This window comes from Dysidea avara, chromosome 11 (assembly GCF_963678975.1).
Source record: "Dysidea avara chromosome 11, odDysAvar1.4, whole genome shotgun sequence".
Classification (NCBI taxonomy): domain Eukaryota; kingdom Metazoa; phylum Porifera; class Demospongiae; order Dictyoceratida; family Dysideidae; genus Dysidea; species Dysidea avara.
The window spans coordinates 21,657,139-21,719,356 of NC_089282.1; the positions used below are offsets into that span (position 1 = coordinate 21,657,139).

Sequence of the window (62,218 nt, forward strand, 5' to 3'; positions counted from 1 at the left end):
GAGGGGGGGGCTTAGCCCCCCTCAGAATGATATCACACCGAAATTATCTTTCTTGAAGACCGTGATAAAGATCGAGATACTCTAATAGAGCAGTCACTCTAATAAAGTAGTCAGTGTGTAGCGAGCTATGTAAGGATTTTTATGTAGTTTATCAGCTAGAAATGGTAGCTGGTGAGGTGGAAAACTCTTGTCAGTTGGTTGTGACCTTTTTTTTTTTTTTTTTGGTCTTACCTTACCAAACTATAGAAATAAGTCTGGGTCAGCCCAGCGGAGCCCCCCCTCATATCAACTACTTCCTCCGCCGCTGCTATATAGATATAGCTGTGACAAGTGTATAATGTAGGTTAAAAGCACACAATTAACTCCAATCTGGATCGTAATTAATTTAACTGCTGGAATGGTTGTTTGCAGAAATGGCAAATATATATAGTGTCTAATAGTGATAGTCATCCTTGCTGGTTGTTACTCCAGGACATGAACATGTGATGTCATTCTCTGCATCTCTTATATGTGACCCAATTTCTTGACTGGATGATAGGAGTTCTTAGCAATGTACAAGTTTTGTTTTCCACCTGAAAATTAGCTATATACACATGCATGTCTTATTTTTAATTAAGCAATATCATACCTTTCATTGAGCACATTGCATAGCATGTGTGACATGCATGGCTGCAAGGGATATAGCAGAAATAAGGGGATTTACAAGCTAGAATGGTAGTTGGTTCATACAGTTTGCAGTGTGATAAGTATACACTTATCATCATCTAAAGCATACACTATCAAGAGGGTCTGGGAGCATGACTCCCCAAAAAAGCTTTGAAAATTAGCCTTCTGAAATTCATTTTGATGTACCAAGGTTGAAATTTTATTCAAAAATGCACCTAAATACTTATTTGAATACATGACTGTTCTATAGAGTAGCTGACTGCTTTATTAGAGTATATCTTGATAATTGGAAGTGGAGGGGTGGAAGGACTTTAGCCCCTCCCCTTTGTGCTACACCCATGCATTTCAGTGCTATAAAAGTTCTTCGGAACAGTCCATAAGTAATTTTGTGGAGTCCCACAGTAGCATACTGATCACTAAAATGGTGACTCCTTGGAAATCCAATTAGATTTTGTACCACACCTTTAATTTTCATGGCTAATTATACCTAAAAGGTAGCTTTGAAGTGATAAAACCGCGTGAAATGAAATTCTGCTCTGTCCGATTATAGAGGTCGCGACACACCCGAATATTAATGGTTGTAGCTCCGCTTACGAGTGGAGGGATGAAACAAACTATGGCTGCTTAAAAAGTACATGTATTCCCCTAACAGTCAGTGGTGGTTGTGAGGAATTTCATCTTTTAGTGGAGGATTGCTGGGCGGTGTCCGATAAAAGAGGTAAACTTCCGATATTAGAGGTTTTCGGACAGTCACTTCAATCGGCTGTAGCAAAGCAACCACAAAAGCTTTCCAGCCCAAATTTTGGTAGATTGCCAGGCTACGTGTGAAGTTTATCTGTGGAAAAATTCAGAAGATTCGGCCTGGTAGTTTCTGAGAAAACGTGTCCGATTATAGATGGTGTCCGACAATAGATCACTTACTCTAGTGGCATGCCAGTTTAATTTTTTCACTTTGTCAGTCAGTCAGATGATCCGTCACAAGCTTACAAATTTCTGCTAACGGGAAAGGTATAGAGTTGGGATTTCGTGCCAATACCTCGGCCAATACATGACGTTTGAATTTCGCCGGCTGAAGTGAGTGAGCTCGTCATACTATGCCAGTGTGCTAGGACTGCAGCACAGACGGTGGCTGACGTAAGTAACTGTGACACATTGTATTTGTACTAACATATTCACAATATACCGCGGGTAGACTAGTTCTACTGCGTACTGGATTATGGACGAATTTGTTGGAGTACAGTTGTGGCACGTGCGATGATGCTTGACGAAAATATTTCCATTGATAACTTAGTGATAACTGGTAGCAATCAGTAATGTAGATAAGCTGTAATAATACGACACCGTATGTTGGCTAGCCCATCATTGGGTCATTAGCCTTTTGTGCAATTATGAACAATGTCGAGTGGGGGATGCCTGCCCCCCACCACCGTTTGGCTAGCTACGCCCCTGTTCATAAGTGATTTCATTCCCATCTTTTATATATAGCTTACAGACCAGGTTTTAGCAAGTTAAGCAATGCCTCAGGGAGATAAATGATCAAGTTTCTTTTTATATAACATTACCATAAGGCCCCTATTCGGTGATTATTAGTTTCTCATCCAGCCTTTCTAATTGTTATGATGCGGGCGGGAGGGCAGGGGCGGATCTAGGATTTATAAAGGGGGGGGGGGGGCTAAGTCAAGGTACTAATCTCTTGGGTAGAGGTGTGCGAAGCATGCTGGAACTAGGGGGGTCTGGGGGCATGCCCCCCCAGGAAATTTTGAAAAGTTGGTGCTAAAATACTGCAATTTGGAGACATTTCCACATAAAATCCCTAATATTTTCTGCCTGTAGATATTTTATATACTGCCTTTAGATTATAGGTATGGCTCTCTGAAGCATTTTGCTAATGGAAAGTTTGGGTAGGTACAGACAACCAAGAATAGATGCATGTTAGAATAATAATGTTGAAAGTGGAAAATTTTGAAATTTGAACAATACAAGATTGAATTTGAGAGCATTTTCAATGGTAATTGTGTACCTGAATTAAGTATTGTCATACATATTAACTACACAAGTAGATGAATGAAGCCCTTTAAACAGATCAATGCACTTCATTGTATGTATAGGTGCAGGCAGATTTGGAAAAATTCCATAACAGAACCAACTACATGTTTCCAGTGAATGTTCTATTAGAGTAGTTAGCTGACTGCTCTATTAGAGTATCTCGATCTTGTACACCTCCAATGCTGATCCGGGTCCTTGTTGCATAAACTTTAGCATAAATCCACTGATAATACCTTGGAAAGATGTTTATAAGGTGGTTTTATGAATATTTGTATTATTAGTGATCATATAATTATGCTAAGACAAAATTTCATTATAATACTCAGCATATTGATCAAGTAAAGCCTAAATATGAAGGGGGGGCTTCAGCCCCCAAAGCCCCCCCCCCTGGATTCGACCCTGGAGGGTATTACCATTATGCCATTATTTTATAATATTAACACACTGATGTACAGACCTTGTCCAAATTGTCTTTCTTTCTTACTACAAACATTTCCTTCACCAGCTGATTCTACTTTTCGTGATCGCCAACTGTTTTTCGGCAGTCAACTGAAAGCCTGCTTTGATGAAGTCGATAGAACACGATTGCAACTGGCACTGCAGCAATTTGCTAAGGAAAACAACAGTTCTCTTGACGATATATAGCGCATTGTAGCGTTCATCAACAAAAATTATAACAGTTTGGTATCACGTGTTCTTCTGAGCATGCACAGAGTAAATAATGGCTTACCATGCGGTAGCCTAAGAAGGATGCGGGCGGTGGATGAGAAACTAATAATCACCAAATAGGAGCCTAAAGGTTACCAAAATTAAAGGTCAAACCTGTAATGGCAAATACATGTTATGATGAGGACAATTTTTAACCATTGTAGCTACCACTACTGTTCCCTACCATTAGACCAACATAATATAGTAAAGCTTATACACTCATGCAGTCCATATACACACCTCCAGAGGTGTATAACTATTTTTACAGGGTCCTACACTATGTGATGACTGCATGAATGCATTTACTTAGCAAATCTGGTGATTTGAATCACCATGCACTATTATGCAAATCACTATTCACTACTGACACTGAAAATATTACAGCCTCCAGACTATAATAAAATCTGTATACTAGCTTCTTTTTGTACTCAAGTAGATTATTAATGAACTTACTTTGGCCCCTTTTCTGTTACACCTTTCCAGCTATAAGTCATTAAGTCTAAGTCCTTGAAGTTAGGTTAGGTAATCCTAAGGCTGCAGCACATGTTGCTGTAGACCTTCAGTGCTGGTCACTGTAAAGTGTTAATAATAAAAATAATAAAATAAAAACTTGAAATGAGTTCATTACACAAGTGCTTTGTATGCACAAATCAGACTCATTTGTGTAGCTCATTCCCCAGCTCATTCCCCATGCATAAACATCCATTCAAGATACTGACTTGTTTGCTCAGTACTGCATGTAAAAATGTGCACTATGCTTTACATATTATAGGCATAAAAATACTTCTGCAGCAAAAAAAAGAAAGAATGTACGTCCAACAGATAAAAATAACAACATGTCACATGGTTTACACTATTTTACTAGCACTATCCTTCAGTACAGCAAGGTCTACACCAGAAGGTAACACTTGTTTACCAACCCACTGCTCAGCCTTCATAATAATCAATTCTAACTCCTCCAACATTGAAGGATACTTTTTCTTCAACAACTCAATCAAAACTAGTGTGGCCCAGATGTTGGCCATTGTGGCGACATCACAGGAAACTGGACAACAACCCTTCAGCTCCTCAACTGACTTGGACACAACACCAGCTAACGTATTATTCAGTAGCCATGAACCATCAAATTGTTGTAAGCAAACAATAAAGTTGGCAATGGAGGCTACAGATTTTGATGATAGAGGTGGTAGTAAAAAGCTGTCATCAGTCAAATAATCACTACTAAGCTCCTCCTTATCCATCCCAGTCGACATGATGTTTACTTTTTTAGATCCAATTACCATACCTTCTGCTTGCAACATTCCTTCTTCACCGCTAACAAAACCCAGCATCCTTGGTGGTGAAGGCATTCCATCAGTCAAGTCATAGCTCTGCATACTTCCTGATACTGGTTTGTTATGGGCCTCATCCACTGCTATATAAGCAGTATACCTGGACACCACACTTGCATCATAGCTCAATTCTATGATCTCCTTCTTGTGTCTCTCCTCATATGGCTCCCAATCATCCTGCCACTCCTGGATCATAACCTTTGCTGCTAACTGGTGAATTGCTGACACAACTTCCACAGCTTGCATTCCTGATAACTCAAATGGGATCTCAAATCTGAACCCTTTACCAAGAATATCACCACTCAGTATCGCTTTGCACATCTTTTCATCTCTTCCTTTGTCATCTGATTTGTCCATCAGAAGACCATAAATAACAGTCTTCTCACCATTGTAGATACTAGGAATCTTATCTGGTACCACCTTCACCTCATAGCTACCAGGAAGATCAAATGTGAGAGTCACATTGTTAGCTGATGGTTGTAGAGCTTTCTTGAGGCTACAAATCACCTGTAATTAATGCAAAAGAACACATAATTACAGATCAACAGATAACTTTAATACGTGCAACAAGTTACATGTCTGGATGTTTTATCACTGTCTAAAACAACAAACAACCAATCCCACACATGTAAGAAATGATCTAACCCACACTACACACCTTTGACTGCATTCGTTCATTGTCAGCAATAAATTCTGCTGATCCATTACCAGCTCGAGCAATACCCCTCACTAGGGCACTTGATGCTCCTGATCCAATACCAAATGTGAAACACCTACAACAACTTATCATCACATTACTACTATAACACATTCGCCACACACCTTGTACTGTGACAGTTCTTCCTCACTTCACTGATCACACTGTCTGTGTTGCTAACAGAACCATCTGTCAAAATGAACACTTGTCGAGGGAGACCTGATGACTTTGATTGTTGTTTAAATATGTACTGTAGTGGAGCAAGGAGTTCTGTGCCACCAAAATTGGCCTCCATCATCTGTGCAAACTGAGTAGCTTTCTCCATTGTCTCCTGATTATAGGGCGTGCTTGATGGAAAGAATGATTCATACCAAGACCCAAAACTGATAATGTTGAAGAAACAACCTTGTGGAATACTCTTTAGAAACAACACTAGTGTTTCTGAAGCACTCTTAATGTAAGAACCTCTCATGCTACCACTGCGATCAACTACAAAAATGAACTCACAAGCTACCTTCTGCAAGACAGAAAACTTAGGAAAAAATGTAAGCATCACTGCTTTACTCTTCATCTCTTTCGTCTTGCTCCCCTCTATTGCTGCTTCTACCATTGCCATCGGCTCATGAGGATCTTTGTATCCAATCAATATTGTAACATCTCCACTTACAGGACCCTCCCCAGCTATGCACACATCCACACAATCCATTGTTTCTTCTGTCTTTACCTGATGAGTGGGTGAAGACACTTTGGCAACTCTCTTGGCTCCTTCTATGCTCATGCTAAACTTGAACACTCCAGCAACAGATGCCTGCTTTACACTAGGATTCTGTGTAGCAGCTAGTGGATCACTTGATCCTTCTGGAGTGTAGCGTGGTTTTAACACTGATGGTAAAGTGAACCTCACTCGTCCTTCTGAATCGATTGGTAGTTCTCCAACCATTCTAAGCTTAATCTCTGCCACACTTCCTGATGGAAGGTTACCCAAACTTATGCTAAAGATGTCTCCAGCCTTCTCTTCAGCATATGCTGCAGTGTGTCCACTAGTAATTGCGTCGTCATACATATCCCTCGCCTTCTCTTTCTCGTGTACTGAAGCCTTCACCTTCCTACCATCAATGATCGCTTCCAACTCCACAACTGCAAATGATTCCTCCAGAGGAAATCGGAGCGTCACTTCCAGAGGATTACTCGTGTCATTGGAGTAGTTTAGAGTAGATGAGACTCCAACCAGATAACCTTTCACCTTCACCTGTACTGAAATATCCTTGAGTAGAAGAACCGTCTTCTTGTCAGCGGAGAATAATCCCTCCATTTCTAACCTGACCATCTTCTTGTCAGCAGAGACTAACCCCTCCATTTCTGCAAGCACCTGGCGAAATACACACGTGCAGGGGGAGCCGGTACAGCAATAATTTCCGCTACTTGAATTCAGTAAATTTTCAGGCGCAATTCTAGGCACGAGTTTCCGGAGATAGATATACTCTAATAGAACAGTCGACAGAATATAATGGAACAAAAAAAATGCTGAAGTAACTCTTAGTTATAGTGATTACAACGTTATTAATTTGCATGAAAACTAGCCTGTAAGCGCCTCTAAACAATTATTGATTTTAGCGGTTTCTTGTTTTGTTAAGGCTTCATTTATAATGCCAAAAGATTGAACAGCAAAACGGTGTTCTTTGTATTAATAATCATGTTTACATGTACGATAATACTCATGTAGTACGTACGTTGTACATTGATCATTGTGCATAGTGCATAATAAAAATAAGGAGGGAGAGCATAGGCGGCGGAAAGGGGGGGGCTAGGGGGCTAAAGCCCCCCCCTCGGTCTGCTGAGGGGGGGCTTAGCCCCCCCTCAGAATGATATCACACCGAAATTATCTTTCTTGGAGTGGGGCTGAAAACCGTGATAAAGATCGAGATACTCTAATAGAGCAGTCACTCTAATAAAGTAGTCAGTGTGTAGCGAGCTATGAAAGGATTTTTATGTAGTTTATCAGCTAGTAATGGTAGCTGGTGAGGTGGAAAGCTCTTGTCAGTTGGTTGCGACCTTTTTTTTTTTTTTTTTTTTTTTTGGTCTCACCTTACCAAACTATAGAAATAAGTCTGGGTCAGCCCAGCCCCCCCTCATATCAACTACTTCCGCCGCCGCTGAGGGAGAGTGTCTATAACTGAAGAGCAATCCACAAACATTTTTACCAACCACCTTGTCATCACACAATAAATAATTTTATGTATGCATGTATGTGTTAAATGGTTTTTTTTGTTTGTAATTACCTGGGTCAATTATCAGCTACACTGTCTTGACCCAGTATATAATCATAATCATAATCATAACTACCAATGCAGCCTGTACAAAATCACTGTGTATTATTGAATAGACAATGATCTTTGAACAAATTAACACTTTTGCTGATGATATAGAGATCTATTGATAGGTGTTGAGTGCTGTTGATAGGTGTTGAATAACGTAAAGCTTTTATTCTACCAATGTGTAGAGGCTCTATACTACACAGTGATTTTGGCTGAAAGTGTCCTAGTTAGACACTCTTCCTCCCTATTTTTATTATGTACTCTTGATCCTAGCTAATATTAAAATGTTGTTCTCATGTTAGCCACTGATCTGTGTCTGTGGTTTCGGTGTACTTGTTTTTTTAATGTTACTGAGTTGTAGTTACATGATACATTAGTATTGGCTTAGTGATCTAAAACTGTTTACTGCATTGGACATATAGCTACCTGTAGTCATTAAAGAACTGATTCTGTTCCAGTCATTAGGAATTCTGTTAAATAAATAATCAGCTCTACGTACGCTTCAATCTCAAAAAAAGATTTACTATGAAGGTATCAAACTATGAATTAAAAACTATGTAATTGTTTACAACTTTACAGTAGAATAAGATCCCCTCTAAGTCATCGATGAGCCAGAGATGGTAACTGCAATGCATAACTACCAGCGTTGAAACCGGGTCGGGTCATCCGGGTCACATTTTCTCTGGGTCATCTGAGTCTGACCCGGTTTACAATTTATCCGGGTCAATCCGGGTCACATCCGGGTCAGTGGGTCATCCGGGTCAGCAGTAGTGACCCGGTTTCAACGTTGATATACTACATATTATTATTCTTTATTGGTAAACAACAAGTGGCTGTATATTTGACTTCTTCAACTTTTCTTTGATCCAGAATACTCCCCATAGCAGTACATGCAGGATCATCTTATGTGTAGGACACACTTATGTAACGAATGATATAATATTATTTTGTAGTCTTGTTTGTGTACCTGTTTTGTAATCTGGGAAGTACAGGCCTCAAGCCTAGTTTTAGTGAAGCCCTATATATGTCTTTGACAAATCAAATAATAAATAAATCCTAGGTTATCACAGCAGCCAGCTCCTCATGCAGGCAATTTCCTCAATAAACTGCAAACATTGTGGATACTGTGAAAGGCCTCAGGCCTAATGTGTATACATTGTTTTATCCATTAATAATAAATTAATAAATGTGGATCATAATCAAGTCATGATCACCACCTGGTGACAGGTCTGGGAATTCAACTGATTCTTCAGTAACATTGTAGACAGAGCTATAGTTTAGCCTTCTTGTACATCCTTATAAATAGCGGCCGAGCTATATAGTGAATGATGAATAACTCTATCTGTGATCATAGATAATATATACCTCCGGACAGGTATATATTATCTATGCTGTGATCTACTCATGAATTCATGCAGGCTAAATTGAATGTATAACCAGTACAGGGGTACGATGTGATAACAAACGCTGAGGGTTCAGTGGCCCGCCAGAATCACTGAGTTACTGACATAGGCGGCGGAAAGGGGGGGGGGGGGGGAGAGGGGTAGGGGGCTGAAGCCCCACCTCGATCTGCTGAGGGGGGCGCCCCCCCCCCCCCCCCCCCCTCTCAGAATGATATCACGCGAAATTATCCTTCTTGGAATGGGGATGAAAACCGTGATCAAGATCGAGATACTCTAATAGAGCAGTCACTCTAATAAAGCAATCACAGTATTAGTGTAGTGAGCTATGTAAGGATTTTTATGTAGTTTATCAGTATAAATTCGTAGCTGGTGAGGTGGGCAGCTATTGTCAGCTGGTTGCTACCTTTTTTTTTTCTTTTTGCTCTCACCTTATCAAACCAGAGACAATGTAGTGCTTTAGTTAATTTTTTTCCCCATAAGTCTGGATCCACCCCTGGTCAGCCCCCCTCATATCAACTACTTCCTCCGCCGCTGGTTACTGATGTAGGGTCTATGGGTGCAGCCCTATAGCCACAGATCTAGAGAAATTGTGAGCATTATATGGATTCTAGTTTGCACTATATGCTAGACATTAGAGTGATATTCAGGTATACATTAAAATCTGTAGAATTGACAATGGCCATGTAGAGCAAATGCTCTGATGAGAGAATTAAACAAGTCAATTAAGTTTAGAAATGGCAATTGTTAAAACTCCTGTATTATGACAACCACAATGTACCAGACATTATAAACCATAGTGTTTCTATCACTCAAGAAGTGGCATGCAGAGTCAGAGAATAACTACCATAATTTCATGCAATTACAAATAACACTGCATGAGTTGCTAGTGGACTGAAATCAATGATTAATGATTATGCATTCTTATAGGATTTCATGCAGTACAGCTTTAGTGCATGGTGTCACTTCCAAATTACAAAAGCATCACATGAGTTGGTAAAAATGGATCGCATGATCTTCAGTTAATGCATGCTCAAGTACCAATTTACAAACCAAATATACACAATCCTTAACGAGTATCTGAGCCTGTGTTTGTTTCAGCCCTAATTAATAGTGGTGAAAGCTATATGAAATTTGAAGTCGGGTTAAGTTGAATAAAGACATGGCCAGTATAAGATATCATGCTCTTGAGTGACCAATACACTCAAGAGCACTATTGTAATAAAACAGTCACTAATGTAGAATAGTTCAATCAAGATATTTTACTTGGAGTGGAAATCATGGTTCAAAAAGTTGCTATTCAACTATATAACAAATCCTATAAAATCTATTATGCTATAGCTCTATGTTCAATGCTTTTAACAACCTTCTGGCAAACTGGTGTATGCCTACACACACGGCTGGTGTGTACTTTTGAGCACAAAAACTGATTTGTTTTATAATGAAATGAGTTGATGTTGTGCTACTTTGAAAAAACAGGCACCCACTTATCCAATTAAATTATATCCCACTTTTGAATTATAGTCTGAAGAGTAATTTATAACTACCAGCATGTGTCATTATAACCTTATATGCTAGGCATTCTTATATACCATCACTATAATTAATCTCATCCTTAACATAATTTCACTTTAATATGTATTTTTGTCCAGCCAAGTCCAAATATGTCAAAAATACAATGACTTTTATAAATTTCTTTTTGCCTAGTTTATACTCATGAGTTTAACTGTAAATTTATCTTCAGGAGCAATCACTATTATATAAACAATTATGAAGATACAGTAAAATTGATCTGATCATAAACTGCAACTACCACCACAGGAAATTCAATTTTTTAATTTATTATTTGTTGTATTGTGTAGACCTCGAGAAGAGTATGGTGCACAAAAGAAACAATAGTACAATTACAATCATACATAATTACTAATTAATTATTAATTAGTGTCTAGACCAGCTAGGTTGTACTTGAATTGTTCAATCTCTGTTGAGTTGATCACATGTTGGGGTAAGGAATTCCAAATTTTAATAGCGGACGGAAAAAAAAGAAAATTTGTAAGAATCAATCCTTGTCATTGGTATCATAAATCTTTTATTGTGTCCTCTGGTGTGGTAGATGTCAGGTTAAGAATAAAGAGATTGTCAGCATTTATATCAACCTGGCAGTTTATGATCTTATATAACATTATAGCCTTCTGTTCATTTCTACATCTGGTTAATATGGACCAGCTCAGGTTGGATAACATTTCAGTCGCACTTACGTACCGGGAATAATTGTTAGTTACAAATCTCGCTGCACACCATTGAACATTTTCGATAGTATCAATGTCTTTCTGCATGTGGGGTGACCAGACAGTGCTTGCGTATTCTAATATAGGATTAACAAGAGCCGTAACAATTTCTTTTGGTTTGGGGGGGACACCTTATATTACGTTGTAAAAAGCATTTACATTATTGGCCTTCTTAGTTATTTGTTTGACATGCTCTGACCAGGATAAATTCTTATCAATAGTCACCCCTAAATATTTGGCATGAGATACTAATTCATGCTTATGGATTCATTAATTTCAACTCTTGTTTTCCACAAGCATGCACGAATCAAACTACGTAACTATTTTTACTAGACAGTTTGACTGTAATGACATTTGAAAATAATAGAATATATCTCTCTCATGGTGCTATAAATAACATGGTATCTAGTGCTTGATCTACAGCACATGCACCATCTTGGGGTGCAGCTATCAGAAGATTTTAATATGTTATTGCACGCTGTGACCTATAGAAGTCCGTTAAGGTGTAGCTTATTCCTCACTTTGTGCTACTGGAATTTCAATGCAGAATCTTTATTTACAATTTTGTGATGCTGGCAGTATATATAAATATATTTCCAAGGGACAAAATGTAAACTAAGCTTCGTTAGGTTGCTTAAAGCCAAATTTAAAACTAATGTGGACACAAGTAACAAAAGTACCAAACTTTCTCCACATATGTACCACAACCTTAACTTTAATTTTTTGATAGGATCCATCTTATTCTAAAAAGGGCCTTTCCATAAAAGCATTTATAGTTATGAAACTAAAGAATTTTCAAAATCAGCAAGTCATATAAGTGCTAGTTTTGCTCTATTTCATGCAAGAGAACATTATGCAGGGTTGAACATTAAACCAAGGTCTGATAACAGTAATATTACTCTCACAAGCTTTATTTAATGCTGACAAGTAATTTTTTCATTCATACTGACTGTGACCGGATTTGCATAAAGGTACCTTTTCCACACACAAAATTTGACCCATTTTTTGAACTTTGAAGCTTCATAACTTTTTGATCATGGCATATAATAGTATTTGGCTGCATTCTGATACTAAGAGCAAGTTAATCAGTATAAGGAATCAAGTGTTACATCATTTTGTTTTCTGGTATGTAGAATGTGTGGAAAAGGCACCTTTTCGCAAATCCGGTCACCTATAGTTTACAGCATATACAGCTTGTATGATCCACAAACTGTATAGAGAAATTTCTCTATAGTTGCTCACTGTGGAAATGAATATACACTGAAATATTTGCAGTAATTAGTTTGTGACAATATTATATAAATCTCTTACCTAATACCTTTTATTCTATTAATTTATTAAGGCTTTACAGCACAAGTGCTGAAGGTCTGTAGGACACCTGGTCCTACAGCCTGTTCAAGCGTTAATCGGATGGCTGCAAGTTTGAGGCTGCCCAGGTCCAGTCATGGATTTTTTTCTCCTTTCTTCACCTTTTCAAACACACTTTATGTAACAACTTTAAACAGGCTGTAGGTATGCACCAGCCTATCATGCTTTTAATTTTGCCTATCATGCTATGCTGCAGTGCTCAAAAATTTTGCCTATTATGCTCATAATTATGTTCAAAAAGTTTTGCCACAATTCCAATGTTTTGTTACTTTCAATGGATAATGATAAACTTTGGCTTATGAACAACTGGTTAAATGTAAAAAGTACTCGTTGTGCATTAAGAATTTGGCTGCATTGTATACTATAACAACAGTCATGTCAGATAACTACTTAATGTCATATCAGTGGCATTGACTGTTCTGTTTTTGTAAGTCAACCTTTTTCTGTTTTATGCATTTTTGCTTATGGTATGACAATTATTCTGCCTACTATGCTAGCATTGTGCTTGATGCTTTCAGGAACCTATTATGCTCAAAATTATGCCAGCATAATAGGCTGGTGACTAGCTGTAGGACCATGGCCAGGTGTCCTACAGAGCTTTAGCACTTGTGCTGTAAAGCCTTAATAAATAAATACTGTAGTCATTTAGATGTCACATCTTATACAAAATTCATTTTGTGCCTGTTTGCGAAGTAGGCATAGCTTGATAACTTACCAACTTATACTACACCAGCTCTTGTTATTTAGTATGAAAATATGCGTTATTGCTACATGCTTGATTTGTGTTTATATGCTGAAATCACATGCATGACCACAACAATAAGGTTCTTCATACCACTAATCCAGCAGTACAGCTGTATACTATGTAAGATAAAATTCCCTTACTCAAGTCTCAAGCTGAATTAATGTTAAAAATGTGTATTTGTAGTAGTGGATATAATGTATAGGATTTCACAGGGTTTTTGAGGGCAAAGTATGGTTTAAGTACAGTATAACCATGGGATGCAGTCACCATGGGTTTTTTCGTGAATTTCCAAACAGCTTTCATTAAGCAATGGTAGAGTATAAATGACTAACTATGTACACGTAAATATAATTGCCTTGCTACCAGAGCTTGACTGGACATGCAGGTATGTATATATCAAATGCTACAGTTTTAAAGATGTTTCAGACATATGATGCAATCTGATGAAGTATTGCAATTTTAAAATCAAATTGTAGCAGTGAAAAATATCTTTTAGTATTGCATGTTTACATTCACCATTACCGTGAAACTTAGCAACCAAAGATTACACATAGTTAGCTTTGACATGCTAGGTTAGGATGTAAAGAACACAGAATTGCAATATTTCATCGATCAATTAGTCAACAGTGTAGAATTTAAACTATGACATGTTTGGCACAATTGTATGCATACAATATTGGGTAACTAAGATAGTTGTGCTGAAATCATATGCAAAGAAGAGTTCAACTAGCACAGTGGTCATGGTAATTTTATTACTATGTAGCAGAACTTTATAGATGACTGTTCTAGCAGTATTATTCTTTTGAATTCCCACATTCAATAAATCAGTCATGCAAATATAATTTTGACCATGCAGCACTGATCAGTTTTCAGAAGAGCTCAGTTCTTTTCCTTGCTGTTTTTATCTTTCTGTTATGGTATGCTTGTTGTCATGGTATCATAAGCAAACAATTGATTAAATGTACTCTACTAGCTTTTCCTATAAGCACATACATGGTTAAATTTCTGAGGGTAAACACTCCTAGATCTGGGCCCCTAGGCTGGAAATTGTACACTTCAAAGCATGCCAAGCTAATCCAAAGATTCCATCTGTCAAAATACATATATCATGCTTGAGGAGAGTGCCTATGCATGGCACAACACGGCATAGCACAACACAGCCTAGGGATACTTGTGGTGGTGGTATGGTGGATTATTGCATGCTTTAAGTGATTGTGGTACAAGTGAATGTAAAACGCAGAGTGGAAATGTGCTTATCTATGTGTTACAGGACTGCCTGACTGCTCTAATAGAGTAATTGTGAATAAAACACAAAAAATAGACATGTGTTGATAAATATTTAAATTTAATGACATAATTTATACTTTAATGACATACTTTATATTTAATGTCACTTGAAATACTCTAGGTTATTCTAAAGTTTCAAATTACTATTTAAAACACCAAAATTGTAAACAGGCATATTTCCAAGCCTTGGATGGCTTCCCAGCATGCATGCCTGAGGTGGATTCTATCAAAAATTTTAATCTTACGTGGTAAGGAATTCACAGAAAAAAAATTGGTGCTTTTGTCAGTTGTGTCTACATTTTTTTGCTAAGCCACCTAACTATAGTTATATAATATCACTTTAACATGGAAATGTTCAAGACATCTCCATGTATAGGGGAGTAAGGATATGGAAATATTCTAAAATCCCTTATAGGTTTGCAAGTGTTATAAGCTTGCCGGCGGAGAGCACAACTTGCAGAAAAGGTAAAAAGAGTATAGATACATGCAATATCAAGTTCTCAGGAATAGTTCCAATTGAGAGTGGGAGTGAAAACAAATATATATTTGTGCCCACATGCAAGGCTTTCACAAATTGAGTATAATAGTCAACCGTGCTTTAACAGAACAGCCATGCAGCCAACAAAATTCAGGTTGTAAGAATGGCAAGTTTCCACCCTCTACATAAACAGAATTAAAATAGAAAAGACCTTTGCATTCACATCAGTACTCAACCAAGCACATAATATATAGCTATACACTTATTTTGTGAAAGAGCAAAACACATGCACAATACTGTACAATATAATTATACAACTAAAAAGGTTTTTTACAGCTATAACCCTAGCTAAAAGAACTAAAGGGATATGTGTGTGGGGGGGGGGGGGGGTAGATGGTGAATCGCTGTGATACTAATAATTATTTGAAGTGTTGTATGTTGAAAGCAATTCTAGCCAAATGCTTGACTGCCTGAAAATTGAGATCTTAAGGAAATAGCCATAGGCTTATATCTGCAAGGTAGGGTTTGGAAGCAATCATTTTAAAAAAAACTAGCTGCATTAAATAAAAAGTACATGCACGCAGTAGATTATAGGGGTGGATCCAGACTTTTCAAGGGGGGTGAAAATGAAATTACCCTACAGGGGAGACACACTACAGTGTGCAAAGCACACTGGCATACAAACCTAGGAGGTCTGAGGGCATGCTACCCCAAGGAATTTTTGAAAATTAGACCACTGAGATGGACATTGAGAGTGATTTCAGTATGGGTTCATCACAATTTTTATATGACTGCTGTATTTGAGGTGACTGCTCTATTAGGGTATCTTGATCTTGATACCTATGGTAAGCTCTTGACTAACAAACTGGTTGCTACTGTCCAACTAAATATATGCCACCCAAGAAATTTATGAACATTAGACCCTCTGAAATTGAATGTGTGGCTGATTTCAAAAGTTTATTAGAATAGCTTTCCTGACACAGTGCTGTATATTTGGTGACTAGAATATCTCGAGTTTGATTCTTATAATAGAGTACAATTGTTAATGGGCCAGAGTTTTCAGCAACTGATTTATTTTATACAACCTGTACAGCAGTTCTGCACAGTACACACCTATGTGCACTCAATACAATGGTATAGTAGCTAGACAGGATCTAAAATGCAGCTCCCTTGAATATGTTGACAAACTCTGAATATTGAAAAAATTTAACAGGCTTTGTTGTGTAGTAGCTATTTAGACAACAATCAAAGGAAGTTACTGTTTTGATTATACACTGTCACTCGTATATGCACAGCTGTGTACTTTTTATACAACACTCAAATATATTTAATTGTGGGTTTTACTTAGCATATAGGCTGGCCATTGGGACTACAGATTTTATAAGATATAGACATTGGTAGCATTTGTGTAGTTAAATGTTGCAAATAGAAAGACAAACATCACTGGTAGGCCTGAGTCAAATATGTTCAAATTTTTTGCCCAAAAATGCTTTCACCAAAATTTGCACCTATTATGCTCTTCAGTGTTCCCATTATGGTTGTATTATGCTCCTAAGTTAACAACATTTCTCACAATAATATTGTAAAAATTAAATCATTGAATGCTTTATTAGAGTATTTCACTACAAAGTGATTGTTCTATTAGAGAGTATTGATCTAAGGAACTATATGCATATGCACAATGCGTTTGGGTACTCTATTGCAGTTGGCATTTTCCACTGACTGCTTTATTAGGGAGTATTGATCAATTTTCATGGAATTAAGCTCCATAGCTTGAAATATCCACCTAATATGCTAGCATTATGATAGTACTGCAGCCTATTATGCTTTTATTATGCTGGCATATTTGACGTAGGCCTAATCGCTGGATGAGATTTTCATGACATAAAATTAATGCAGACATGTACACACTAAAAATTTTTAGAGGGGTCAAGAGCCTCCCTCCCCTAAATCCACCACTGGTGGATTGGATTAGCATATTGGAATGCAAACTGATTTCAAGCTTCAGTAACACACAAATCATGAACTCAAACATATCAACATGTAGCTATCTGCATTGTACTCTAACGCCAGAAGTCCATCTGTCCTCACATGGCTAGTTTCAAAAGATCCTGACCATTGAGAATAAATAATGAATTTAAGAGCTGAGTGCTAGCTATAAGACATGATCCGTGTATATATGTACAATCTGTTCTCTATCACCATCTGTCACACTCATGCTGATTAATTATACAGTTTAGACGATACTACATATACAACATTGTGGTTTATTTAGAAAAATAAAAATAAAATATATACATTAACAGCAAAGAAAATTCAGCAACAAAAACAATAACACATGCTGTGCATGTTTTACACATTTTACTAGCACTATCCTTCAGTACAGCAAGGTCTACACCAGAAGGTAACACCTATTTACCAACCCACTGCTCAGCCTTCATCATAACCAACTCTAACTCCTCCAACATTGAAGGATACTTCTTCTTCAACAACTCAATCACAACTAGTGTGGCCCAGATGTTGGCTATTATGGTGAAATCACAGGAACTGGACAACAACTCTTCAGCTCCTCAACTGACTTGGACACAACACCAGCTAACTCATCATTCAGTAGCCATGAACCATCAAATTGTTGTAAGCTAATTATAAAGCTGGGATCAGACTGTTTGGAAGGGGGTGGGGCTGGTGAAGCTGAAGATCCTGATAATGAAAGTGGTGGTAAAAAGTTGTCACCTGTTAAGATGCTGATTGTTTCTTTTTTTCAATTCAATTTCTGTTTGCATAGGCACAGAAGGTGCAGACATCCGACACCTAGAACGATTCAATACCTTTTTATACATTCCTCCACCACCACTGCCAAAACCAAACATCTTATATTGTGGTAATCTTTCAGTAGTCAGTTCATAGCTCTGCATACTTCCTGATACTGGTTTGTTCTGGGCCTTATCCACTGCTATATAAGCAGTATACCTGGACATCACACTTGCATCACAGCTCAATTCTATAATCTCCTTCTTGTGTTTCTCCTCATATGGCACCCCGTCATCCTGCCACTCCTGGATCATCACCTTTGCTGCTAACTGGTGAAATACTGACACATATTCCTCTGCAGCTTGTCTTCCTGATAACTCAAATGGGATCACAAATTTGAACACTTTTCCAAGAATATCTATCACCACTCAGTATGGCTTTGCACATCAATTCATCTCTTCCTTTGTCATTTGATTTGTCCATCAAAAGACCATAAATAACAGTCTTCTCACCATTGTAGATACTGGGAATCTCATCTGGTACCACCGTTACCTCATAGCTACCAGGAAGATTGATTTGACAGTCACATTATTAGCTGATGGTTGTAGAGCTCTCTTGAGGCTACGAATCACCTGTAATTAATGTAAAAGAACATATAATTATGGATCAACAGATAACACTAATATGTCACAGTGTAACAAGTTACATTTCTGGATGTTCTAAAACCACTACATCTGTAAGATAAATGATCTAACCCACACCACACATTTTGACTGCATTCATTCATTGTCAGCAATAAATTCTGCTGATCCATTACCAGCTCGAGCAATACCCCTCACTAGAGCACTTGATGCTCCTGATCCAATACCAAATGTGAAACACCTACAACAACTTATCATCACATTACTACTATAACACATTCACCACACACCTTGTACTGTGACGGTTCTTCCTCACTTCACTGATCACACTACTTGTGTTGCTAACAGAACCATCCGTCAAAATGAACACTTGTCGAGGGAGGCCTGATGACTTTGATTGTTGTTTGAATATGTACTGTAGTGGAGTAAGGAGTTCTGTACCACCCACATCAGCCCATATCTTCTGAGCAAACTGAGTAGCTTTCTCCATTGTCTCCTGATTATAGGGCATGTTTGATGGAAAGAATGATTCATACCGAGATCCAAAACTGATAATGTTGAAGAAACAACCTTGCTCTTTAGAAACAACACTAGTGTTTCTGAAGCACTCTTAATGTAAGAACCTCTCATGCTACCACTGCGATCAACTATAAAAATGAACTCACAAGCTGTCACCTCTAAGCCAGAAAACTTTGGAAAAAATGTTAACATCACTGCTTCACTCTTCATCTCTTTTGTCTTGCTCCCCTCTATTGCTGCTTCTACCATTGCCATCGGCTCATGAGGATCTTTGTATCTAATCAATATTGTAACATCTCCTCTTACAGGACCCTACCCAGCTGCATACATCCACACAATCCATTGTTTCTTCTGTCTTTACCTGATGGGTGGGTGAAGACACTTCAGCAATTCTCTTGGCTCCTTCTATGTTCATCCTAAACTTGAACACTCTAGTGACAGATGCCTGCTTTACGCTAGGGTTCTGTGTAGCAGCTAGTGGATCACTTGATCCTTCAGGAGTGTAGCATGGTTTTAATACTGATGGTAAAGTGAACCTCACTCATCCATTTGCATCAATTGGTATGAGTTCTCCAACCATTCTAAGCTTGATCTCTGCCTCACTTCATGATGGAAGGTTACCCAAACTTAAGATGAAGATACCTCCTCCAGCCTTCTCTTCAGCATATGCTGCAGTCAGTCCACTATATGAAATAAAACCATGGAAAAAAATCATTTCATAGGGTTTTCACAGCATGGTTCATTTAATTCATGCCTTTTTCATACCATCATGTCATTGGTATTTCATTGGTGAAGTTCAATTTCATGGGTAGGCATCCCATGAAATTTGAAGATTTCATGGGTATTTCAAAATTTTCAGTCTTTTCATGGTGTTTCCATATGGTAAATTCTCTCTATAGTGGTGGTTCTAAGGGATTTCACCAGTTTCCAGCGATTGATAACGATATAATGGAGTAGATTCCGTAGTTATGAGACATGAAAATTTACAAATCCATGCTGTTTCGAAAGGAAATAGCTTCAGACTTCCAAATTTAAGGCCATTTTGATTATGTGTAGGTTGTAAATATGAGATTCGTGGGATAGGTTTTGTCTTTCACTGTATAGCTATACCACCAATAAAGGAATGCATATTATGTACTTTTTCGATATCTATGTGTGGTGCATGGTCAATGACCTAATTATGGGACTTTGCATGCATGAGTTATAAGACACATGCATATTTATTTATTTGATCCTTTGTGAATGCAAAAGGAACTGAGTCACCCAAAGCATTGAATGATTGTGATTGATTGATTGCCTCTCAATGTTCGGCAGAGCCACTCTTCCTCATTGGAGGGACACATTGACAAACAAACACACAAACACATTTACAGTACAGCACACATACACAATATGGCAGTGCAATACACATGACAGTTAACAAAATTATTCAACAGATAAAAAATAAGGGATCATCCTAATTTTAGCATTTTCAAAAGTGTACATAGAGTACTCTTTTTGCTCCCCCCCCACAAAGCGTAAATGTTGATGTGATAGCTATTGTATGATCAGTGTTAAATTTCTTCGATATACATCTGTACCTGTGCCTGCTAATCCTCAGAATTAACATAGGCATTTGAAAGAATGTTGATTGTATGTATATAATCATAGCCTTGCTTGGCTAGTTCCTGAAGCGGCAGTCATTTAGTATCCAGCTGCAACTCAGCTTTCACCACCTTATCAAAAACCAATACTAAATATATGGTGCTATATACTATAACCCAACATTTTTTTTAAAGTGTACAGTTAAATTTTATCCCCTCTCCCCTAACGTACTCTCTGTAGCTACTCTTGCAAAAATGCTGAAAATAATGGATGATCCCTAAGTACTAGTGGCATCATAAAAGTTGATGTAAGACATCAGTTTCTTCCTAAGGCAGATGGCTCCATATTATGGTGTCTTGCATACTTCTGAGTTTGAGACAACCAAGTTTGATTAGAATGTGCAAGGTTCTAGTGTCGTAGGGTGTGTGGTTTCCAAACTGAATAGGTGGTATTAAGAGTACATATCATAATAATAGAATATAATATCAAGAGTACATAATAATAGAAGAGGGAGTACTCTTGATAATATATATATATATATATATAATAGGGCTTCTTATACATGTAGGCCCTCTGGCTTCAGGTGCCTATATTATGCAATGTACCACTCTGCGTGGGCAGTTCAAAGGCACCGCCAGTGCCATAATTTGTATATTGCACTGCTGCAGACCGCATTATAACTTATAACGCACTGGTTGCGGTTTTGTAGACCACAACGAGTGCATGCAGTGCAATATACAGATATTGCACTGGCTGCGGTTTTATGCAGCATAGCACAAGTGCCAGTGGCGAAGACCACTACGACACCTCACCTAATAGGTGGAAGAACACTTCACAGATCACTCGAATTCTTTTATAGCCTGACATGTAAAGGTCGATTGTGGGCCATAACGTCACCAATACGTATAATGTTTACAAGCAGCCAATGGCGATCGAAAAAGCCAACACGGGTGGCCACAACTCTAGTCTACATATATATAAACGTACTTATACACCTTACTAGTCTAGTGCCATCTTAGCCCAGATTAAACTGTAGTCCACTTCGACAATGACTCAATAAAACAAATATATTCTAAATAATGCTAACTTTTACGTTCGATTGTGGTAACCAGTTTTGTCATGCCACCAGATTCGAGTTTAGCCAGTGTGAATAGTAAGAATTAGACTAGTATCGTTTAGTAGTTGGGTTTTGTTTACTTAAAACGTCTATTTAGCTACTTTTTTTTTGCTCGAGGGAATCACTATGGCGATTAGTCTGGCGCTTAGTCTATATGGCGATTGAGTGATCACGCTGGCATGTTGAGCACTACATAATGAGAGTCGAACAGCGAATGCAGGTTAGTGATATAACCCATAGCGTACTAGCTTTCAATATCTCAGGTGGCTGCAGTACTGCAGGGGGAACGTCATCGCAACGTCCGGCTTGGTTACCCACAATCGATGTTAGAAACCTAGCCTTTATAAGTGTTACAGCTGTCTTGTGAGACTCTCCCCACCTATTAGGTGAGTGGTACATAACAGTTATACAACGTGCACTCGTGCTCTGCCTGTATAAACGCACTTGCCTTCGGGCCTAACGGCCCTCAGGCTCGTGCGTTTATATCAGGCAGAGCACTCGTGGCCATTGTATAACTATATATTTTACACATGCAGGTGTTCGTTAATTAGCTAGATAACTTCATGGTTAGTTACTATGCATAGTGTATCTTGGTTACTAGTTTGAGAGCTTTACTGGACTTGTAGTTGTCTTATTGCTCTTTCCCCCCACCAGATCAAAAAACATGAAAGGCAAAAGTGTACCGGCAGAGCGTCTCTGGTATGCACAATTTGTATACATCAATGATTTTCTGAATGTACACTGCTGTACATTTAGTTATATCCTTGATAAGTTAATAATATTATATATGGCATACTGTATCCGCTGAAATTATTTTGATCTACCCAAGCCAACACAATAATTATTGTAACAAATACCTGTGACAACAGTATGGAGTAAGTCACTGTGTTTGTAGAGAAATAGAAAGCAAAAAAATGTCATGCATCATCAAAATACCATATAGCAATAGCTGCAAGACCAATGCTAGATTACCAGGAAAGGTTGTGTAGTAGTTAATAGATTTTATCTCAACTGTTTACCACAGTAGTCAGTAGTCATGGCAATGCCACATTGTATCAGTGAACACATGTACACTATACATGTGGCTTGTGCAGATTTACTAACAAGCCAAATATACATAAGCTAAATGGCTTATCAGTGAAACTGGTGATTATGGCAGTAGGCGTGTGGAACAATGCAACTACTCTAATTGCTGAAGCAATTCTTCAGTCACAGCTTGTTGTAGCTAAGTTGTAACTATTGTGTAAAGTCACTACAAAATGCATATAAACATTATGTAACATGTCTTGATGTACAGATGTTATTACAGTGTACATTACTAACCACAATTCATTCAAAGTTCAGTTGACTGGCTTCGATAAGTGGTATAGTAGAAACGGTGCATACTGTACAATTGTACTGTTACATCTGTTACTAGGATTGGTGCTGTTGTAAGCAATTCTTCTCTCCTCAGTGAAGCAGTTCTCAATTTGATCTATACAAAGACCAGCAGCCTTGATCTGATCATCAATAAAATTGTCTCCATAGTAATAGTCAGGGAAAACCATCGCCTCAGAATTTATCCGTATTGGTTGACCATCTACTAACTTGCTAGCATCGGTAATCCTGTACAGGCGACCTTGTTCATCAAGAGCAAATGATACTAGCATTACACTATGAAGGTCTTGAAACTCTTTCATGATCTGCTCATTGCTGGGATAATTAGGGAGCTTGGCTAGTACATTTTGTAGTTTGAGTTCAGTATCACCCTGGTTTTCTCCTTGATATAGGTACATGATATCAAATGCTGGCTTCACAAAATTCATTACCATAGCTTTTCCCCCTGGCACAAGTATTCGATGGAGTTCTTTGTAATGTGCAATAAATGTATCCTTTCGTACACTGCATGTAATATAAATGCTTAAAGCCACTTCAAAGGAATTATCATCATAAGGCATATTCCTAATATCTCCAACGCGGACTGTAACATTACTATGATCTGAAGTAGCTTGTTTAGCTGCCTTCACCATCTCCTCACTCAAATCAAACGCATCAACGCTTTTGGCATCGCAGTCCGCTGCACACTTAGTAAAGTAACCTAGTCCACATCCAATATCCACCACTGTTTTGTCTTTGATCTGCTCTGATATGAACTGTTGTACAGCTGGGAAAAGGAAAGCTTCATCAATTACTGGGTCACGTCGGTAGTGATCGACGTAGAGTTCAACTTCTCTGGAGTTATACTCATCAAGCTGACTGCGATCAAACTTTTCTGCCATTCTATCGATTCAGTGGCACTGACGAGACCTATTGTAGCTGTTCGGTTAGTCTCTCTCACGAAATGAAGAAACTTCGGAATTCCAATCAAACTATTTTTAACGAGGCGCGCGCGCATAACTGGCTGCGAGGGGTGCGACACCTACCCAGTGTAACCCTAGTCGCAGCCAGCTATGGGCGCACGCCTCGTTAAAAATAGCTTGATTAGAATTCCGAAAGTTTCCTCCTTTCGCGAGAGATACTAACCGAACAACTACAATAGGTCTCGTCAGTGCCACTGAGTCGATAGAATGACAGAAAAGTTTGATCACAGTCAGCCTGATGAGTATAACTCCAGAGAAGTTGAACTCTACGTCGATCACTACCGACGTGACCCAGTAAATGAAGCTTTCCTTTTCCCAGCTGTACAACAGTTCATATCAGAGCAGGTCAAAGACAAAACAGTGGTGGATATTGGATGTGGACTAGGTTACTTTACTAAGTGTGCAGCGGACTGCAGTGCCAAAAGCATTGATGCCTTTGATTTGAGTGAGGAGATGGTAAAGGCAGCTAAACAAGCTACTTCAGATCATAGTAATGTTACAGTCCGCGTTGGAGATGTTAGGAATATGCCTTATGATGATAATTCCTTTGAAGTGGCTTTGAGCTTTTATATTACATGCAGTGTACGAAAGGATACATTTATTGCGCATTACAAAGAACTCCATCGAATACTTGTGCCAGGGGGAAAAGCTATGGTAATGAACTTTGTGAAACCAGCATTTGATATCATGTACCTACATCAAGGAGAAAACCAAGGTGATACTGAGCTCAAACTACAAACTGCATTAGCCAAGCTCCCTAATTATCCCAGCAACGAGCAGATCATGAAAGAGTTTCAAGACCTTCATAGTGTAATTGCAGTATCATTTGCTCTTGATGAACAAGGTCGCCTGTACAGGATTACCGATGCTAGCAAGTTAGTAGACGGTCAACCAATATGGATGAAGTCTCGGGTGATGGTTTTCCCTGACTATTACTATGGAGACAATTTTATTGATGATCAGATCAAGGCTTCCGGTCTTTGTATAGATCAAATTGAGAACTGCTTCACTGAGGAGAGACGAATTGCTTACAACAGCACCAATCCTAGTAACAGATGTAACAGTACAATTGTACAGTATGCACCATTTCTACTATACCATTTATCGAAGCCAGTCAACTGAACTTTGAATGAACTGTGGTTAGCAATGTACACTGCAAAAACATCTCTTTACATCAAGACATGTTACATAATGTTTATATGCATTTTGTAGTGACTTTACACAATGGCTACTACTTAGCTACAACAAGCTGTATCAGAAGAATTGCTTCAACGATTAGAGCAGTTGCATTGTTCCACACACCTACTGCCATAATCACCAGTTTCACTGATAAGCCATTTAGCTTATGTATATTTGGCTTGTTAGTAAATCTGCACAAGCCACATGTATAGTGTACGTGTGTTCACTGATACAATGTGGCATTGCCATGACTACTGACTACTATGGTAAACAGTTGAGATAAAATCTATTAATTGTTACACAACTTTTTCCTGGTAATCTAGCATTCTATTGCTATCTGGTATTTTGATGATACATGACTATTTTTTTACTTTCTGTTTCTCTGCAAACACTGACTTGCTCCATACTGTTGTCACAGGTAGGTATTTGTTACAATAGCTAATTATGTTGGCTTTGGGTAGATCAAAATAATTTCAGTGGACCGGATACAGTATGCCATGTATAATTAACTTAGTAGGGATACAACAGTGTCCATTCAGAAAATCATCGATGTATATATACAAATTGTTCATATCAGAGATGCTCTGTATGCATTGTTTTTTGATCCCGCCATTGTCTCTCAACATGTTTAGCAGACAATGCAATTATCTAATACTTATGCTGTTAAGAAGTCCTATGAATCTATATATATTAAGGCTGAAACGAATAGTACGAATATTCGTTATTCGTTAAATATTCGTTAATCGGATAATGTACACATTTAACCTTGAAAACATTTTGACAACTGAAAACTGTCATTTTAAAATATAATTTTTCATCTTAATAATACATGTAAAGGACTTTTCTTTTTTTACATTTAAAGTTTTAGTAGTAATCAAAGTGATTTTGTCCCTTTCAAGCACCTAATTATACAGAAAATTCTTAAAGAATAATTCGTTAATTCGTTCGTTAATTTGAAGAATATTCGAATACCTAAAATCTAATATTCGTTTCACCCCTAATATATATATATATATATATACTCTATTATTATGATATGTTACCCAGTCTGGGAAAACTGGTCTTATCGCCCGTTTAAGCAGATTTGATTTTTCACCAAGAACACGAATAAACTACCTAATTTCACAATCACCCACACTGCATGCCTTACAATGTTTCACTATGCCAACATAGCTAGATCTACATGTTTATGAAAGTCATGAATTGTGGTAGTCTATGTTCTCTCTACTCAGTATGTGCCATACAGTGCCTGAAATTAAAGTTCTATTAGAGTGTTTCAAGAAATCTGCTAGTGCCCTTTGATGAGCGTGGGAGAAAGTAGTGTGTTCAGCAGTGGTTAACAAAGCTAATAGACTTCTTGGCTTTATTAAATGGACCTTTTTGAATATTTCTGCAGATTCACTTACATGTCTATACAAATTATTAGTGCCTCCCTCCTCATACCCAAGATAATCACATAAACACATACTGGTGTGCAGCTGCAGGCACAGCTACTAGTTTACTCAATTTAACAATACACCACATACACACTATTTACAAATATAAACACTAACTATACTATAAAACTCCAACTACTTGTACCTAACCAGGGTGGGGTCTGCGCTGTGCAACCCACTGTTCCCAAGTGAGCCTAAGGGGAAAAAATTTTTTTTAACATTGTACCGCAAACTGGAAAAATATAAGTATATCCACCCTATTAAAATGTGTGCCGTGTGCAAATAGTCCAAAAATCCAGAAAATTGTGCAGCGACCTACACCATTATCTAAGTCTGTTGAGGATATACACAAGACACAACTGGGAGAGGGGGGGGGGGGGGGGGTGGGCTAGCCAACACTGTCGCACCTGTCTGCCTAGAATGAACATGCGTTCACACTTTAGCCATACAAATACCAACATGTGAATCATGTGCACTACACATGCATAATGTATTTCGGCTGGAAATTATTTTCTGTCCAACTGATTTGCAAGCTTAACTGACAAAATACATCTCCCTCCTCATACACAAGATACTCACACAAACACATACTGGTGTGCAGCTGCAGGCACGGCTACTAGTTTGTTTACTTTAACAAACACTTAGAGTAAAAAAGAAGGCGAAATGTTGGTTCACACCCTGCAGCTTAGCATCAGATGCTACCCCCATAAACACCACTATAGGCACCCCCATATTAAAGATACTGTTTCATTTATTAAGGCTTTACAGCACAAGTGCTGAAGGTTTGTAGGACACCTGGTCCTACAGCCTATTTAAAGTTGTTACAGAAAGTTTGTTTGAAAAGGTGGAGAAAGGAGAAAAAAAATCCATGACTGGACCTGGGCAGTTATATCCCTATACTCCTGGACACTGTCAAGCAGTTCTCCACAGAGTCCTTAACATAGCCATCTTTAGCTGTCTCTGATCTCCAACTTCCATGCTGGCGGACAACCTATATCTGGGATCCCTGCCTGGGCTGCCGCAGAGGCTCCACTTGACCTAGTGTGTGCAGACCATACCCTGAAACAGGGTAGCCCATTTCCAACATCTTGCCCCTAAACTGCTCTCTCACAGTAGTATAACTGAGCAGATCTGTACCTCTCAGCCTCTCACCACCACTGGTTCTGGTAATCCCTCTAAACCGGAAAAGCTCACTTGTGGTGTCCAACCTCAACCTTAGCCATGTACCGCTCTAACAGTGTTACTGGGTAAGTCGGCATCTTTGTCCTGGCAATTAATACCTAACCACCTTGCCGGAGCTGGTCTGTCGATCTGAAGCTTGGCCATTTATTCAGCAAGCTTGACAACATTAGCCCTAATGTAGATGACCTCGTCAAACCGGAGGAAACCTGCAAAAACCAGCAGGCTCAGGGTAGTGATTCCCATGTTTGCCAGAGTTGGATGAGAGTTCATGTCCTCAACCATGTCAGCCAGCATGTCTACAGTCACAGGCTTCTTCTTCTGCACAAGCTTGCAACATGATCCTATTCCTTGCAATGTAGCTTGCACAAAATTAATGTTGAATTTGTTGGAGATTCTAGCCCAGCTAGTGTGTGAGCCCAGTTGATTGCACTGACAGCTTCTTCTGCAGCTGATTTAGAATCAAGGTGGTTGGCAATACTCTGCAGATACAAGGAAATGTGCTGTTCCCTAGCTGGAAATACTGGTAGGTTATAAGTCAAAGCCCAATATCCCATGCATGGGTAAATTGTACTTATCATTCATGCTTATTAAGAGTCTGATAACTGTCTTTCTGTAAGTATAACATTCTATGTACATCTAGCACCTAAGCTGGCACATTAAAAACCTAACACTTTAACTGGTACATTAAACACCTTTTTATTGTTTTTGCTTCTTTTCTTCCCCAGGCTGGTACATGACCTCTCCAGTACCTGGGCTGGTGCATTAATCATATAGACCTCCCCAGCACCTAGGCTGGTACATTAAACATTAAATTATTTCACTACCCCAGCACCTGAACTGGTACATTAAACATTAAAAACACTTGACTACCCCAACACATAGGCTGGTACATTTAATAGTTATACCATAGCCACAGGAGGGTTTGCCTGATATATATGCCCAGGGCACAGGCCGGAGGGCGGCAAGGGCATATATATCAGGCAAATCCCAATTGGCCATGGTTAAGTACTATAGTCTATATCACTAGGGTATGCTCACCTAATAGGTGAAGAAACGAACCTACGTTCACCACATTACTTTTATACACAGGTATCTAGATATTGATTGTGGGTTTAAATTTGGGCTGTAGTGTTCACAAAAAAAGTTGATCATGGGTTTTGCTGGTTTTAGTGGTACCATTTCTAGCCAAGTAACCCAGTTAAGGATGTCTAAAATAGTCTAAGGTGCTAAAGTAAGTGCTGGGCAGGGCCACCCACAGGGGGGGACAACTGGGGCATTTTTCCCCGGACTCCAGCCTGAAAGGGGCCCCCAGGAGGCCCCATGGAGGGACCCTTGTAAAAGATTAATATACTCTAATAGAGCAGTCAGATCTAAATACTCTAATAGAGCAGTCACAGCATTCTTCAGAGGAGCAGCTTATAAATAAGGAGATATGGTTGGTGAGGGGTAGCTATTGTCATTGTCAGCATATAATGACTTTTTTTTTTTGGTCTTCAACTTACAGCTTGGGTGAAGTTGTGATTCAGAATGGAAACCTCCTTGCTCTTGGGGCCCCACTTTAACTCTTTGCCCTGGGCCCCTTAATTTCTTTGGGCGGCCCTGTTGCTGGGCTACTGACCTTGAGAATGTCTAAGCCATCTTGTCACATGGTTGAAATGTGCTGTATAGAAAACCATTCCCAACACTGCACAAACAATTATTTAGTGGTGTGTAGTAGCTGAACTATGTGATGATGACTCATTCAATTATTTTCCTTGAAGAGAATGCTTGGCCAGCTAGGCCTATGTGCTAAACTCAAACCCACAATGCAAAACTTTAAGCAGCTCAACATAAAGAATCAAAAGGAACTGATGCTTTGTAGTTGCCTCAGCACCAAAGGCATTTGTGGCCAGAGCTATATCATGACATCACCCTAATCACAGGGCAACACTAGATATCGCCCTGTGGTCAGGGCAATATGTGAAATATAGCCCTGTAATTTCCTTCGATCTGAGGTGTCAAAGTGGTATATCAAACATTAAAACACTTGACTACCCCAGCACCTGGGCTGGTACATTAAATATTAGAAAATTTGACTACCCCAGCACTGGGCTGAAAGATTAAACATTAAAACACTTGAGTACCCCAGCACCTGGGCTGGTACATTAAACTATTTTTCCTTTTTTTTACCTCCCAAACCAATGATTATAGCACATAATATGGTTTACATATGTCCTTAATGCATGTATACCTTTACAGTAGTATACAATGGCTGGTTAGCAAATCCTTGCTGTAGAGTTGTTGACCCCACAACTATGGTATGCGCAGTGCCAACAAGTTAGTGTTGGGTTAACAAGGTGCGGTGAAAAACAGAGAGGACATGAGCAATTACAAGTAACTGAAGGGGTGGAATGATGGGTACACCAGGGCTGTTGTATTTCTGTTCCTTGCGGCCAAATCAGAATGACTACTTTGTGTTAAATTCTCAATCAGCTATTAGAATTAAGGATCCCGTGATCCCATCTGATTTGGCCACCTGCCCATACTTGATCAAACAAGTCTATCTTACCCAATGTGTTTGTACAGGTTATGTTGGTGGGATGGTTGTTTTAGCCCATAAACACCTACCATACTGTATAGCAAGATTTTTTTCAAAAGGAAAATGTTTTGTGGATTGCCACCATCGAGGGTTGCCGATTGAGGATCTTTTACATGTTTATAATGCTCAAAATAATAATGCCATGCATTTTGATTGACTCAGGGGGAAAGGTTTGTAGATACGTAGCTGCTAATCCATAAAAATCACAAAAATTTTCCCCCTAAAAAAATCTAGTTATACGGTCATTAGGTTGATGTGGCCTTACTGTGTTGTTTTTCTTCACCTGTAGGCAGAGTTGGGGTCGTTACTTCAAAAAAGTAATCAGTTACTAGTTACTTTCATCTCATGTAACTCAGTTACATTTACAGTTACTTTTTACCAAGTAACTAGTAGTTACGTTACTAGTTACTTCTTACTAGCAATATCATTTCAAGACAGTAGACATAAAGTGAATTAAGTGATAATAAATTTGCAATGTAATCATGTGAGACAATAATACAATTAAATTACATATGTACAAGCACTGTCCACATAAAACTAAATATGTAAAAAGTCCTTGTATCTCATGAGAAGTAATTTTTCAAATCTGTCATCAATCAATCGGTTCCGTTTTGGTGATAACACTAATCCACCTAAACTGAATAGTCGTTCAACTGGGGAACTGGAAGGCAATGCCGTATTGTACAAAAGGAAAAGCCTTTTTACTACAGGATATCTGTGGAGACTCTCAATAGTCTTTGCATTATTTAAATAATCATTTGCTTCAATTTCACCATTGCTCTGTGACTCTGATTCCTCATCTGATTTAAAGTCATAGAAATCATCTTTATTCTTTTTAGTTGGCTGATCCTGTGATTTTTGCACAGCTACAACTTCATCTGTAGCATGTGATCGCATTTCTTGGATGAGCATTTGCTTATACAGATCCTTTTTGCTTTGTGATTCCACCCACTTGAGCTTAAACTTTGGCAAAGTTATGGCTGCTATGATGGCATTATCATTTTGGAAAACCTTCTGGAAACGATCTCTGATGGCATCTTCTACTGCACCAGCAAGCCCAATGGTCATTGATGACAAGATCAGGTCAAAGAGCCACCACTTTCTTGATAATAGCTTCTAAGGTTGGCAATACAGTACCAAAAAAACAGTTGTCTTCTCCTTGCAAAATGTCTAAACCTCTTGAAAGAGGCTTTAAAACAACACAGTACTCCTTCAGAAACTTAAACTCTCGTTCACTGAAACAACGCAACTTCAATTTCGTACAGAGCTCATTTAATTCTACTAAAGAATTCTCTGTTACTCTAACTATTGCATCATAATAAGAGTTCCACCTTGTGGCAGTGGGCACAATCAGCTTTCTCTTAGTTACTTCTTGTACAGTATCTGAAGCTACTGTAGATCTACTTGCCTTATTCCATAAGGCAGAACTCTTAGCAAATGAGTTGCGGTACACAGTCTTCGATGTAGTGGAAGATGAAAGGAATTTGTCAACATCTTTACTGGCAACCAGATTAAGTGTGTGTACAGCACACCTATAGTGTGGTGGTAAGTCATACTGCACTTGAGTTAAATCATCATCAATGTTAGTTTCTTCTGGGTCCACTGATAGCAGTTCATCAACATTTTCAAAGGCCACATCCTCTCCTTCTTCCTCGACGTCTTCACGTTCTTCAGTAGTACAATTAGCAGAATCTGAGAACACTGTAAAAGCTTTAACAAAGTTGGATCCATTATCTGTGATCGTAGCACAAACTTTTCCAGCTAAGCTATAGCTTGTATGGATTTGTTCTATTTTGCATGCCAGAACATCATAGGTGTGTCTTCCTGTCATCCTTGTACATGCTATGGCTGCTTTATGCCGTTTTAACATCTGTGGATCTATCCAGTGGACAGTCATCCCTAAATAGCTCCTGTGATGAGCTGTCCACACATCAACAGTAGTGCAAACAACATCAAGTTTTTCCAATATCTGCTTAATCTTACTGAGCATCAAGTCGTAAACTTTGTCAAGATGTAGGGTGAAAGATTTTCTGTCTGGAATTTGGGTGGAGCAAATGTTATTGATTAATTTACGAAAACTTGGTGACTCTACAGTTGACAAAGGCTGCATATCCTCTATTATATACTCAGAGAGCAAACTTCGCATTTTCTGTGCAGGGATGGAGTTTCTGGCTAATACATCTGGCAATGTGCACTGCCTCTTTGGTTCACTATCATCAGTATCACTTCTTTGCCGCCTCTTTTCAGTTTCAGGTTTGTCTACTTCTTTTGCAACCAATTTAACATTCTTATGTATAGCAGTCAAGTGTTTCTTGAAATTAGAAGTTGTGTTTCTAGCAGAAGAAAGTGTCTTGCCACCACCACATAAGATACAACGCACCCTTAAATTCTTTGAATCTTCGCTAACAACGTGAAAATAGTGCTTGTACATCCACCCATGAAATGTAGCAACTCTTGGTCCAGCCTTCGCTACTTCAGTGGAACTAGCACAGGGGCGTAGCCAGGGGGGGTTCAAAGGGTTCGGACGAACCCCCTTTTCAGAGTTAAGTTTTTTAAATCGTGATACTGGTTAACTAGAACTGAATTAACTTACACAAATCCACTGAAATGGGTAGCTACAGGTCTTCAGGCAGAGGAATTCAAGTACCTCTACTCGCTATTGCGAATGAATTTATAAGAATACACATGTTTACACGTGTACACGTGCACACCTACGAAATAAATGAAGCGTAAAAGTGCTACCTCAGGTGGCATTCTAAAGTTTTTTTCGAAAAGAATCCATGCAGAATCTAGAAGGCCAGATTCTAGTAAGTTGTAGCACATAGGCATATTTCTGTGCAAGAATTTTGTGGCCCCAGACCCCCGCTGTGGAGATTCTATACTTAGGGCAGAACCCCCCTTTTGGAAATCCTGCCTACGCCCCTGTAGCACTATCAAAATCTCGTACTAACTGTGTAGAATTATCTTCCACCATCATCCCAGGGTTGCTAGAGTCACTATTAGAGTCACTATCATTCTCCATCGCTGAGTCACGCCTGATTGAGCTGAGTCATGAACGAGCTGAGTCAGCAACTGCATGCCACGAGTTGGATCACGAGACAATAAGATGTGTATTAATAAGAATCGGGTTTAAAAGCTGATCGCTCAACAAAATTTGTGTAAGTTACTGAATGGCTATACTGTATTGTAACGCGCTACAGTAATGCATTATTAGTGTAACGCAAATACTGATTAACGCATCGATACCATAACGGAGTAGAAGTAACGTAGTTACTAGTTTCTTTCCAGACATTAGTAATCAGTTACTAGTTACAAAGGATGTAACGCGTTATATTACTTCGCTACTTCAAAAGTAATATATTACGTAACGCGTTACAATTACACGTTACAATTGTAACGCGTTAGCCCCAACTCTGCCTGTAGGTGATTCGCAGCCTCAAGAAAGCTCTACAACCATCAGCTAACAATGTGACTGTTACATTTGAGCTTCCTGGTAGCTATGAGGTGAAGATGGTGCCCGATAAGATTCCCAGTATCTACAATGGTGAGAAGACTGTTATTTATGGTTTTCTGATGGAAAAATCAGATGACAAAGGAAGAGATGGATTGATGTGCAAAGCAATACTGAGTGGTGATATTCTTGGAATAGAGTTTAAATTTGAAATCCCATTCGAGTTATCAGGAAGACAAACTGCAGAGGAAGATGTGTCAGTAATTCACCAGTTAGCAGCAAAGGTGACAATCCAGGAGTGGCAGGATGATGGGGAGCCATACGAGGAGAAACACAAGAAGGAGATTATAGAATTGAGCTGTGATGCAAGTGTGGTGTCCAGGTATACTGCTTATATAGCAGTGGATGAGGCCCAGAACAAACCAATATCAGAATGTATGCAGAGCTATGAACTGACTACTGATAGATCATCGCTATACTTGATAGCTGGAAATTTGACAAAGAAGCATAAATGATCAAGAGATAGAGATAGGGAACAGGAGCATTCTGTGCCCATACATCAAACTGTTAGAAGATGCAAAATGGACAATATAGAGAAGAGCAGTAGTAGCATTTTGGTGGAAAAGTTCTCTTTAGTAAAAACAATAGTAATGTCTGCAGATTCATCAGCCCCACCCCCTTCCAAACAGTCTGATTCCAGTTTTATTGTTAGCCTACAACAATTTGATGGTCCATGGGTACTGAATGATAAGTTAGCTGGTGTTGTGTCCAAGTCAGTTGAGGAGCTGAAGAGTTATTGTCCAGTTTCCTGTGATTCCACCATGATAGCCAACATCTGGGCTATGCTAGTTGTGATTGAGTTGTTGAAGAAGAAGTATCCTTCAATGTTGGAGGAGTTGAGTTGGTCATTATGAAGGCAGAGCAGTGTAGTGGGTTGGTAAACAAGTGTTACCTTCTGGTGTTGACCTTGCTGCACTGAAGGATAGTGCTAGTAAAATAGTGTGAAAACTGCATGCATTGTTTTTTTGTGTGTGTGATATTATTATGAAGATTTACATGTGATTGTCCATTTGTACAAAGCATCCAAGTGTTTTATATGTAAACAACTATGGATTACTTCAACCAGTGGAAATTGTATATAGTGAATAACCCCGCAGACTATAGCTACAGTATATGCAGCTTGAAATGAAAATGAACATCATGTCAATCATCTACCAAGTTTAGGAGCATAGGGAGGGGGTTTCCAGCATCAGAAAACTCCCTTGAAATTTGGATTTCTAAATTTACATCTATCATAGTAAGTTTGGCATAACAAAAGTGAATGAGTCAGCACACAGCACAACATAACAATTACAGTAACATGAAACTTGTCACTTGGGGAAGGGTCTACAGAGGGAATATGAGCCCTCTTGAAATTTTTTCATATCAACATCATAGCTAGAGCAATCTGGCATGAATTTCATGGTTTTTCATTTTTACTGAGAGAATTTTGTAGATGGGGTAAGTGATGCAAAATGCGAGAGAGCTTATACTGTTTGCATTGGGTTTTTGTCGTGGTATATAGATAGTCAGGGGCTGATCCAGGAGTTGGCAAGGGGAAGAGCACAAACAGCCTAAGTTGTATGTGGTTGGGATTCTCTTGTTAGTTGCTGTATTTTTAGCAGCAATGACCACTCTTTTAGTACGTTGATTTTTGTCATTGTGTCCTTTGCAGATGGTTGTGAAGTCTTAAAAAGGTAATGAAAGTCTTAACAACCAACACGATAAATGCAATCAATGATGATAATAAGCCATTGTCATGAGTTATATACATGTAAATTGATTTTGGTCTGACAAGGTGTCTATCAAAGGAAGTACAGCCCTTCTACTGAGGGGGGGGATTTGCCCCAAATGCCTCATCCTGGATCTGCCATTGATAGTCCTCTTGTATTTACAGCACTTGGGTATACAAGATGAATCCTTATAGACTCAATTGTAGCACAGTAATTCTTTAGTTAATTCTCTATATATAGTTTTCCCATAGATCTACTATAACTCATGCACATTTTATTCCCTTTTGATCAAATCTGTCATGCAATTCAATCTTATCATTATAGTTACCTTTTTGTCTATATATTAATAGCATGACTTGTTTTTCAATTTCCAAGCTCAATCTTGTAGCTACTAAAATTATATGGTTTTACCCTATTTCAGTTCTTAAGATTGTTTCCATGATGTTCTCACAATGTTCAATCTACTGTTCGGTTAAGAAGAGCTACCAAATTCATTCTAATTTTCAAAATTTACCTGCCCCCAAATCCCCCTAGCTGGTGTGCTTTGTGTACTGGTGAGAACTTTCTTCCGCCCTCTCCATTGATACTATAGCTACACATGTGCTATTATAGAATTTAAACATTAAACATTCATACGATATGTGCATGTACCTTTAGAGCATACTATGATAGCTAGTACTTGAATAGCAGCAATGACAAAATCTCAATTTTTACATTGCATTGACTGGTGATGTGGTTGTGTTGTGCACACTATCATTATAGTTGCTTAACTGGAGACCATATGGATACTACTATTATTGTAACAAAATCATTTAAAGTGAAAGGACAAAGCAGTGTGTCAATTAACTGAAACTCTTCATCTTGAAACTGTTCATGCACTGTATCCTATCCCACCATTGTGCAGATTTGTGCCAAACATCTTGCCACAACAATTGACATTTTTCATCTCTTTTGTGACCATATAAATCAATTCTTAATTGATGCTTTGTAAGTTCATTCTTTTTTATTATTGAGAATTTAGTTTATAGTTATACAATCGCTATTGCAATACAATACTATATTGACTGATGAATTGTGGCCCAGGCATTTTTTATGAATGGCTTTTGTTGTCACACAGAAGGCTTCATGCTGTTAAAACGATTTCTATTATTAATACTGCATGGGACCTGGAATTTAGCTAGTGTGGTAACATATGATGTTATTAGTTACTAATTTCTGCCACAACACTCACTATTTTTAAGTATAGTGACCTTCACTACTCTTTTGTAGTGACCCTCACTATGTAGTAGTGAAGTAGTGAATGTCACTACAAAGTTAGTAGTGACCATCACTACATAGTACATCATGGCAGAATTAGTAGTGGTGACCTTTACTAGTTTCTTTTTACTGTGTATGGTAATAGTGAAATCTCAAGCATCTATAAGGTAGCTGGAGCTAAGGTCCAGAAATTCTATTATGCAGATAATTTTCCGCTTTAGCTCAAATCCACTGTATGTACAGTTCTATACTAGCTAGCATATTGTACTTGAGGGGGTGTAGCTTTTTATCAGTAAAGAACTTCTTTAAATTCCAAACTGATACTCTATAGTATGATTGAGTTAGACCAGATATTCCTGCCATATAAATAAAGTAGAACGTAAATTGAAATGCGACCGGATTTGCGAAAAGGGGTCTTCCACACACAACCAATTTACCAACTTTGACATATCATAACTTCAGATTGGGAAAAGGTATTGCTTTGAAATTTGGTCAATAGTGAGATCCAGCATAGGTTAAGGGATGTAGAAAATTTCAGGTTTGTATCTTTCTTGAATACTATATTATGCTCTCCCAAGTTCATAGAAGTGGATGTGTGTGGAAGACCCCTTTTCGAAAATCGTGTCACAAATGAAAGACCTTTGAGAACATTTGGCACAATTATTGATCTTTCTGGCTGCTGTTGCATTAAGTGTGTTTGCCTGATCAATTTTACAGCTTCTGCCTTCTGGAGGAAATCAAAATTGTCTATGTCTAAAGCAAATTTCTGTGCGTATCCCAGAGTCCCAGGCCCCTTTAGATAGATCATGTATGCAGAGTGCGTGCACATGCACTGTGTTACCACACTTCTTCAGAGCCTATAATTATACTACCATTAATTTTGTTTTGACACCCTCCTCATAAAATTCTATGGGTTGATCTAGGGGGGTTTCTGAGGTTACCAGAAACTGCTCAAGTATATTTGAGCAACTAAAATTGGTTTTGAATTGATTTACAAATTCAAAGGCTCAGAGTGAAATACTACTCTAATAGAACAGTGAACTATCATAATGAAAGTTTTAGTTTACCCCTACCAACTAGTCAAAAATCATATCCCAGAGTGCTTACAACCTGAAATTTTATCTGGGAGCATGCCACTTGCAGTGGCAGATCCAGAAACTTTCAAAGGGGATTTTGGGAAGTTTTCAATAAGGCTGTGCCTAGAGTTATGTGAATAAAAAATTAGACAAAAAAACCTTTTAAAAAGTGTGATTAAAGTGAGGATCGAACCCGGAACCTCTTACACTCTAGCCCAGTGCTCTATAGCTACTGTATCACTGCACTGCCAGCTACCCTATACCCTTAATTTGTGCCTTATATATGTCATTCGTAAATAATACTAGTAAAGAAGAAACCAAGCCTGAACCCTGACCCTAACCCTAAAGTAGTAGGTGCATACCCTAAAGTAGGCACCAGCCTACTATGCTGGCATAATTTTGAGCATAATAGGTGTCTGAAAGCATCAAGCATAATGCTAGCATAATAGGCAGAATAACTGTCATACTGTAAGCAAAAATACCTGTATATGGGGACCTGGGGACAAGCATTGAATTTACTTAATAACAAGCAAGAAGTTTCTTCCCAAATAGAATAGGGACGAAAAATGTCTGAAAATAGATTGCTTCCTATGTTTTGTTGCAGCTTCAAAAGGCCTTGCCAAGGACTATGCAAATGCTTCTGAGCCAACCTGTGCTGTTTAACCCTTTTTGCATGTGTTACATGTTAAGGTAATGCTTCTTTTGTGGCTGAAATATTTCTAACTACAAGTACAGTTGACAAAAAGGTTTGGCACGTCCCATTATATTGTTTGGTCTCAGATGTTTTGAGTAAAGCAAAGCAACATATTACATCTTTGCAAGCATCTCATCATTCAGAGCACAATCACTATTAGGAATACTATAAAGGTAAGCCAAATGTTAAATTTAACATTTCGAATATCCCATGCAGTTTTTCTCCCACTGGCATGATGTAGTGTCAAATGTATTTAAGAGAGGCAAAGCATTAGCCTTTTCATAACCTAATTTGATGCAATAATTTATGTAGAAATATAAAGTAAATCTTTAAACTCCCATTCCTCTGACTGTCAACCCCAAATCGTTTACTAGGGCAATTACTAAACTAGTGGACCATGTCTTGTAGCATGAGCAGCAGAAATTAACATTCTAGTATCAGTCACTTCATGATTCCAAGGTTCAATTCCTGCTTTCAATTCAGTCCTAGTTTTGCTCATTGAAAGATCTCTGTTAAGATGAGTGGTAGCTAGCTATAAATTATACTTTGTGATTAACGTCTACATTTTCTGTTGGAGAAAATATATGGAGCAAAGCAATTTCACTCTTTAGTATTATTGTTACTCAAAAAGTAGACCAGTTCTAGCAGGGTAGTTGTGTTATTTAACACACATCTTCTGGAACCTCCCCCAGCCATATGAACCTATTGTTGGAAAAATAAAGATCCAGTACAGTGTCTAGCCTCTCAACATCTACAAACAAATTAGGATCCAAAAATGACATCAAATTGTGATAGAGACTGTAGAGAGAACAAAGAATCACATACAGATGTTCAGAAAACACAACATATACAATCTTTTCTCAGTGCAGAACACCACCAGTGTGTCATGTCTGACATGTTTCAAAATGTCTTGATATTAATTACCAACAGCAGATCAGACTTGACTCATTATGTAATGCAAGGATTTGGTAAGCTTAAGCCAGATGATTGATTGAGAGAGTACAGGACAATTTTCGTGAGGCTTTGCATTTTTAATTTAAAAGCTGATTCTCTAGATCTTGACTGCCATACAGTAAACAAGCTAGCAGAGAGCTGACAATCTTTTTTGAGTGCTGCTGTTTTAAACAGTGTTTTGGCTCCAATTATTGAGTTAAACAAGGCTATTCTTGCTGTAATAGTGAGTTTGTCTCTGTGCCTAATTGTTTAGCAGAAAAATAATTTGACTGCATTTTCATTCAAAATAATCCTTAGGGTCTAGCATCTCCTTTGCATTGCCCAGCTTAATAGAAGTAGTATTAACTTATTTTTCAAAAGCTGGTTGGTAGTGCAGAGCTTGCTCATGGTGCCAAGGACAGATTTTCCATCATCCACAAATCGATTTTATTCAAGCAATCTGCCATCTCCATAAGTTGCACTATATAGACTCTGTGCCATTCTGAATATGTGCTAATCACTGAACACTGGTACTCCCATATCTTGAATGTGTGCTGGTAGCAACATCCATGATTAACACAAGTAGGCAGAAAAATTAACAATTTCAAATTTGAGTACGGACCACAGTAGAAAGAAAAGATAATGAAACCAGGGGGGTTGCCTATACATGTAACCATACTAGTGCAAATTTATCCCTACTTTAGCTATAGCTGGAGCTACCCTGAAACAACTAAGGTAGGATGAATATGCACTAGTATAGTTATACATGTATAGGCAACCCCCCTGGTTCCATTACCTTTTCTTTCTACTGTGGTCACTACTCAAATTTAAAATTCCTATATTGCATAAAGAAGGAATGGTCCAGCTGTAAATTAAGCAAAGATCCATGAAAATTTCCACATAGCTAAACGGCACTCCTTATGGCTGACATGTATTTTAGATTACAGATTTGACCTTTATTGCCATTTCAAGTTTCACAGAAATTTCATCATTTCTGTCTTTAACTCTCTGAAACATTAATGGACTAGCTAAAACATGATGACAAAACAAAGGTCGTGTTGATAGACACAACTTGAATTGATAGCTTACGGACCAAATTTAAATTAACAAGACCTTTATTTTGGAACCATGTTTCAGCAAGTTAAGCAATGCCTCACTGCAGGGAGCTATAAGAGACAGGAATGATCAATCAATCTTCTATGTAAAATTACCGTAACACCATAAAGGCTACCAAAGTAAAGGTTAAACCAGTGATGGAAAATACATGTTATGAGGAGTACTATTTACATGGAATGCTTATGAAAAGTGCACAATTTTTAACCGTTGTGCCACCATAATATTGTTCCCTGCCATTAGACTAACATATATACACTCATGCAATCAATATGTATAGTTATACCATGAGCACAAGTGCTTTGCCTGATATATACACACAAGCACAAGGGCCACAGGCCTGAGTGCGAGTGTGTATACATCAAGCAAAGCACGAGTGCCCATGGTATAACCAATAATTGTCACATAGGTTAATCACCTATACACATGTGGGAAACTGCCGGCATGCTTCATGAGTGTATTTATATTGGGATTTGTGAATTTGGATAGTGTTCACTGGAAATAATGTGAGAATAACAAGGCGTTGCTGTGCTGAGAGTTCAAATGTACAAGCAATGACACGAGCATACAAAAAGTTCGATTGTGGGTTTATACAGTGAGCAAGGAGAGACAAGACATCGAAATGTAACTTGATAATGATGGTTTAATGTTGTTACACTGCCAGGTATTCTCTATGTATATCATACAGCACAATAGTACTGTATAGTAGGGGTTGGTAAGAAATCATATGGTTTCTTGGATTTTTGCACTTTAAAAAACAGCCTTGCAATAAGTTTTACCTGAAAAAACCACCTGGAATACATTAGTACTGCTGTAATGATGCTGTACCTTGGTTAAACAAAGCAAAAAGTTGAATGTTTCAATACACAGTTAGTTTTAAAATTTTTGAAATTCTGGATTTCATCTGCCTGCCTTGCCTGCCTGCTGTAAAACCCAGTTGCACTAGGTGTACGGCTCCAGAAATTTCAGACAGCTAAGGTAATGATGGCGGATTCATGAACCTATTGTTCTGATTACATTCTGCCCACTGCACCATGCTGTTTGCTTTCATTATTTATTCACTTCTTTGTTCTTCTCGAAGGAAAATTAATAATTACGATGCTTAATAGTTGCAGTGCGCGCCACAACTCAAACACATGATTTTAACAATATGCGAGCATGTGTGTGTAAGTAGTACCCAAGGAGTTGTCTCTAGCATTTACTACCGCTGAGTAGTCATTGTATATAATCTTAATTACCAGTTTAGCGTAGCTAGCTAATAATGTCCTTGAGGGGTTGGTTCACCTCAGGATCCAGACTTCTAAAAGCGAGGGTTTCACTCCTAATGGTGGACTATCCAGTGATGTTTTACTGTAAAATCATCAATATTTAGAGAATTAGAAATGCAGCTAAAGCCTTTAACAGTTGCTGTAATAGCTATAAAAGACAAGGCTATAATTATTTTGAGAGGTGCTTATTGCGTACAAAGGTAAAAGATAGCTGCTTCAAGTGATACTTATATTATGTGGAAAACAAAAAAGAGTATAACATAGCTAACTAGCTAGCTAGACAAAAAAATAAACAAACTAGCTATTTAAAAATTTAAAAAATTTAAAAGGAAGTAGGGATTGGTATAATATACATGCTACAAAAAGTAAGGAAACAAGCTCAAAAATGTTACAGCTGAAATGAGAAATGATCCAGCAGTAAAAAGTAAGGAAACAAGATTGGACGATTACTTGCTAAAATGAGACAGACTTTAATTCCTACTTTTGGTTAATTTGATGGTCTCATTTCAAGATGTTAGCTATATAGCCAAAAGTAGGGATTAACGTGTGTCTCATTTTAGCAAGTAGTTGTCTAATCTTGTTTCCTTACTTTATACTACTGGATCATTTCTCATTTTTCTGTAACATTTTTGAGCTTGTTTCCTTACTTTTTGTAGCATATATATTATACCAATGCTTCCTTTTTAACATTTTTTAAAATTTTTAAATAGCTGGTATGTATATTATTATGAGTAAGTTATAGCCATGAATAAAATTAGTCATGCATGAATATCACTTCACCACCAATGGCTCAATCTATTTAGTGCACAATACATAACATCAAGACACAGGACATTGAAACATGACTTGATAATGATGGATTAATGCTTAGGTGATTAACCCCATGTGGCACTTATACCACAGGCACTTATGCTTTGCCTGATATATACACTCTTACTCGTGCCTGTGGCCCTTGTGTTTGTGTGTATATATCTATATATCAGGCAAAGAACTCGTGCCCATGGTTTAAACACACACACACACACATATATATACACATACATACCTCCAGAGGTGTTTAAGTATGTTTTTACAGGGTCTTATTTACATTATGCGATGACTGGATGCAGATCTGAGCTAGCGGTGATTTGAATCACCATGCACTATAGTGCAAATCACTATTCAGTACTGACACTGAACATATTACAGCCTCCAGACTATAATATATACTATAGCTTCTTTTTGTACTCAAGTAGATTATTTATGAACTTGAAATGAGTTCATTACACAAGCGCTTTGCACAAATCAGACTTATTCACGTAGCTCATTCCCAGTTCATTCTCCATGCATAACCATTAACTGAGTGTATTATGGATTGCTCGGTACTGCATGTATTAATGTGCACTATGCTTTACATTTTAGAGATAATTAAGCATAAAAACCTTCTGCAGTCTGCAGAAAGGATGTACCTCCAACAGATAAAAATAACAACATGTCACATGGTTTACACTATTTTATTAGCGTTATCCTTCAGCACGGTGAGGTCTACACCAAAAGGTAACACCTGTTTACCAATCCACTGTTCAGCCTTTACAATAATCAACTCTAACTCCTCCAACATTGAAGGACACTTCTTCTTCAACAACTCAATCACAAGTAGTGTGACCCAGATGTTGGCTATCATGGTGACATCACAAGAAACTGGACAACAACTCTTCAGCTCCTCAACTGGCTTGGACACAACACCAGCTAACTTATCATTCAGTAGCCATGAACCATCAAATTGTTGTAGGCTAATGATAAAATTGACATTAGACTGTGTGGACACTGCAAATTTTGATGATGGAGATGGTGGTGAAAAGTTGTCATCACTCAAATGGTCATTGCTAAGCTCCTCCTTATCCATCACAGTCGACATGATGTTTACTTCTTTGTTAGGTCCAATTACCATACCTTCTGGTTGCAATATTCCTCCTTCACCGCTAACAAAACCAAGCATCTGTGTTGGTGATGGTATGCCATTAGTCAGTTCATAGCTCTGCATACTTCCTGGCACTGGTCTGTTCTGGGCCTCATCCACTGCTATATAAGCAGTATACCTGGACACCACACTTGCATCACAGCTCAATTCTATGATCTCCTTCTTGTGTCTCTCCTCATATGGCTCCCAATCAACCTGCCACTCCTGGATCATCACCTTTGCTGCTAACTGGTGAATTACTGACACATCTTCCTCTGTAGCTTGTCTTCCTGATAACTCAAATGGGATCTCAAATTTGAACCCTTTACCAAGAATATCTCCACTCAGTATGGCTTTGCACATCTTTTCATCACTTTTTTTGTCATCTGATTTGTCCATCAGAAGACCGTAAATAACAGTCTTCTCACCATTGTAGATACTGGGAATCTTGTCTGGAACCAGCCTCATTTCATAGCTACCAGGAAGTTCAAATGTAACAGTCACATTATTAGCTGATGGTTGTAGAGCTTTCTTGAGGCTGCGAATCACCTGTAATTAATGTAAAAGAAGTTTAAAGAACACATAATTACATAATTCAACAGATAACCCTAATAATGCGTAACAAGTTACATGTCTGGATGTTTTTATCACTACATAAAACCACAGACAATATTAATCCCACACATGTACCATATAGTCTAAATATTTCGAGGGGCTAATTTTCAAGGTTGAGCAATGTAGCTAAAAATAATTTATTCATGGAGTTGTAAACACTACCAAAATGTATTAGACTATTTGAAGGTCTAAATATTTTGAGAATAAAATTTTGCTGGAAACTCCCAAAACTGTGAAATCGGCAAAAACTTCCCCCTCAAAATATATAGTAAGCTAACCCACAATACACACCTTTGACTGCATTCGTTCATTGTCAGCAATAAATTCTGCTGATCCATTACCAGCTCGAGCAATACCACTCACTAAGGCACTTGATGCTCCTGATCCAATACCAAATGTGAAACACCTACAACAACTTATCATCACATTACTACTACAACACATTCACCACACACCTTGTACTGTGACAGTTCTTCCTCACTTCATTGATCACACTGTCTGTGTTGCTAACAGAACCATCTGTCAAAATGAATACTTGTCGAGGGAGACCCGATGACTTTGATTGTTGTTTAAATATGTACTGTAGTGGAGCAAGGAGTTCCGTGCCACCAAAATCGGCCTCCATCATCTGTGCAAATTGAGTAGCTTTCTCCATTGTCTCCTGATTATAGAGCATGCTAGATGGAAAGAATGATTCATACCGAGATCCAAAACTGATAATGTTGAAGAAACATCCTTGTGGAATACTCTTAAGAAATAATACTAGTGTTTCTGAAGCACTCTTAATGTAAGAACCTCTCATGCTACCACTGCGATCAACTACAAAAATGAATTCACAAGCTGCCTTCTGCAAGCCAGAAAACTTTGGAAAAAATGCCAGCATCACTGCTTTACTCTTCATCTCTTTTGTCTTGCTCCCCTCTATTGCTGCTTCTACCATTGCCATCGGCTCATGAGGATCTTTGTATCTGATCAATATCGTAACATCTCCTCTTACAGGACTCTCCCCAGCTATGCATACATCCACACAATCCATTGTTTCTTCTGTCTTTACCTGATGAGTGGGTGAAGACACTTCAGCAACTCTTTTCGCTTCTTCTATGCTCATACTGAACTTGAACACTCCAGCAACAGATGCCTGCTTTACATTAGGGTTCTGTGTAGCAACTAGTGGATCACTTGATCCTTCTAGAGTATAACGTGGTTTTAACACTGATGGTAAAGTGAACCTCACTCGTCCATCTGCCTCGATTGGTAGTTCTCCAACCATTCTAAGCTTGATTTCTGCTTCACTTCCTGATGGAAGATTACCCAGACTTAAGCTAAAGATGTCTCCAGCCTTCTCTTCAGCATATGTTGCAGTTAATCCACTAGTGATCGCGTCGTCATACATATCCCTCGCCTTCTCTTTCTCGTGTACCGAAGCCTTCACTTTCCTACCATCAATGATCGCTTCCAACCCCACCACTGCAAACGATTCTTCCAGAGGAAATCGGAACGTCACTTCCAGAGGATTACTCGTGTCATTCGAATACTGTAGAGTGGACGAAACTCCAATCAGATAACCTCTCACCTCCACCTGTACTGAAATATCTTTGAGTGGAAGAACTGTCTTCGTATCAGCAGAGACCAACCCCTCCATTTCTGCAAGCACTTCGCGAAAGGGTGTGTCACATGGATTGGAAACGCCCGTATTATTTACATAGTGACGTCATGGGCTATCCTCGTTTCGCAGCGCGTAAACTTTATGGCCTCGACAGGTGGAAGATTTCGCTGTACTTGTAACCAGCAAATTAGTGTTTGTTGTTTACAGCTGGGTTATTTACCACCTACACTAATTGGAGGCTGGACGCTGGAGAGCAGTAAACAATAGCGTAAAAAAAATTCAGGTTCAAAGGTGAAATATGGTGTTTCAAAACGGTTGTGCAAATTTCCTGAAGAAACAGAAAGTGTAGCATTGTTTCTTTGCTGCTGTTTACATTACTTGTAGCAGGTAGAGTGTAATAGGCTAGCTATATATTCACTGCTTCGCTGTATATTTCCACTGCTTCGACGATAAAACTTCAGAAAACAGGCACTACTTTGTGCTATTGTTTAGCTCAAGCTGAGTGCTGTGTATCTACTGAACTTATAGTTATAATTGTAATTGTGATTTCTACTTGATTTGTAATTATCAATATGGTATTTATATCTGATTGTAATCGATGATCATGAGTGTGTGTACGCATGCGTGTTGTTGTATCATGGAACTTGTACATGTATGGCGTGCTTTTGTTTGTTGATTTAAGATCCTTCCTGATCATGTCTAGAAACATAATACTGGCCACATGCCATTCTATATACCTTTGGTTGAATTGACCAATAATTTCTTGTCCAATTGAACCGAAAAAAGAAGCAATGAGCATGTCCAGAATGGCAAAGGGGAAGTATAGCTCTTTAACAGGCGATGACTTTTTTCTGCCACCTGCATCATTAATATCTTCATCTTCACTAGCCCCACCTCCTCCCAAACAGTCTGATCCCAGCTTTATTGTTAGTCTAAAGCAATTTGATGGTTCATGGCTACTGAGTGATAAGTTAGCTGGTGTTGTGTCCAAGTCAGTTGAGGAGTTGAAAAGTTGTTGTCCAGTTTCCTGTGATGTCACCATGATGGCCAACATCTGGGCCACACTAGTTGTAATTGAGTGTTGAAGAAAAAGTATCCTTCAATGTTGGAGGAGTTAGAGTTGGTCATTATGAAGGCTGAGCAGTGGGTTTGTAAACAAGTGTTACCTTCTGGTGTAGACGTCACTGTACTGAAGGATGGTGATAGTAAAATAGTGTAAAAACATGCACAGCACATGTTATTGCTGAATTTTCTTTGCTGTTAATGTATATATTATTTTTCTAAATAAACCACAATGTTGCATATGCAGTATCGTCTAAACTGTAATTAATCAGCATGAGTGTGACAGATGGTGATATAGAGAACAGATTGTACATATATACACGGAACATGTCTTATAGTTAGCACTCAGCTACTCAGCTCCATGTTCATTATTTATTTTCAATGGCCAGGATATTTTAAAACTAGCCATGTGGGGACAGATGGACTTCTGGCGTTAGAGTACAGTGCATGATAGCTACATTGTTGATACGTTTGAGTTCATGGTTTGTACATTACATGAAGCTTGAAAGTACGTGTACTTAACTAAATTATACAATGCAAAATTTTGGCTGGAGAACATTTTGGTGAATGTGGTTTAGGGGGATGTTGTGTTTTGAGAATGATTTTGGCTTCAGTAGTTACATAACACAGTTTACAGGAAGGAACCCAGTGATGTTAGTGTTGAGGTCTTCAGTACAAGAAACACTGACTGCTTGAGAACACCAGAATATTGTACACTTTGGATGAGAGGATCAAAGTGCTGAACTGAATGTCATCATATTGTTTCACTACTTTTATTGCTGGAACCCTTACATCAGTATAATTGTTAGTATACACTAGTTTTGTTATAACATAGCTTTGATTTACACTTGTGGCTGTTCTATTACAATACTGATTGCTTTGTATCTCGATCTTCCTACTTATCTCTATAAAGATGAGGTTGTTATATTTTCTTTGTACAGCAAAGTTTCAGCTATATAGATGACTAAAGGGTGTGTTCAGATTGTTTAAAGGTGCAGCCACCAACTTACTGTGCTTTGTTTGGTTGTTTGTCTGTTTAAGTGGTTGAGATGAAGTAACACTGAGATAAAGGTTTGCCACTAAAATAGTGAGCTAAAATGCACAAAACCCCAGCCAAATGCCCTAGCCTTTGCACAGCTCTCAGATGGGTTTATCAAATCAATGTTTTGGAAAACTCAATAATAATGTGCAAACTCAAAAATAAATGTATGTGTAAATCATGTGATCTCTTAAAGAGAGTGCTAATAATTATGATTGTTGAAATAGGTGTAGTAGCAAAGAGAAGGTAAATGGTCCCCTCACTTTATTTCAGAATGGCTTTAGTACCTACACCAAAGATTGAGATACTCTAATAGAACATACATATACTGTCTAACCAAATGCAGTATATTTTTCAACCTGTTGGGTCAGCTGGAGGGGCCAGGAGGGCAAAAAATCATGGTATGGCTCAAAGTATCTGCAACAAACACAATATTTCACATGACCAACGCACGCAGCATATAGGTCACACGTATCCTTTCTGAGAACACTTGCAGGAACAAATCTCTGATTTTTCCAAAGTCTTCAGTCCATGGTACATTCTGTAATCATTAAACACAAACATGCATGATGTTGTGAGGCTGAAACAAAAGCTCAAAAGCTTTGAAACTTTCAGAGGTTCAGTGACTTTCAAAGGTAGTTTTACCCCTCCAAAGCTTTGTAACCATGGATACTGGCATGTGTAATCAGTTAAAGCTGATAATTAGCTGTTTTTACCATAATCGGCAATCAGTTGTAATCAGCAGATTATTAATCTATTCAGTTTCAGGAGGGCTGGTGTCAAAGGCTCTGGTATGTACATAGATAATTTGTTTATGTTTTGTGGACGATCGGGTATCGGTTAACTATAAGTAAAACAGAGTAAAAATATATCGGGTATCGGTTTTCCCTAGAAAGTGGGAATCGGTACTACTCTAGATATTGGCTCTGTCCTTTTGTTGTCATGGAAATGGATAGCAGTCAGCAGCAGCTCCCCTTAAGAGTGGCCACCACATTGTCTATCAGAAGTGTGTCGTAACTCATGGTAAGCTCACTGTACCATTTTACATAGCTACCATATTATTATTAAACACTATGGCATTTATTACTTATAATTAGTTCCAAAAATTGATGTGGTGTCTATTCAAACTCAACCACCACTTCATGCTTGTAAACTGTGTTTAAAATCTTATTTTAGCAACTGATTGTGGGCTAACTCAAGTGCGGTGACTATTAAAAGTGTGACATATAACTACTAGGCTTAGTAACTATGGTATTCATTAACTGTACATTCCATTGATCACTATTGAGTCGTTTTAACTGCAGATCTAGGAACATAAAACATTTTGGGAATGCCTTTAAGAACACACAGATACTTCATTGCAGACAGCACTGAGCCTACTGAGTTTGAGAATAAAAGGGTTTGGTGGGATCAACATGAACTACTTAAAATGCACACACAAATGGCAAAACTCTTTTGAAAACTTGGTAGCTATTAGGGGTCATGGAAGTTACCAGAAATCAGCCTCACAATACCTTCATGGCACCTTGGTTAGGATCAAGCCCAAAAGTATATTCAGAGTGGCCAAATACACTTTGGATAAGTTGCTATGGCATTCAATATTCAGCTGAATTTTTCTATGAACTATATAATGCCTTCAGACAAGTACAAGCTTTTGATTATTTCACTGTAAGAGGTTGCTTTAGCTGAATGGTGCCCAGCCCATCTGGATTACTATTGAGGTCAGTGGGTCAAGTACTGACCCACTTACAACCCTGGTGCGCATGTGTGTTGGAAATAATGAAAGGCCAGCTATGCAAGAGATATTGGCACATAGAATGAGGCTGCTAACAACCATTACTATTTACAACAGACCTATGCTTCAGTTGTTAGCGGTCAGAAAAGAAGAGAAGTGTAAAGTGGCAGGTATGTGCTGTGAATGTTGTGTTAGCTACAACTTACTTTGTGCTACAACTACAAGGGCTTCTTGAACTAACAATAAAATAATAGCAAGCATTGCTGTCCTTCAGTTTAGTGTGTGTTTCCCAGCAGTCTGTTGTTAAAGCAAAGTGTTCACAGAAATATATAGGGCTACTACAGAAGCTGCAACATGAGTGCAATAGACTACTCAGGGTCAGGAACCAACCAGGCAGTAGATCATCAAGGTCCTGATCTTCCAGGATTTGTTCCGTACCTCTCCTTGGTGTTCAAACTGACAATTACAACAGTCGTCTTACTACTGTCTAGCTGGGTGGTCTACACCATCAAAACCACGAGACGTCTACACAAGCCACAAAATGTACTTGTTGCCAACCTACTGATAGCCAGGATGATAACTACACTGCTAGACTGCTTGCTGTCTACCACTATGATCATCAGTTTTGCACTTGGTGTGAAGTTTTACACCGGCTGTTATATGATGAAGCCACGACTAGCCCCATACTATGTAACTAATTTGTCATTGGTGATAATAGCAGTTGACAAGTTAATAGCAATGGCATACATTAAGACGCATCCTTTCAAGTACAAGAAGATAATGACACCTCGTGCTGTAGCCAGTCTAGCCACTACTATCATAGGAGCATGGCTGATAAGCGTCATTCCTGCTGCTTGGTCAACGTGGATGGTGTTGTGGATGTGCCACGGTATGGTGCTTGCTTTGTTGGTGGGGATGCTTCCATCGAGGGAATCTTTATTTTTGTAATACCAACGCTTTCAGTGGCTATTCTAACCACAATACTCAACATTCACTTTGCCATAAAATCGTACCAAGTCCACAAGTGATTAGAAAGGGAAACCATATCAGCAGGGCCTGACATTCAGTCTGACAGCATCACATTATTGAAGAAGAAGTGACATAACATAAGAAGTCGATCATAACACTACTCGTGATTGTCATGGTAGCGCAGCTATCCCTCTCATAATGGCACCATTACAGATCGGGGAAGATTTCTTGTCAAATCACAGGTTTATCAAGACGTCGTGGAATATGTAATTTCTGCAAACATTGGTTTTGTCATACGGATCTTCCATCCACTTGTATATGGACTGTACTTCAAACAGATCCGTGAGCCAATGGGAAGGTGTTGGAGGAGATTTGTAAAGATGAACAAAGTTAACTCAGTTGCCCCACAGCCATGAAGGACTGCACGTACCTACTTGACTATGTATCTTAGCAACACATGTACAGTAATTATATATATATATATATATATATATATATATATATATATATATATCATATATTAGCTGCAGTTCTCATTGTATAGCTTTAACATTTACCCAGTGTATCATTGATGAGATAATGCATACCTTTAAGAAATCTACACTTATATACACTGTCATCAGTAATCTATAGTACTAAGTACTTGACTTGATACAGTAGTTTACTTCCTGTCCAAATAGCGACTGCTTGATGTGTATCCACTAGTCAATGTATGTTACAAAAAGCAAAAAATAAATTTAAAATGCAAGATAAAGAAGTAAAGAAACAAGAGTGGTCACTGTAATGAACAATTCCTAACTTTACAACTATGACTGAATTGGGGATTAAATGTCTACTAGTATATCTGCAGGTGTAGGCGACCACCCTTGTTTCTTTACTTTTTATTACTATGATCCCTGATCAAACTTTCACGACTGGTCAATTCAATACCAATCTCTGCAAGCAAAAAGTCCAAATTGCAATGGCTAGGCTTGCCCCTACAATACTGTGCATTCTCCTAATAGAGCAATTCATGCAATTACATACACAACGTACAATGATATAGCACATACAGTAGTGTGCTCACAATACACTTAGCCAACCTGTCAAAGAGGTGTTGATTCTCCAGCAACCATTTAAACCACTGGATGACCATCTCTGACCTCCCAGGAGGACTAGAGTATACAAATGGTTAATAAACAGAATAGAAGCAACTTCTCTACCTTATCAAGAATGAACAGGCTAGTAAGATACTAGAGACATTGCACACCTAATAGAAGTGCACACTATATTCAGATTTCTTTAATGTTATACTGTTATCTCTCTTCAGGGAATCAAGCAAGCTTTGATTGTGGGATTGAATTTTACAGTTCATCAAAAGTGGGGTTTTCTTTTTTACTTTTGCAAATGTGGTAATTAATGAAACATATTTAACACTAGTCTCTATATTAGCAAAAGTAAAATCAAACTACTGTTTTATGTATTAAAATTGAATCCCACAATCACAGCTTACTTGGTTCCATATATAAGAGAAGGGTATAACAACTAAAGATTTTGCCAATTGGGTAAATCTGCATGCTAAAGTAGGACATATATTAGTTATACCATGGGCACTTGTGTTTTGCCTGTATAATACGCACTTGTCCTCGGGCAAATGCGTATATATCAGGCAAAGCATTCATGCCCGTGGTATTGGTATCATTGTTACGTATAGCTAGCTATATACATTATTAAGAATACTGAAAAGTACAAGTATACAAACTGATATATTATTCAGGGAGGTTACAAAAAAATCATAAATTAAGATTAAATTATAGTTTAGCTATCTACAAACACTAGCTTTCAGAGATTGAGATTCTATAGTGTCAATGGGTAGATTGTTTCCATGCCTCTATAAAGAGTATTGTGATTATTAACAATGAACATTCTTTCGCTGTTAAATCTTTATCCTTTCACAAAGCCGTTCGAGTGTTACGCAATGTCATAGAAAAACAATTCAACAGTCCGTGCTCCTACAACTTCAGCTGATAAATTGTTCCATTTTGGATCTTGTGCTGGGCAAAACTAAGCAATTTTATCAAGTAATTGATATACTAAGAATTTGTACGTTGGATTTCATCCACTTTGATCCAGAATACTCCCCATAGCTACATGCAGGATTGCCTCAGTTATATGTAAGACACACTTATGTAATAATAAACTTCACTTTATAATATTTGTAGTTTTGTTTGTGTATACATGTTTTGTAGGTTGCCACAGCAGCCAGTTACTCATGATCAGGCACTTACCTAAACTGCAAACATTGTGAATCAAGTCATGATCGCCACCTGGTGACAGGTCTGGGATAATATTCTGCATTCAATAGATTCTTCAGTAACACTGTACTGATGTTTCTTATAGAGTTTAGCCTTCTTGTTCATCCTTATAATAGTGGCCGAGCTATATTATAGTAAATGATGAATAATTCCATCTGTGGTATACTCATGAATTCATGCAGGCTAAATTGAATGTATAACTAGTACGGGGGTACAATGTACCAAAAGCTGAGGGTTTCACTGAGTTACTGATGTAGGGTCTCAGTGTGGGTGCAACCCTACAATCACAGATCTAGAGAATTGTGACCATAAATATATATTCTAGTTTGCACGATATGCTATACATTAGAGTGATATTCACAATGGCCATGCAGAGCATTATACTAGCAAATGTTCCAATGAGAGAAATAAATAGTTAAGGTCAATTACGTTTAGGAATGGCAATTGTAAAAACTCCTGTATTATGACAACCACAATGACACTGACACAGACATTATAAACCATATATATAACATTTCTATCACTCAAGAAGTGACATGCAGAGTCAGAGAATAACTGCCTAATTTTCATGCAAATATAGCACTGCATGAGTTGATAGTTATAGTAGACTGAAATCAATAATCACGCGTTCTTATAGTAGCCACTTCCTAATTACAAAAGCATCACATGAGCTGGTAACATCATCTTAATGTGTGCTTGATTACCAATTTACTAACCAATCCTTAACAAGTATCCCAGTGTTTGTTTTAGCCCAAATTAATAGTGGTGAAAGCTACTAAATTGTATACAAGGATGACTTGAAGTCAAGTTAAATTGAATAAAAACATCATGCTCTTGAATGACCATAATTATTTCACACACTAGTAACTGTTCTATTAGAATAGTGCAATCTGACTTGTAGATATTTTACTTGGAGTGGAAGCCATGGTTCAAAAAGTTGCTATTCAACTATATAACAAATCCTATAAAATCTATTATGCTAGCTCTATGTTCAATGCTTTTAACAACCTTCTGTGTTCTGGCAAAGCATTCCTATGCCAGGGTCAATTATTACTGCCTGACATAGGCCATTAATTTTGTCAGGCAAATAATTATCATGCATGGCCGACCACAATGGAATCTGCTTGTCAAAATGTCAGATCAAAATACAAACAAGTAGTCCAAGGTTGGATAGTTTTTTTTAGTGCATAAGTAAATAGCGAACACAATAATGAATGTACCATTATACATACTATGGTTAAGTAAATCTATTGATGTATTCCCTGAATGCCAAATTGTGTAAAGCAGCAGTGTATTAATGTCAGGTAAAGCTTTAGTTTGCCTGGCATTTTCACTGGGGTTTTAAAAAAATTATAATAGTCTCTGGCCTACACACACAGCTGGTGTGCACTTTTGAGTACAAAAACTGATTTGTTTCATTATGAAATAAGTTGATGTTGTGTTACTTTGAAAAACCAGGCACCCACTTTAAGGCCACTTACCCAATTAAATTATACCCCACTTCTGAATTATAGTCTGAAGAGTAATTTATAACTACCAGCATGTGTCATTATAACCTTATGCTGGGTTTTCTTATACACCATCACTATAATTAACCTCATCCTTAACATAATTTCACTTTAATTTAGCATTTAAATTTTCAGTATTTTTGTTCAGCCAAGTCCAAGTATGTCAAAAATACAATGACTTTTATAAATTTCTTTCAGCCTAGTTTATACTGATGCATTTTAGGGCTGGGGGATAGTATGTGCATATCGGAATATCGGGATAGTATCACTATCGGTATCGCCTATATCGCTTGAAAATTTACTATCGGACAGTAATTAACAAGTAAAATACGGAGAAATATCTGCAAAATACTGTAAAATAATAACTTTTTGGAACACGAATCAGCCTAAAAGGCTGTTTAATATCTTATGTAAAATACATGCATGGGTACATCCCTACTTACAACTCTCTTTGAAGACAACTAATAAGAAATAGGTGAATTATCACTATCGTTTTACTATCGTCTATCGTGAACAGTGTCTTGATATCATTCGGACAGTGAAAATTTCACTATCGCTCAGCCCTAATGCGTTTAGCTGTAAATTTATCTTCAGGAGCAATCACTATAATTTATTGTATGAAGATACAGTAAAGTAATGCATTGATCTGATAATAAACTGAAACTACCACCACAGGAAATTCATGCTTATGGATTCATAAATTTCAACTGTTCTCCACAAGCATGCATGAATCAAGCTAACAATTTTTACCAGACAGTTTGACTGTAATGACACTTGAAAATAATAGAATAAATCTCTCTCATGGTGCTATAAGTAACATGGTATCTAGTGTTTGATCTACAGCACATGCACCATCTTGGGGTGCACCTGACAGAAGGTTTTAATGTGTTACTGCATGCTGTGGCCTATAGAAGTCCGTTAAGGTGTAGCTTATTCCTCCCTATATGTCGCTGGCATTTCAATGCAGAATATTAATTTACAATTTTGTGATGCTGGCAGTATATATTGATATACTTTCCAGGGACAAATTGTAAACTAAGCTTAGCTATATAATGTGGAAATGTTCAAGACATCTCCATTTATTTATTTTATTTATTTGTTATTAGCAAAACCCTTAGGGGTAACACGCTAATGTACAAATCCATGTATAGGGGAGTAACAGGGGTGGATCCAGGACCTGACAAGGGGAGTGGCACAAACAGGCCAAGTTGTAGGTGGTTGGGGAGAGCCAGATTCTCTTGTTTGTTGTGAAGCAGCAAATAATACACCTCTTAGTAATATTTCACTGTTGATTTTACTATTTTGGCCTTTGCAGATGGTTGTGAAGTCCTAAAAACTGTTTTAAAGGCTCTGAATGTCTTAAACAACAGCAACATGATAATTATTTTAGAGGCGCTTAGTACGCACCAAGGTGCTGGGTGACAATTTCATATAGTTATATAGTTTGACTTTGGTTTCAGGTGCAAATTCCATATAGTAAAATGTGCATATTTTCGAGAGTTTTATAAGCTGATCTTGGCCTGACATAAAGTTTAGTTTTTTTAATCAGGAGTATGGCTCCTCCACAAAATGAGGGGGGGGCATTTACCACAAATGCCCCATCCTGGATCCGCTATTGAGTAAGGATATGGAAATTTTCTAAATCCCTTATAGGTTTGCAAGTATATGATCAGTTTGCCCGTAGACAGCACTACTTGAAGAAAAGGTAAAAAGAGTATAGATACGTGCAATATCAAGTTTCAGGAATAGTTCCAATTGAGAGTGGGAGTGAGAACGAAAGTGTATTTGTGCCCACATGCAAGCTAGGCTTTTACAAATTGAGTATAATAGTCATCTGTGCTTTCCATGCAGCCAACAAAACTCAGTTTGTAATAATGGCAAGTTTCCGCCCTCTAAATAAACGAAATTAAATACAAAAGACCCATGCAAAGGCTTGAATTCGCATCAGTACTCAACCAAGTACATACATAGCTATACACTTATTTTGTGAAAGAGCAAAACACATGCACAATACTAGCCCTGTACAATATAACTAAAAAAGGTTTTTACAGCTATAGCCCTATCTTAAAGAACTGAAGGGATGTGTGTGTGGTGGAGGAGAGGGGGGAGGGGAAATGGTGAATCACTGTGACACTAATAATTATTTGAATTGTTGTGTGTTGGGAGCAATTTTAACCAAATACTTGACTGACTGAAAATTGATATCTGGAACAATTTTAAGAAATAGCTTGGTCTATATCTGCAAGGTAGGGTTTACATTGGAAGCAATCGTTTAAAAAAATAGCTGCATGAATTAAAAAGCATGTACATGCAGTGGATTACAGGGGTGGATCCAGACTTTTGGGAAGGGGGGCCAAAATGAAATGGCACTATACAGGGAAGACACACCTTAGTGTGCAAAGCACACTGCACACTAGCATGCAAACCTAGGGGGTCTGGGGGCATGCCACCCCAGGAAATGTTTGAAAATTAGACCCTCTGAGATGGAATTTGAGAGTAATTTCAGTATGGGTTTATCACAATTTTTATAAGACTGTTCACTGTTGTATTGGGACAAAACCACCACAATTGGTGGTGACAGTGTTGGGAAAGTTACTTTGTAAAAGTAACTAGTTACATATTACATATTACTTGCAACTGAACTATTTAGTTACAGTTACATATTACCCATAAAATAAAGTAACTGTTATAATATTACATATGATATTACTTTGTGTCCACAGCCTTAAGCTGTCACGTGTGAAACTACCTCCTTATCACGTGACATGATTGCGTTGTTGGACAATATTCAAATCTTGGTTATAAGTAAGAAGCTGGTGAATAAGCTTCATTCAGTAGGCCTCGTTACTTCGTTGTGGCTAGGCGTTACTCAGAGGATAACTAACGAGACTAGTAACTTCGTTACTTGTAGTCGTAATATTTGACTCGTTACAGTAACTATATTACTTATGTAACGTGAGTTATATTACCTGTTTTTATAGCGTATTTCTTTATATTACTTTGTTACCACAAAAGTAATAATATTACGTAACGCGTTACATAAGTAACGCGTTACTCCCAACACTGGTGGTGAATACCCTAGATAAAAAAAAATTAAGGATGGGGGACCTCAGTGAGTTATACATTTAGCTAGCATTTTTGTATGCATTAGCTGCATCATACTGTCTACATTGCCTGATACATGCATGCGGTGTGTTAAATTGCAACTTGCTCAAATTATACATATAGCCAGTATTCCAGTGGTGAGTACAGGGGGGTTGCAATGGTTTCAGCTGAAACCCCCTCTGAAAACAGCACACACCCCAAATTACAATCTGATTCGCAATCTTGTAGGTAATAACATTTCCAAGAGTTATACATAGTGTATTATATTAGGACTTTTTCTACTGGTCAAACTTCTAAAGTCACTACAAAATGCATATAAACATTATGTAACATGTCTTGATGTATATATAGAGATGTTATTACAGTGTACATTACTAACCACAGTTCATTCAAAGTTCAGTTGACTGGCTTCGATAAGTGGTATAGTAGAAATGGTGCATACTGTACAATTGTACTGTTACATCTGTTACTAGGATTGGTGCTGTTGTAAGCAATTCGTCTCTCCTCAGTGAAGTAGTTCTCAATTTGATCTATACAAAGACCGGCAGCCTTGATCTGATCATCAATAAAATTGTCTCCATAGTAATAGTCAGGGAAAACTGTCGCCCGAGCCTTCACCCATACTGGTTGACCGTCTACTAACTTGCTAGCATTGGTAATCCTGTACAGGCGACCTTGTTCGTCAAGAGCAAATGATACTAGCATCACACTATGAAGGTCTTGAAACTCTTTCATGATCTGCTCATTGCTGGGATAATTAGGGAGCTTGGCTAGTGCATTTTGTAGTTTGAGTTCAGTATCACCCTGGTTTTCTCCTTGATGTAGGTACATGATATCAAATGCCGGTTTCACAAAGTTCATTACCATAGCTTTTCCCCCTGGCACAAGTATTCGATGGAGTTCTTTGTAATGCGCAATAAATGTATTCTTTCGTACACTGCATGTGATATAAATGCTCAAAGCCACTTCAAAGGAATTATCATCATAAGGCATATTCCTAATATCTCCAAGGCGGACTGTAACATTACTATGATCTGAAGTAGCTTGTTTAGATGCCTTTACCATCTCCTCACTCAAATCAAAAGCATCAACGCTTTTGGCACCGAAATCCGCTGCCCACTTAGTATAGTTACCTAGTCCACATCCAATATCCACCACTGTTTTGTCTTTGATCTGCTCTGATATGAACTGTTGTACAGCTGGGAAAAGGAAAGCTTCATCAATTGCATGGTCACGTCGGTAGTGATCGACGTAGAGTTCAACTTCTCTAGAGTTATACTCATCAGGCTGACTGCGATCAAACTCTTCTGCCATTCTATCGACTCAGTGACACTGATGAGACCTATGTAGCTGTTCGGTTAGTCTCTCTCGAGAAATGAAGAAACTTCGGAAATCAAGCTATTGTTAACCAATCTCGTTCTGTACAGAATTGCTCAACCGCAAAATTACGTAATACAGGAAACTGGGTTGTCACGTGATCACCGCACAAGCCGTTTTGTCGTGGTCAACCGCGATTTTTCGGCTGTTGTACAGCACCAAATATAAAGGAAATATATAGAAATACAATTACACTATATATATATATACAACTTTACAAGTATCTAGTGCACTCTTCAAGTAGTCTCTAACAGTCTCTGCTAGTCTCTTAATGGTTTCTAGTAGTCTCTAATAGTCTCCAGTAGTCTCTAATAGTCTCTGAATCGTCTAGTAGTCTCTAATAGTCTTTAGTAGTCTCTAATAGTCTCCAGTAGTCTCTAGTAGTCTCTAATAGTCTCTAGTAGTCTCTGATAGTCTCTAGTAGTCTCTACTAGTCTCCAGTAGTGTCTGATAGTCTCTAATAGTCTCTGATAGTCTTTAATAGTCTCTAGCTAATAGTCTCCAGTAGTCTCTAGTAGTATCTGATAGTCTCTAATAGTCTCTGATAGTCTCTATTAGTCTCTAATAGTCTCCAGTAGTCACTAATATTCTCTGATAGTCTCTAGTAGTCTCTAATAGTCTCCAGTATAGTCTCTAGTAGTATGTGATAGTCTCTAGTAGTCTCTGGTAGTCTCTAACAGTCTCTAACGAGGTCTCTAATAGTCTCTGATAGTCTCTAATAGTCTCCAGTACTCTGATAGTCCGTAGTAGTCTCTAATAGTCCCCAGTAGTCTCTAATAGTCTCCAGTAGTCTCTAATAGTCTCTGATAGTCTCCAGTAGTCTCCAGTAGTCTCTATAATGATAGTCTCTAATATAGTCTCCGATAGTCTCTGATAGTCTCTAGTAATCTCTAATAGTCTCCAGTAGTCTCTAATAGTCTCTAGTAGTCTCTGATAGTCTCTAGTAGTCCCTAATAGTCTCCAGTAGTATCTGATAGTCTCTAGTAGTCTCTAATAATCTCTGAGTATACTCTGAATGTCTCCAGTAGTCTCTAATAGTCTCTAATAGTCTCCAGTAATCTCTGATAGTCTCTAGAAGTCTCCAGTAGTCTCTAATAGACTCTCTGCTAGTCTCTAATAGTCTTTGATAGTCTCTAGCAATCTCTGATAGTATAGCATAGATGGTGTGATAGCAGACTTTTTATAGTCTTCATATCCAAAACAACTTAATTGACATTACTCTAAATTACGGTCTATCTCAAATGGTTATAGAGCCTACCAGACTGGATAATATACTAGACTTATTCTTTACCAGCTCTCCCTCACAAATTAACAAAGTTGAGATTACCCCTGGCTTCAGTGACTACAATATTGTTCATATGCATACTAGTTTGAAGCCCAAAACATTAAAGCAAAATAAGCGACACATTTTGCTTTACAACAAGGGTGATTGGGAGTCTATTAAATTTGGTTTGAAGATGTTTCATGAAGAGCTCTCTAGTATTGATCTGAAACAAGTTGATACTAACTCCTTGTGGTTAAGATTCCATAACAAACTCACTGAGCTCATAGATCTCTATATCTCTAAGAAAATCTCACGGAAGCGTTGTACATCACCGTGGATTACCCTTGAATTAAGAAGGTTAATGAGAAAGCGTAACAGACTGTTCAAAAAATATAAAACCTTCCACTCTCCAATGTACCTAGACCATTATAAGTCACTTAAGCATCAAATACAAAGAGAAGTAAGGCGACTTCACTCGAACTATATCAATTCTATAATTACGCCTTTGGGTATACACAACAAAAAGTTTTGGTCATATATTAAAAACCTTAAAAAGGACACATGCAACATACCATCACTGTTTGTTAATGGTAGTGAAGTATTAGAGAACCAGGCAAAAACAGAGGTGTTTAACGATCATTTCCAATCGGATTTTACTAGAGAAGATACCTCCCGGTTGCCTAGCAAGGACCAAGTCCCTACCAACCATTGGATGATTTTGTAGTCACCACAGCTGGCATTGACATTTTACTAGTTGGCCTAGATGTTCACAAAGCCTCTAGTCCTGATCACATCAGTGCAAGGGTCCTCAAAGAGGCACACAGTGAACTTGCCCCTATATTCCAAATCATTTTTCAGCACTCTCTGGATTCAGGCCTAGTCCCGCAAGATTGGAAAATTGCTATTATTGTCCCAGTACACAAGAAGGGGGATAAGAGCTCTGCCCCCAATTACAAACCAGTGTCATTAACTTCAATCTGTAGCAAAATCTTTGAACATATTTTAGCGTCACAAATAATGCACCATCTACAGTCTAACAATATTCTCTCTGACTCGCAACATGGTTTCAGAAGAAATAGATCTTGTGAATCACAATTAATTGCATTTGTACATGATCTGATGTTGAACCACAACAATGGTATTCAGTCCGACATTATTTAAACAGACTTTGCCAAAGCCTTCGACAAGGTTCCTCATCAGCATTTACTTTATAAGTTGAAATGGTATGGCATAGACAACAATATTTATCAGTGGATTAAATCTTTTCTAACAAATCGTCATCAACAAGTGATCATAGATGGCTCAATTTCTTCTCCAATTCCAGTTACTTCCGGAGTTCCACAAGGCACAGTCCTAGGTCCAATAATACATAAATGATCTACCAGAAGTCATCAAACACTCCACAATAAGACTATTTGCTGATGACTGCATAGTATACAGACAAATTAAATGTACAGAAGATGCTATTTTACTCCAAAGCGACATT

At 38.1% G+C, this 62,218-nt stretch overlaps 5 protein-coding genes and 1 pseudogene across 5 annotated transcripts; 1 reads left to right on the forward strand and 5 right to left on the reverse strand.

Annotated features, from left to right (window-relative positions):
- Window positions 1–4,121: 4,121 nt before the first annotated feature.
- LOC136238396 (von Willebrand factor A domain-containing protein 5A-like) lies at window positions 4,122–6,861 on the reverse strand. The gene is made up of 3 exons (XM_066028845.1): window positions 5,574–6,861; window positions 5,410–5,524; window positions 4,122–5,258 (listed from the first exon to the last, which is right to left on the reverse strand). Exons 1-3 carry the CDS (start codon window positions 6,803–6,805, stop codon window positions 4,269–4,271), a joined length of 2,337 nt encoding a protein of 778 aa, XP_065884917.1. The 5' UTR covers window positions 6,806–6,861; the 3' UTR covers window positions 4,122–4,268.
- A 10,739-nt stretch (window positions 6,862–17,600) lies between these two features.
- On the reverse strand, window positions 17,601–19,955 carry LOC136237774 (von Willebrand factor A domain-containing protein 5A-like; annotated as a pseudogene).
- LOC136239267 (uncharacterized) lies at window positions 19,535–24,284 on the reverse strand. The gene is made up of 2 exons (XM_066029998.1): window positions 23,265–24,284; window positions 19,535–19,923 (listed from the first exon to the last, which is right to left on the reverse strand). Exon 1 carries the CDS (start codon window positions 24,197–24,199, stop codon window positions 23,282–23,284), a length of 918 nt encoding a protein of 305 aa, XP_065886070.1. The 5' UTR covers window positions 24,200–24,284; the 3' UTR covers window positions 19,535–19,923; window positions 23,265–23,281.
- Window positions 24,285–43,608: 19,324 nt separating this feature from the next.
- LOC136238891 (von Willebrand factor A domain-containing protein 5A-like) lies at window positions 43,609–46,463 on the reverse strand. Its single transcript, XM_066029526.1, has 3 exons — window positions 45,229–46,463; window positions 45,065–45,179; window positions 43,609–44,707 (listed from the first exon to the last, which is right to left on the reverse strand). The coding sequence occupies exons 1-3, from the start codon at window positions 46,413–46,415 to the stop codon at window positions 43,703–43,705; spliced, it is 2,307 nt and encodes a 768-aa protein (XP_065885598.1). The 5' UTR covers window positions 46,416–46,463; the 3' UTR covers window positions 43,609–43,702.
- A 4,106-nt stretch (window positions 46,464–50,569) lies between these two features.
- On the forward strand, window positions 50,570–51,163 carry LOC136237775 (5-hydroxytryptamine receptor 1B-like). The gene has a single exon (XM_066027988.1). It carries the CDS (start codon window positions 50,570–50,572, stop codon window positions 51,161–51,163), a length of 594 nt encoding a protein of 197 aa, XP_065884060.1.
- Window positions 51,164–58,348: 7,185 nt separating this feature from the next.
- LOC136239023 (uncharacterized protein YafE-like) lies at window positions 58,349–59,544 on the reverse strand. Its single transcript, XM_066029761.1, has one exon. The coding sequence runs from the start codon at window positions 59,403–59,405 to the stop codon at window positions 58,488–58,490; it is 918 nt and encodes a 305-aa protein (XP_065885833.1). The 5' UTR covers window positions 59,406–59,544; the 3' UTR covers window positions 58,349–58,487.
- Between the last annotated feature and the right edge of the window lie 2,674 nt (window positions 59,545–62,218).

What these genes read in the sequence shown, in the direction of transcription:
- LOC136238396 (XM_066028845.1), bottom strand. Translation starts at nt 6,805, where the DNA reads ATGGAGGGGTTAGTCTCTGCTGACAAGAAGATGGTCAGGTTAGAAATG. An exon ending in AAGAACTGTCACAGTACAAG is followed by an intron (nt 5,525 to 5,573) that starts GTGTGTGGCGAA and finishes AAGTTGTTGTAG; the next exon opens with GTGTTTCACATTTGGTATTG. An exon ending in ATGAACGAATGCAGTCAAAG is followed by an intron (nt 5,259 to 5,409) that starts GTGTGTAGTGTG and finishes CATTAATTACAG; the next exon opens with GTGATTTGTAGCCTCAAGAA.
- LOC136239267 (XM_066029998.1), bottom strand. Translation starts at nt 24,199, where the DNA reads ATGGCAGAAAAGTTTGATCGCAGTCAGCTTGATGAGTATAACTCCAGA.
- LOC136238891 (XM_066029526.1), bottom strand. Translation starts at nt 46,415, where the DNA reads ATGGAGGGGTTGGTCTCTGCTGATACGAAGACAGTTCTTCCACTCAAA. An exon ending in AAGAACTGTCACAGTACAAG is followed by an intron (nt 45,180 to 45,228) that starts GTGTGTGGTGAA and finishes AAGTTGTTGTAG; the next exon opens with GTGTTTCACATTTGGTATTG. An exon ending in ATGAACGAATGCAGTCAAAG is followed by an intron (nt 44,708 to 45,064) that starts GTGTGTATTGTG and finishes CATTAATTACAG; the next exon opens with GTGATTCGCAGCCTCAAGAA.
- LOC136237775 (XM_066027988.1), top strand. Translation starts at nt 50,570, where the DNA reads ATGAGTGCAATAGACTACTCAGGGTCAGGAACCAACCAGGCAGTAGAT.
- LOC136239023 (XM_066029761.1), bottom strand. Translation starts at nt 59,405, where the DNA reads ATGGCAGAAGAGTTTGATCGCAGTCAGCCTGATGAGTATAACTCTAGA.